This window comes from Panulirus ornatus, chromosome 37 (genome assembly GCF_036320965.1).
Source record: "Panulirus ornatus isolate Po-2019 chromosome 37, ASM3632096v1, whole genome shotgun sequence".
In the NCBI taxonomy this organism is placed as follows: Eukaryota; Metazoa; Arthropoda; class Malacostraca; order Decapoda; family Palinuridae; genus Panulirus; species Panulirus ornatus.
The window spans coordinates 11,141,274-11,204,690 of record NC_092260.1 but is presented as its reverse complement, the minus strand read 5'-3'; the positions used below and the strand labels follow the sequence as shown (position 1 = coordinate 11,204,690).

The 63,417-nt window shown below is 43.4% G+C and overlaps 1 protein-coding gene across 1 annotated transcript; it reads right to left on the bottom strand.

Annotated features, from left to right (window-relative positions):
• Window positions 1–10,309: 10,309 nt before the first annotated feature.
• LOC139760498 (uncharacterized) lies at window positions 10,310–44,575 on the bottom strand. Its single transcript, XM_071683784.1, has 14 exons — window positions 44,416–44,575; window positions 33,737–33,855; window positions 25,893–27,492; window positions 24,478–24,591; window positions 24,144–24,255; window positions 22,470–22,616; window positions 21,981–22,125; window positions 19,004–19,157; window positions 16,781–16,992; window positions 15,414–15,593; window positions 14,178–14,375; window positions 13,396–13,488; window positions 12,299–12,397; window positions 10,310–11,038 (listed from the first exon to the last, which is right to left on the bottom strand). The coding sequence occupies exons 3-14, from the start codon at window positions 27,373–27,375 to the stop codon at window positions 10,814–10,816; spliced, it is 3,162 nt and encodes a 1,053-aa protein (XP_071539885.1). The 5' UTR covers window positions 27,376–27,492; window positions 33,737–33,855; window positions 44,416–44,575; the 3' UTR covers window positions 10,310–10,813.
• Between the last annotated feature and the right edge of the window lie 18,842 nt (window positions 44,576–63,417).

Genomic DNA, 63,417 nt, shown 5'->3' with positions numbered 1-63,417 from the left:
CGGAAAAGACTCAGTTTGTGATTTTATTCATAAGTGAATTGGACACCATAAGGAAACGCTCAGTTTGTATTTTTATTCATAAGTGAATTGGACACCATGGTTGACAATATTGTCACTATAACTGACGAGGATGTAAACTGCCTTAGTGAGTGTTCTGCCGCCATTTAAAACGATTGTGCAAGTGATACAGGCAGAAACATGAACTCCAGGGATTAGTTATGTTTGTGAACTTGTTTGACCGAGTTGGAGGAGGTTAACTTTGAGTGTAACATTATACTATATTACCTTGTGATTGTGATATATTGTGACTAGTGATCAATGTATTGAAAACTGGCAAAATCAGCGAGTACAGTGATTATTGAAAGAAATGTGAAAGATTGCAATAGATAGTAACTGTAAACGACTTCAGGACAATGAAACTTTCAGAAAATATGGACTGGACTGACTCTAGTAAGTGTTTAGAAAATCTGTAAAGTGATTACTTTTCTGAGACTCCTGTGACTCTTGAATGATGGCTCCTAAGGATGTACACCTGCAGGCCGGCGGAAGGTAAGTAACAGTTGCTGTTTACATGGGCGCCCTTAGGAAGGAACTAAAGAGGGCATTTGCCATCCCCCTCTCCCTCTGTTTCATTTCATAAAGAAATTGTTACGGCATACCGGCATACTGAAAGTCATACTTGAATGAATTTAAACTAAGTATTTTTAACTAAGAATGAACGTAAAGTTATTTTTGCATCTGCTGACTTACACTATAAAGCTGATTCCTGACATATATATTTTACCCTTCCTTGGAGATATTTATGAGGGCGCCCATGACTTATCAAGTTTTTTTGGGTATGTTTTAGGGATTATAGGTGATATGTCGACTGTTGTTTGGTCATATTTCAGCTGATTACAGGTGAGTTAACTGTTGCTTGGCCATGATGTTTTATTTGATTGTAGATGATATGTCGACTTGTTTGGCCATTATGTTTCAGCTGATTATAGCTGAGATCTCGACTGTTGTTTGGCCATAATAGATTAATTATAGATATGTTGACTTGTTTCGTCAGGAACATTTCAACTGATTGCAGGTGAGTTTGATTTTATTAAGGTAATATGTCGACTGTTGTTTGGCCATTGTTTCACTTGATTATAGGTGATATGTGTACTATTGCTTGTCCCAATTGTTCTGATTGATTATAGGTGCTATCTTGACTATTGTTTGGCCATGATTTTAACAGATTGCAGGTGAGTCGATTTTTGTTTGGCCATGATATATAACTCATTATAGGTGATATGTAGAGTGGTGTTAGGCCTTGGGTTGAATTCATATGTCGGATGATTTTTAGCCATGATTCAACTAATTATAGGCTTTATGTCGAATGATATTTGGCGACTGTGTTTCGAAAGTTTAACGATGTTAAACTATCATTTTGTAATGTATAAGAACAAACGACTAAACTACGTAGGGCGTTAGATCGCTAGTCCGGCTGAGTAATGCTTATCTAGATATACAGTGAGATTCGAGCAGACCTCATCACTGAGGTAATGACAGTATTAGGTAATTTAAAGCGTTTCAAGTGCTATTAGATGTACAGTTATAATCGTGTGATGGTTGGGGAAGAATGAAGGGCGGGAACAACAGTTTGAAAACGCAAACATGACTTTTTTAAGGAAATAATCTTAAGGAACAATTTACTTTCATTGATTGCTGATGATATAGTTCAAACATCATTTTCAACAACATATTAACTTTTACAGATAGGTGATATGTCTATATCATTAAGTAGAGTTCCTGTGTAGATGCGCCGTAGAAGTAGCTTTGAAATATATGTTTTGTGTTGCACTGGTAGTGTAGTATGTAGAAAACAGAATAAGAGTGGCTGAACATAATTCATTTTCGAAATTTGATATGCATATGTTGATCGTTGGGAGGGCTATGAAGATCAGGGAGAACGTAGGGACAAAAATGTCACTGAAACCTGTTTAGGTTTAAGGGAAGCTCACCTAACTTCCTGTATAAGCAGACATCTACCTTATGTAGTGTTGGCCGTTGTGTGCTTTCGTGCGTATATTCTTCAGCATGTGGTGGGATGCACCAAACAACAATAACGCTGGTTATCTTTCTACTTTTAACATTGAAAATCAGGGTAGATCTTTGTCCCTTTGGTGAAACTGAGTAAGGTTTTCAGAGATGTATTTATTTTCTGTTGCACTTTTACATGCTTTAACCGCACATTTTCCTTAATCTTCATCGCCCTCCCCACTATGGACTTATTCATAATCAGAAGAAAACTATTATTCTGTTATCCACATAGTGCACTATCATTGAAAAAAATATAATTACGTGTATTGCAAAGCTATTTATATGGCACACTTAAACTAGAACGTTGCCATTAATTTCACACAAGAAGTTTTATGCTTTATCGATCGGTAAATGAATAAACTTTTTTACATTTCTAGAAAGCCTACAGTAACATAGTTCATCTGTAAATGGGAAATGATAAGCGTGTTATTTTAGCAAGCCATATCCATTTTATACAATATTATTATAAAACTATCAAATTGTGCAGTAGGCTCCCGGTTGTGGTTATCCCACATTATGCCTCACTTGCTTTATGTGGCACGTCTCACTGCCAGTGTAACTTGGGAGCTTATTATTATCTAAGTGGTTTCCTCATACTTGCATGTGTCCGTACTGATATTCGAAGGAATAATCCATAGTGTAAATAATACATATGTTGGAGTGACTGTAATGCTCAAATTTGTTTAGTAACAGAAATAAGCCTTTGAAGAGGGTGTGTGAGATGAAGGGGAAGGGGAGAGAGGGAGAGGCTCTACAACATTTTAATCGAGCTGTTGTCGGAATTACTTACTCCTGCCTCATTACCCAGCCTCATCAGACTGATATGCAACAGTTGGCGTTACGTGGAAGAATTGTTGCCTTGAAAGAGGCTGGCCATACGATTGCAGCCATAGCAAGAGGGCTAGGAATAGCGAAACCTACTTCAATGTGACGTTCGTGTAGAAGGTGGGAGGAAAGTAGAAATTTTACAGGTCGACCTAAATATGGCGGATTGAGAAAGACGACCGCTGCGGATGATGGACGAGGCGACACGGAGCTCTGGCGACTTGCAGGCGTTATTGGAGAACTGTGGGGTGCGGCTTCACGAGGCAGCGATACACCACAGGTCACGTCTATGAAAAAGTAAGGAGACGGCCATCGTAATCTTCTCGAAGAGGACATTGCATCCACCACCTATGGCCCTCTTCACCGCTGGCGGCCCAACACCACTAGATACACCAGCAAGGTGGCAGGAAGCCGAAAAGTATCTGGAGGTTTTAGAGGCGATGGTTACTTCTGTGCCTATGTTCCTCATTTACTTTACCCTATGACTTATGGTTTGAAGGTATGTAGCATAGTTTTAAAGCTGTAATTCCTGATTCTGGCCACACAATAAGAATAACTTGCGTGAGCATATCTACTTACTGATTGTGAATACTCTCCTATTACAGGACAATTTTCCAGTGCACACAGACAAGGGGCGTCGGATGGAGTTTTTAACGAACAGCCCAACAACTGACACATTACGATTATCGTTGAATTCGTTTTTAAATTTTGTAATGAAATTATTTTTTCTAATAAACATTAAATCATTCATAATTCTTCGTATTAATGTACATGATTCATAATCATGTGTAACGACATCCTGTGTGCATGTCTGTTTACCTAACACTCTCTTGCATCACGTCGCTCTGTTGTAGGTTTCTATATTTGTTTACATTATTGTCAAATAAACCTTGTGTACTAAGGTTTGTATTTTTCTCTTTTTTTTTAGTGACTATGGGTACTAATACGTCTAATTGTAGCTCTTTACATGTTCATTGGTTATATCTCTCTTGTCGTCGCTGCAGTCGTATGGCCAGAACCTCTCAAGGCAACAATTCTTCCTTGTAAAGTTTGTTGTTGTTGCTGATCTGCTGAGGTGTGGTGCGAGAGAGGTAGAGACGGGACACTTCAGTTCCAACAGTGCGGTTGAAGTGTTGAACAGCCTCTTCCTTTTTCCCCCCTCCTTCCTCTCACGCACTTCAGAAGCTTCTTTTATTCTTTTAATACAACAGATGACTAGTACAGACCCTTCAATATATATGTTTTATTTCCATTGAAAAATTGTACTACACAGATTGATAAATACCGAAACAAGTATTAGGAAACTACTTCAACAATCAATTCCATAGCTACACGAGTAGCGCAACGTGACGCAACATGAACAAGTGAGGCATGATTTGGGATAACCACAACCCGGAGCCAACTGAACAAATTAATGCGGTTTTGCAATTATATACAAATGTAAAAGTTGGATATGGCTTGCCAAAATAACGTTTCGTTTCAAATTCACTGATGAACTATGTTGCTCCCAGTTTTCTGAAAATAGAGTAAGAAGAAACCTGAAGAGACTATTCATCAGCTTTCATAAGAGTTAAATTTACTGAGGAAGAAGCGCTTATAGTTGAAACATTATTTACTGAGCAGTTTTACAGTTTACGCCTCACAGAAGTTACGAATTTTTTTCTTATGAATTAGATATCTCCCTTAATATTCATAGGCGAGCTAAGTGATATATGTCCTTCAAAAAATTAGATCTGTTGATTGCATGGAACAGGAATTTCGGAACTTCAGTGGGGGCTTAAACTGTAGAATTACTTTCTGCCATTATGCAGGGCACATTGTCAGTCAAAGATCTTTAGAGCAGCATTTGTTGCGAAGGTAATACCAGCCTCTGCACATTTCTCAAGTAAACTAGCCTACTACTGGCTTACAGTTTATCTTGTGGTTCGATTATACCTTCATGCACATACAGCAGACTGTATCACCCTTGCCTACTGTGTGGCATGAATTGCCGTGACATTTCTTTTGTTTTTACCTCGGCTGTCAACAGATCCTGCGTTTCCTGCTGCCAATTAAATTTTTGATGCGTCTTCGAGTCCATGGCTCTTCCGGAACACCAAGTCGCTTCATAATAGGAACATGAACGTTTAGCATATTCTTGCTCTGTAGAGAAAATCTGATGTAATCAGAATGTTCGTTTTTACTCTCATTTCTGACGACCGTATCGCCATAATCATGTATGATATTATGCTGATGTTATACAGGATGGACAAACGTCGTCACTTAGAATACACATCTTCAGCTGGCAACTCCGCCTCAACACTGATAGGATCACCCAACTTTCCAGCTGACGACGTATTTGGTGTAGCTTGGTCATTGTTGAATGATAATGATGAGTCACAGGAGCAGGTTAGAGTGACCTTACTTTCAACACCGGACCATTTGCTTTGAAGTAAAGTCTAGTAATACACGTTGTTTGTACAACAGTCGGATGCTGAATAGTATCTTGTCACTCTCTCTTCTACTGAGACGGTGTAATGGACAAGGAGGCCGTGGAGTCATTGAGAAGTCGTAGACAGTAAGGACCTTCCGCCAGCATGCTTTTGCTAAGTCGATGTTAACTTTATTTCGCAGCGCTGTCACACTTTGTCAACAAGGAAGGATGTGTTGAGTGTTGATGGAGCAGGATCGCCGAAAGTGAAAGCCAAATCTTTCGACTGAGCAGTTACTTGGTCCAGTCTTCACCATATACTCACCTGGTGTCTGTGTCATGACGCTGGGGGGGGGGGGGGAGGTTATATCTCGTAAATATATCATTCTTGATCTTTACATTCACAGCATATCATGCAAACAGGCTGTAAAGCTGACGTATTGCTGCATCATGTGAATCATACTCCAGCGTGGTGCAGTGTTGTAAGAGCTTTTAACTTGCTTTCTCTCATTGGTGTTCAGTTGTGAAGGACAAAATACTTTCCGCCGTAGGTTCTGACGAAGTTGGTGGTTGTTTTCGTACTTGAGTACATTGTTTCAGGGATTGTAGATTCGATGATGAATCAAATTGTGCTCAAACATATTGCAACAAGCCACTTTTGTGGCTAAACATAGGATGTTGCACTTAATTACATTTCTGGTACTAATTCTTCACTTCTTTGCTACACATTCTATCATACATGTCACTAGCAACTGACAAGACAATTGGCAATAATGTCGTATCACAGTCACCCATAAATCGTTAAAGTGTAACTGTCGTCATAGAGTGAAAATTAGATTTATGCAACACCTTTAATGGTAATTATTACAGTGAAGCAATTCATTTTGTGATATTGTTAGTATTCTTATAAAAATATGGTTTTTTGGCATTTACTCAGTAAATAGTTTTCTCTCTGTATAAAGACGTTAATGATGATTACAGGATATAAGAAGCATGGGAATTGTGTTTGAAATCACACCTAAAATCACACCTAGTTAGAATGTGCAGTGTGTTTAGGTGTATGTAGAACTAAATCACACCCCCTAAAAAAATAGCCATTATACTCCTACTTACATAAGTAAGATCCGTGCCGCCATGCTGGGCACACAAGACGGTCTTCCCCATCAGTACAGAAGAAATTGTGCTACAATTTTTGATATTTCCTTCGATATTAGATGGTATAAAGATATTCTGTGGGGGATGACTTTTTTTCTTTTTGATCGTGGTGCAGTCGACTTTCTAGAAATCCAGCGCAATGAAAAGTTTAAGTTTGGTATATCATTATGGATGTTCTAGGACGATTTGTTAGTCATGGAACGGAGTTTTAAAGGCGGCCATTGTGAGTTTTGTCGTAAGCATTGCGTAGATCACATTCCTATAAGAATTTCATATCTTTTTGAGTAAACTGAGATAATCGGAATCTGCTGTTTCGGGATAATTTGTCAATAATGCTTTTTAGAGACCGGAAATAAGTTTTGAGGGTGGGTTCTAAGGCTTTCCACGTTAGCAATAAATAGACCACATTCATATAAGTATAGTGCGTCATTGTGGATGAGGTGAGACCTTTAGAACCAGGTGTGCTGGGCTAATTTGTGAATAGTGCTATATAGAGACCGGAAAGGATTTTTGGTGGTAAGTTTGGCGGCGTAGATTGCATTTATTAAGATGTATCATTTTGAGTAAGGTTATGCTTTTGGAACTGGGTGTTCTAGACATTTCGTTACTGGAAAAGTGTTATTAGCTGGAATGGGGTTAAAGCATTGATAATTAAAAAATGACAATCTTTGCACATACAAGTTTCTCGATACGACAGTTTCCCTGACATTTCAGATATCCTCTGCTGTTCTTGCTTTTACCCCAACTCCGAATTTCTTTTGAACATTATCAGTGTGGACAAAAGTATGACATCATGTACTGTATGTTTGGTATGACACACAGGGAGGATCATAGGCCGTTTAACCACTTTCAAAGTGGCAAATTATTATGACATAAGGACGAAATAAGACTGAGAACATGCCAACCTTTTAATGTTAACAGGTGCTCATTGTGAGACCTGTCGTTCACTGGTGTAAAGATTATCTTTGTGCTGTGTGTACATTACGTCCCTCCTGCGTCTCTTATCCACCGTAGTGTTGTGTACTCGTCCTCTTGTCCACCGTATCATGTGTTACGAACCTACCATGAGAAACATTTAGAAATATGTAGTGGTTTAGGTATCAAGAGAATGGGAAGGCTAAGAAGACTGGGTAACAAAATTCACGTCATAAAGAAAAAATTGCGATAGGAATGAGAATGTATTAGTTAGAGCTGCCAAAGTTTAGGACAACAGAAGAGATCCAGAGAAAATGTGAGGCCTGATGGGTGAACGCAGGTGAAATAACGCTCGGAAGAAGCAAAACGAAAATAAGGATCTTTGAAAGACAATTGGGTAGAATGTAGAGGAAAAATACAATAATCTGGCATAGATGCAAATGATTGGGTGAAGATAAATATAGACTAGAAAAAAGCAAGGAGTGGTCACTGGTGACCTTCCATCTTAAGAAAATGATATTCCAGAGAATTTAGAGGATGTGTCACACTTGGTCGGTTGTAGAAGAGGAAAGAGCGATAAATGGCTCTGCGAAAAAAGTGGTATCTGGCAAAGGTTGTGGAATAGATATAGAAAGTGCCATGTGGCGAAACCGTGGGTCTGGAAGCATTGGAATGATTTGCAAGGCAACGGGCGATATAATGTAAAGTGTTTACATTTAACAAGTGGCAGGATAACCTGATAGACTACTATACAAGTGTGAATTCAGGAACTGTTTACTGATGTGGTAATGCGGAAAGGAAATGAGGGCCAGAATTCTTCGTGAACGGAGAGATTACATCATGGGTCGAGTACATGTGAATCACATGTGCTGTCTCATTTGTGTGTGCAAATGGCCATGGACGTTGACAACAACATGGTCGTTAGCAGGGTTTACCTTGATGATACATTTCAATTGCAGGGTTGCCATGATAACTTTCAGTAACAGTGGTCTCTAATCGTAGTTGTGATGATAGCAGGTAAGGACTGCAGGATTGTACTGATGCTGTTGACAGTGGTGGCCAGTGGTAGCTTCGATGGTGATATATGATAATGAATGCAAAAGGCTGTGGTGACCCTCCTGGTAGTGGTGGATGATGATGGGTGTGGAGAGGGTTTGTGGTAACTGGAGGGTTGTGATGACCCCGGGTGCAGGTAGTAGTGAGGTGGTGAGGGGGCGTGGTGATTGTTCAGTGGAGGTAGTCGTGGGTTAATGATACTTGTGGTGGTGTTTGGTTTTATTTGCAAGGCTGTGGTAATCATTAGTTGTAGTAATGTTGACAGATGGTAGCTGTGGTTGACGCTGGTTGTGATAGTGTTGGGTAATGGTAGTTTAGGTGAAGGAAATTACCGGTTGGAGGTTATTGGTGGTAGGTAGTGGTTTTACCAGAGGATAATTCTTTTTTAGTGATGACTGATGCTGTTGCCTGTTATGGCTACTGGTGTTGATTGTGGTTGGCGCCTGGTAGTGGTGGTCGCAGGTGGTTGCTCTTGGCTAATGGTGTTGAGTGATTGAAGTAAACATATGTTGTGGAAGTGGAGGGGGCTGTTGGAGGGAGTGTTAGATTTGGTGGTGATAGTGGTAGTTGGTAGTTATGAGAGTATTGGCTAGTAGTAGTAATAGGGATATTAGTGATAGTTGCTAGTTGTGGTAATGGTAGCCGCTGATGATATTAGTGAGTGGTTGTGATGGCAGCTGCTTTCGCTTGATGTGTTACTTGATGTTGGTGATGGTCATGGTTTGTTGTTAGCTCTAGCAATAGTGTTGGTAGTGGTGGCAGATGGTGTTAGAAGTTGTTTTAGTTGGTAGTTAGTATTGAGGAATACCAACGGCATATCCTTGACTTATCTTTTGTAATTATAAAACGATACAATAAACTTTCTGTTTGTGATGCAACGATGAAACCAGTGCAAAAGTTGTCTACTTGGGTCCATTTTAGCTAAATTCGTACAGTATGACTTGCCCATCAGCAGCATCAGGTGCAGCTCTAAACTCACGAAATGAACTGCGTTTGTGCCATCTGTCCACACGTAAAGTTAGAAAATTCATAATGCTATCATGTATATTTTCACCATAAGTGACACCACTAGGGTTAAGGATGCATGTTCCATAACTGTGTAATGGTGGGGGAATTCTCCGTTTCTATCTTGGTGCACTCTCGGAGAAACATGGTTACTCGTAGAATGAGTAAGATGTGTGTGCAGTGTTAGGGTAGAAACTGATGTTGCAAGTTATGTTGTTTATTCACCTAAGTATATACAAAATATCTAAAAGTATAAAACTATAATTACCCAAAGTAGTGACAATAATTTCCTGAAATGTACCCCGAGAGATTGAAACTGATCATAAAGATACTTGAATTTCCACAAAAAGTGGGATCATAGGAAAGAAGACTTTACTGACCGTTGTTGTCAACATATCAGATGTAGGTCATCTACAGTGAGCTCACCTGATGACGCAGTCCATCACGAGAGCTGTACCGAGCACTTCGTTTGTCAGTAAAGTTCATCCAAGAATGATCATCAGTAGAGCTCCAGTGAATCTCTCACACGTTACTAGATCTTACTGAAAACTGTTCATAAGGGGAAGTGCACTGAGGACCTCGCACGTTACCATCGCTCACTGTTCATCATTAGGGCTGTTGTGTGCAGCCAATGCAAGTCTCTTTCAGAGGCAACAGAGTCATTATTCGAGCAGATATTCCAATAAGGTACTAATCATTCACTGAAGATTCATTTACACATAATCCCAGTATATATTGTTCTTCAAATATATTGATCCCTTTAAGATTTATGATAAAAAATATATACCTAGTTTATCTGTGAAAATGAAATTTGGCCTCAGTTTTGAAATTTTTATACATGTTTTTGTACAGGTCAAAGGTTTTTGTTCCTCACTTTATGTTTTGGATGTTATATATATATATATATATATATATATATATATATATATATATATATATATATATATATATATATATATATTGTCGCTGTCTCCCGCGTTAGCGAGGCAGCACAAGGAAACAGTCGAAAGAATTGCCCAACCCACCCACATACACATGTATGTACATACACGCACATATACATACCTATACATTTCAGCGTATACATATATGTACATACACAGACATATACATATACATACATACACAGACATATACATATATACGCATGTACATATTCATATTTGCTGCCTTCATCCATTCTCATCGCCACCCCGCCACACATGAAATGGCACCCCTCTCCCCCCGCGCGCGCGCGAGGTAGCGCTAGGAAGAGACAACAAAGGCCACATTTGTTCACAGGGTGATTAACAGAGCTTTAAATGAAGGTATAATTACTTTGATAACATAGCTTCATTTTTACCAACCCTTCTCTCAGGAACACTCGGTTACCCACACTTATCTCTCTTGGTTGGCCTTCTTGTCTTGGTTGTCTGGATGAACCTTGAGTGTTCCCTCCCGCACGAACCATCCGTGCAGGCACTTGGGCACAGGTCCAGGAGCCGTGAACTCCACGCGGCCCAGCTCCGTGAAGGTGGAGGCGTCCAGGATCACCATGCACACCTGCTGGTCTAGTCCCTTAGCCCGTAGCAGAGCCGACAGGATCACGCCCTCGTCCTCACGCTGTCCGAGATAGGAAAGAGGAAGGAGTTCAGCTAGGAGTCTGGTCAGGTCATAGCCTCCTAGACTTGATATCATAGTTTCGTTCGAAGCTAGATATGGTGAAGACATGTATCTAACGAATAAGATGGAGGTTTTCCTGAAATTTTTAACTTTGAGAGACTTTTCTGGCTGTCACATAGTTAATTCTGGAACATCATATTATTTTACGAGACAGAGCATGCCATAAATTCTATATTCTCTACCAGAAATAAGATGTAAAATGGGATATTCATATTGTTAAACACTAAAGTTTGAACACTGGGGGGAGGAAAATCCTTGCCAAGAGTCATCCCACGTTTTTTGGAATGCATAGTGAAGATGGACAGCTTGACACCCAGCTGTTCCTATACGCATCGCTCACTGAGAGAGTCATTTTCTATGGTTAATGGTTATCGTGTCGTACGTTGGGTTCCGACGAGTACAAACACGTAATCTTCACTCAGATAGCGGGAAAACTGACAAGATAACGTACAAAGGTTTGGAACGGCTCTACGGATTATAACCTAGGCTCATATCACAAGCGTACATAAGCTCGCATAAAGGGAAAGCAGGTATTCAAATCTTCAGTTGTTCTGTCTATTTCTTCCTCTTCCTGTTGCAGATGTTGGTACATTCTAAGACTGTTTTTGGTTTGATAATCGACAGTAGATTATTTTATACTATGTACGATGATTTTATGAAAGACATATCCAGCACTGACATCTGAAATGAACGTCGCTTCCCTGCTCTGATAATTCTTCTAGTAATAAACTTAAGTATTACAAATTATATGACAGATAATGTTTGGATACGCACCTCAGATACCCTACAGGAAAAAATGAGTGATTACAAACTCTTCAAGAAATTCCATTCAGTCAGCTTCTGTTTCAACGTAAACAGTTTGCATTTAACACCATCTTCAAAAGGGAATGTCTTCTGATGTGCGACTCCTTAGTTCCCTCCTCCCTATCCTTTTTTTCCTGATCTGAGTGTTGTGCCTGAGCCTCCTGCCCAACTTCCTGACCCGAATGTTGTCCCTGAGACTCATGCCTATCCTCCTCTTGATCCGAGTGTGGTGACTGAGCCTTCTCCCTGTTCTTCTCTTGACCTGAGTATGGTACCTGAGCCTTTCCCCCATCCTGGTACCTGAGCTTACCCCCCTCCCACCTAAACCTCTCCTGACCCGAATTTAGCACCTGAGCCTCCCCCCCGTCTATCCTTCCCCTGACCCGAGTGTGGTACCTGAGCACACGGCGACGGGACGAAGACTGGCTCTGAAGGGTAGACGTTGTCCTCACTCCATTCCATGTGCGTCTTGTTCACCACGTCCACCTTCACCAGCTGCAGACGGAGAGGAATTTAGCGTATTTTGCATAGTGTGTGTGTGTGTGTGTGTGTGTGTGTGTGTGTGTGTGTGAGAGAGAGAGAGAGAGAGAGAGAGAGAGAGAGAGAGAGAGAGAGAGAGAGAGAGAGAGAGACCCTGCTCTAAACGGTTGACAGTTTTTACCCGAATGATGGTTTCCATAAGTTTTCCTACTACAGACGTTAACTATTTGGACGGTAACTTCTGGGCAGTGACTTGTTACGTTTTTCGAATGTCGGCGTTGCATTGGCAACCTTCCATTCGTTTGGAAATTTCCCCGTAGCAAGTGACTTGATGGAAACAACATTCAAGGACAAAGTGTCAGGAAAAGTGAGAGATGGAAGGATGGAGTGGAAAAGGCTTTGAGCCATCGGGGTTTGAATATGTCGGACGGTGTGAGGCGTGTATGGGAAAGACCACATTAGAGCGCTGTGGTAACAAGGGCGATGTGTTCTTTATAGATTGAACTAGGGCAATGTCATGAGCGATTAGGGAAAACCAAGGAAAGGCGTGTGGGACTGGGCTGAAGATAGTGTTGCTCTGGTTTCGATGCATTACATAGGACAAAGTGAACTTGAACAAATTAGGCCGTTCTCCGTCTTTTCCTTGTTGCTACCTCACTAAAGCGGGAAACGGCGAACAAATATGAAAGAAGTAAGTGTCCAAAAAAAAAGCAAAGGAATACTAGAAACTAGTGCACACGACGGCATGTTCATGTGCACATTATCATATGATTCTTCATTCACTCCAGATGTGTTCCAAATAGACATTCATATTTCAGTACTACTTTCTCATCAATTGTGTTTCAGACATCAAAACTATAGGGCACATACAATTTGCTAGATAAATGCATTATTGGATAATAATAATGGCTCATTCACTGTTCTCACTTCATTTATTCATTTATGTACTCATTGAACATTATCACCGTATTAAGTAATTTATCTGAATAATTTTCAAACACTGTTTTACCTACCGTGCCGGGATTTGGGTGATCCACGTCACTGCAGATGGCGTAGAAGTATCGGTAGAAGCGACCGTTGTACTCGTCATAGTGGATCCTGGGCACCTGTCAGGCAAAACGTGTTACACATCTTTTGGATTTGGACAGTTTTTTTTTCAAGTCAAATTTTGACCTCAAGGCAGAGATTAACCGGATTTTTTTTTTAATCTAGATATTTTCTTTGGGTGAAATCTTAAAGATGAACCACGGGTTAGTTTTTAGCTATGCAGATCCTTGCTTATCAAGGCCCAGTACTACAACGTGAGGAACAGATCAGTTAGGTGATGGATTTCTTTCTTACCAACAACTAGAGCGGTTACCAAGTATGAATAAAACAAATTCGATTCCCGTGTTTTGTGTGTCTGAAGAACTTGGATGGTCCGTCACCTAACATTTTCATTTAGATATGTGGGTTGATGTAATTGAGGTTATAGAGAACACTGACTAGACATCCTGTATGAAAGTGACTATTTTCCTAAATGTTATATTATGTTGATCCTTTACCCTCAGAACCTTAAGAACTGAAAATATGAACATAGTCAGTCTGTGAAGACATAGACATTCCTTGAGTTATGTAAACTCCATCATCCAAATTAATTTCTACATTTCTCATCTCATGAACCGTAGAAAGAACGACTGTGTGATATATTTCTCTCTTGTGAAATCATCAGAGAAACAATGTCAACCATCTTATAGTATGAGAAACCTGACGTAAAGAAGGATGCATTTGTACACAGTGGCTCAAGATGCCTCACCTCACAGCCGATATTGGCAAGCATTTCTGGGACGATATAGACAACGTTCTTCTTGACCCAGCGAGCGTGGCACTGGGTGCCAGGGAGGGTAATGAGGTTGGTGTGTCTGCCAGCGTCTTTGTTGGGCAGAAGGGGCAGCACCCACCGCTTGGGCCGTCCCCGGAACATCTGGGCGTACGTTGGGTCGTAGGCAGCGTTCTGCATGTAATAGACAATGAGGTATGGGGGGAAAAAATCAGATTTTTTGCTTTCTCATGTTCTAATGTAGATGATGTGAAGACCTGAAACAAAGATATGTGGGTATATTATGTTGGCGGTAGATTTGTACATGATGATATTCATAGTGACTTTCTCCCTATCTCATGTTAGCTGGAGGTAACACTTATCAGTCAAATGATCTTTATATTTTATAAAGGGAATCTAACTCCGAGTATAAGGTGGCTTTGTAGACAGCTTCTTGTTAATACGGAATCAATCATATATTGAAGTGTTATGATTATACTGAGTGACTGTAACTGGGATTTTGATTGTGTCCTGTATTGTATCTCTCTCTCTCTCTCTCTCTCTCTCTCTCTCTCTCTCTCTCTCTCTCTCTCTCTCTCTCCTCTCCCTCCCTCCCTCCCTCCCTCCCTCCCTCCCTCCCCCCCCCTCTCTCTCTCTCTCTCTCTCTCTGATGCAGTCGACAATACACGGACAGAGATATGTCTTATCTGTGGCCGTCTCGGTTGAGAGTTTGAAAAATGAAGACATTGAGGAAAAAGAATTCAGAAAAAAAATCATCCTGAGCTCTCATGTGTTTGTAGGCCTGGCTTTCAAAGGTAATAATAAAAGGAAATGAGAAAAAAAGGAAGAGAAATCCAAATTTTCGTTGTTGGAGAAAAGGAGGAGATATAACTACCAGTCCTCGTGTGGTTGATCTCCACTCAAAAACTGTGGGAAGCAGCAACGGCCGCGTGTCTTAGGCCGAGGCCTTAGTGAATGGGACAAATGAACAAAACTTTTGGGAGTTGTGGCCTAAATGATACCTGTAGAACAGAGAAAGGGTAAGAACGGTAGGAACGTCACAAATAGAATACATCATCTTGAATATGAATGGATCAGGTCTACCTAATGATCCCCATTATTACAAGTACATCAACAGTGAAAATAATACATCCTCCTTATTTGCTGATAAATACAATGGACACAGTGGATTAGTCCGTACTAGATCTGAAGTGACTGAACCTCTGGCCTCACCTTGAGTGCCTCGACATACATGCAGTGGAGCATCTCAGCGTTCTTGTAGGCGGCGATGTCGAGGACGATGTGTCCTCTGTCCTCGTAGGCGTTGATGGTGTGGAGGAAGAAGAAGGTCTCCGTGACATACTGGGTGCACGTGACTGAGCCAGTGTCCCGCCTCACCACGTGGATCTTGGTCTGTGGGTCGGGTCAGGTCAGGTCATTATTACGTGTAGTGGTTTGTTATCAGCTGTCGCCACAAGGTCGTGTGACTCAAAGTTGAAAGGTGCTACTGTTTCAGCAAAGTGTAAAAATCGGATGATTTATCGTTTCCAAGTTTTTATTGAAATGTTGTGCGTAGTCTGTTGTATTTAGTGATAGATTTAGTGGTGCTGAAGACCAATTTATTTACAAAATCTCAGGTTTAACTCGTTCTGTCTTAAAATTCATAATGTTTTGAAATGAAGCAACTTCCTGTGTGAAAAAAAAATGTTACACAGCTTCAGCGTGGTGTAAGGAAGATACGTCATCAATACATGTTATCACATTACCCTTAAGAAGGACCTCATAAGAGTAAAGCTATCCAAATTTAAGGCAGGTCATAGATCGAATGACTTTCTTAGTCCATATAGACATGGACATGAGTGAAATAAACAGCCAAGAGGCTCAAAGGAACACAAAGGCATTCAAACAGCAACCGATCTTTCGATCCTTCCGATCCAGTTTGTGGTATCAGAAACCACATCTGTGGTCAGCTTGACTAAAGTAGATACAGATAGAATGAGTAAGGTTTCAACAGCCGTCTGTTTGTCTGTCGCACTTGCGTCGCCTCCCTCAGCAGTCCAGCTGGTGCAGATGGTCTTTCTCAGACACATCGATCACACCAGGTCGCGTGGTCAAACATGGAACATCCGAAGCAGTACTCCAGACATATGTGAGAGAAACTGTATATGCTAATTTAGTTTCGAGGTTAATGAATTGGTCGTCGTATCCTTAACTTATGAAGAAGAATAGATAAGAACATAGTGGAGGTTGCCTAGCAAGAAAAGAAAAGGATGGAAATTGAAGACGTGTATGCCGAAAACTCCTGGAGAGTATGAGGAAGGCAAATGGTGTAGGATATGAATGTAGTTGGAAAAAAAGGAATAATATAATATTCAACACAGCTTCTTGGGCAGCCAAAGTCAAACGATCTATTTCTTGCTGAGGTAAGAACAACCCAGTTCTGCATACAGATGTATATATATATATACATATGTAGATGTCAATTGTGATAAAAAAAAAGAAAAGAAAACAGGTTTTGCATGAATAATGTTATCCCGTGTAAAAAGTCTTTCAGTATTTGAAACACTATGGAATTTTTCATTGTCATTCATTCGTCTCACCTCCTTTTCCCACCACTGAAGGGCATCGATAAGGGCCTCCTGCTTCAGTATGACCTTAATAATCTTGGTGACGGAGACGACGAGGGGCTGCTCAATGATGATCCAGTAGTTGTCTGTCATGGCGAAGGAGTGCATGTAGCAGGGGTTGAGGAACCAGCGGGCGTTCACCGACCCCACTACCTGGGCCTGGTCGAAGGGGCTCTTCACCTTGCCTAGCATGGGTAGTAACGTTACGGTGTTATCAAAGATTTAGAACTTGTGTAATGTCGAACTCAAACATAGAATTAACACGCCTGATGTTATGACCTTTCCATTGTGTAACTTTATATAATCTTGTGTGATTTTCTGTTCTTGCGACCACAGTGAGTGTCTGTGAAGTCGTTCATTATCCGCGTGCTGTAGAAAAAGGGTTTCTGGTTCTACTCTAAAAGATGAATTTGTAGAAACCATGTTCTTATATATGGGTGAGGAATGGGATGTATTTAGGGAAACAGTAATGACATGTCCAAACGATGCATGTGGCATAAGGAAGGTGGGAGGTGGCCACATTAGAAAAGGTAGTGAGTGGAGGGATGAAGAAAAAAAGGTTCTGGGAGCGATGAAGAATGTTTGGAAAGAGAGAACGTTATCTGGGAGAGCAAATATGGGTATGTTTGAAGGAATAGTAGTTCCAACAATATTATATGGTTGCGAGACGTTTGGCCTATAGATAGGGTTGTACGGAGGAGGATGGATATATTGGAAATGATATGATTGATGACAGTATGTTGTGTGAGGTGGTTTGATCGAGTAAGTAATGAAAGGGTAAGAGAGATGTGTGGAAATAAAAAGAATGTGGTTGAGAGAGCAGAAGAGGGTGTGTTAAAATGGTTTGGGCATATGGAGAGAATGAGTGAAGAAAGGTTGACAAAGAGGGTGTATGTATCAGAGGTGGAGGGAACAAGGAGAAGCGGTAGACCGAATTGGAGGTAGAACTGTGGAGTGAAAAAGATTTTAGGTGGTCGGGGCCTGAACATATAGGAGGATGAAAGGCGTGCAAGGAATAGAGTGAATTGGAACGATGTTGTATACCGGGGTCGACGTGCTGTCAATGGACTGAATCAGAGCATATGAAGCGTCTGGGGTAAACCATGGAAAGGTCTGTGGGTCCTGGATGTAGATAGGGAGCTGTGGTTTCGGTGCATTACACCTCACACCACATTTTGTCCTCAAACATCTCATTTCCAGTACATCCACCCTCCGCACAACTCCATCTATAGCCCACGCCTCGCAACCATATAACATTGTTGGAACCACTATTCCTTCAAACATACCCATTTTTGCTTTCCAAGATAACGTTCTCGACTTCCACACATTCTTCAATGCTCCCAGAACTTTCGCCCCCTCCCCCACCAATGATTCACTTCCGCTTCCATGGCTCCATCCGCTGCCAAATCCACTCCCAGATATCTACAACACTTCACTTCCTCCAGTTTTTCTCCATTCAAACTTACCTCCCAATTGACTTGACCCTCAACCCTACTGTACCTAATAACCTTCCTCTTATTCACAGTTACTCTCAGCTTATATATATATATATATATATATATATATATATATATATATATATATATATGTATATGTGTGTGTGTGTGTGTGTGTGTGTGTGTGTGTTTTCCACAAATAGATCGTTTTCTTGGAAAGGACGACATATGATTTTTGATATTGCTTTCAGATTTAGGATACATATTTTAGAGTATATACTTTGGTGTGATTGTAAAGGTGAAAAAATAAGATATTCCCATACGTAAGGATCTTGGATACAGTGCTTCACTTAACTGCGGAAGGATATGAGGGGCGTTGTATCATTTACGTATGTAAGGCTCTGGGGTTACAACAGTGTTTCTCTTCCGAACATAAGGTTCTAGGGTATTGTGTATCACTTGCATCAGCGAGGGTTTAGGGTATACTATTCCTCGTACATACGTATGGTTCTGGTGTAGTGTTACACGTACATACTCAAGGCTCTGGTGTACAGTTCTCCCATCAAAGTTTTAGGGTACAGCATTCTACTCTCTTATGGTTCCGGGGTATAACAGTTCACTATCGCAAGATACTGGGGTATAACAATGCACTTACGCAAGGTTCTGGAGTACAACATTCAACCTCAGGTTCTCAAATATATCATTCCACTTACGGTATAGTGTGGAGCTCAGTCACGTTAGTTTCTGCTTCAGAACTGACCTTTGGAATCTGTTTTGGTGTTGGGGAACTTGCAGATGTGATACTTTGGTCCTAGGGGTCCCACCCCCTGGCCGATGTTGTACACAGTGCCGTCCTTGTCGATGTGTGGGTGAGCCGTGTGCGTGAGCACTGCGATGTAGTTGGTCAGATCCACCTGCAGGAGAGGCGTGAGGTTGAAGCACACAGTGTACACATTGGGACATTAGGGACAGATAATGAATACCATGTTGAATACTTTATCCTTATGCACTGCCTATCTGTATAGCAAGTGATTATATATTATATATATATATATATATATATATATATATATATATATATATATATATATATATATATATATATATATATATATATTCCCTGGTTCAATCCATTGACAGCACGTCGACCCCGTTATACCACATCGTTCCAATTCACTGTTATTCCTTGCACGCCTTTCACCCTCCTGCATGTTCAGGCCCCGATCACTCAAAATCTTTTTCACTCCATCTTTCCACCTCCAATTTGGTCCCCACTTCTTCTCGTTCCCTCCACCTCTGACACATATATCCTCTTTGTCAGTCTTTTCTCACTCATTCTCTCCATGTGACCAAACCATTTCAAAACACCCTCTTCTGCTCTCTCAACCACGCTCTTTTTGTTACCACACATCTCTCTTACCCTTTTATTACTTACTCGATCAAACCACCTCACACCACATATTGTCCTCAAACATCTCATTTCCAGCACATCCACCCTCCTCCGCACAATTCTATCTATAGCCCACGCCTCGCAACCATATAACATTGTTGGAACCACTATTCCTTCAAACATACCCATTTTTGCTTTCCAAAATAACGTTCTCGACTTCCGCACATTTTTCAACGTTCCCAGAACTTTCGCCCCCACTCCCCCACCCTATGATTCAAAAGTGGTACAGGATGTGCGGATCAGGTGTTTGCTTTGAAGAATGTATGTGAGAAATACTTAGAAAAGCAAATGGATTTGTATGTAGCATTTATATATCTGGAGAAGGCATATGATAGAGTTGATAGAGATGCTCTGTGGAAGGTGTTAAGAATATATGGTGCAGGAGGTAAGTTGTATGAAGTAGTGAAAAGTTTTTATCGAGGATGTAAGGCATGTGTACGAGTAGAAAGAGAGGAAAGTGATTGGTTCTCAGTGAATGTTGATTTGCGGCAGGGGTGCGTGATGTCTTAATGGTTGTTTAATTTGTTTATGGATGGGGTTGTTAGGGAAGTGAATGCAAGAGTTTTGGAAAGAGGGGCAAGTATGCAGTCTGTTGTGGACAAGAGAGCTTGGGAAGTGAGTCACTTGTTGTTCGCTGATGATACAGCGCTGGTGGCTGATTCGGGTGAGAAACTGCAGAAGCTGGTGACTGAGTTTGGTAAAGTGTGTGAAAGAAGAAAGCTGAGAGTAAATGTGAATAAGATAAAGGTTATTAGGTACAGTAGGGTTGAGGGTCAAGTCAATTGGGAGGTAAGTTTGAATGGAGAAAAACTGGGGGAAGTGATGTGTTTTAGATATCTAGGAGTGGATTTGGCAGCGGATGGAACCTTGGAAGCGGAAGTGAATCATAGGGTGGGGGAGGGGGCGAAAATCCTAGGAGCATTGAAGAATGTGTGGAAGTCGAGAACATTATCTCGGAAAGCAAAAATGGGTATGTTTGTAGGAGTAGTGGTTCCAACAATGTTGTATGGTTGCGAGGCCTGGGCTATGGATAGAGTTGTGCGCAGGAGGGTGGATGTGCTGGAAATGAGATGTTTGAGGACAATGTGTGGTGTGAGGTGGTTTGATCGAGTAAGTAATGTAAGGGTAAGAGAGATGTGTGGAAATAAAAAGAGCGTGGTTGAGAGAGCAGAAGAGGGTGTCTTGAAATGGTTTGGGCACATGGAGAGAATGAGTGAGGAAAGATTGACCAAGAGGATATATGTGTCGGAGGTGGAGGGAACGAGGAGAAGAGGGAGACCAAATTGGAGGTGGAAAGATGGAGTGAAAAAGATTTTGAGTGATCGGGGCCTGAACATGCAGGAGGGTGAAAGGAGGGCAAGGAATAGAGTGAATTGGATCGATGTGGTATATTGGGGTTGACGTGCTGTCAGTGGATTGAATCAGGGCATGTGAAGCGTCTGGGGTAAACCATGGAAAGTTGTGTGGGGCCTGGATGTGGAAAGGGAGCCGTGGTTCGGGCATTATTGCATGACAGCTGGAGACTGAGTGTGAACGAATGGGGCTTTTGTTATCTTTTCCTAGCGCTACCTCGCACACATGAGGGGGGAGGGGGATGGTATTCCATGTGTGGCGAGGTGGCGATGGGAATGAATAAAGGCAGACAGTGTGAATTGTGTGCATGGGTATATATGTATGTGTCTGTGTGTGTATATATATGTGTACATTGAGATGTATAGGTATGTATATTTGCGTGTGTGGACGTGTGTGTATATACATGTGTATGGGGGTGGGTTGGGCCATTTCCTTTTTTCTGTTTCCTTGCGCTACCTCGCAAATGCGGGAGACAGCGACAAAGCAAAAAAAAAAAAATATATATATATATATATATATATATATATATATATATATATATATATATATATATATATATATATATATACTTTGACTTCTGTAGTGATAAGGAATACGTTGGGATACATTAACTTCGATTCAACATGAAGATTTAGTAGTTAGAAATGTAACTTTCTGAAAATCTGAACAATGTCACATTAATCTTGTTATCTAGGGAGATTGTTAAGGATCTCTGATACCCTCCTTTATGTAGCTGCTCTGTGCAGTCTAGGGTATGCAGGTAGGGCGAGGAGAAATAGTTTCGCATGATGACGATCGTAACCATGAACAGAACTGAGGATGTATACGCACTACTTCTTCATGATTGTGGAGGCGTCATTTGCACACAGAAATGTTCACAAGTGGTGAGGGTCAGTACATAATCGTGAGGTGTTGAGAGCATGAATACACTCACCCTCTCGTGGGTGTTGAGGGTGTCGGGATCGACGCGGAACATGAAGGGCGTCTCAGTAAGGGCGTAGAGGCCGTCGCTGTACGGGTAGAGGCTGATCTGAGCGTTGTCTGTGAAGTGCTCCTCGAAGCTGAACTTGCTGGCGATGCTGTGAGGAACATGAGTGCAGGTTAGGTGGCTCACCACTTTGTTGTAGATCAGAAATAAAGGTTGTTTTACGAACTCTTTAAGGTGAACTTGGGTGAGGTTGCTCAAAATGAATAGGACTGTGCAAATATAAGAACCCAGCATTTATGTTATTCAGAAATGTTCACTTCTTTCATGCCAGGAGGAAATACTGTCATCTACCAGAAGATATTATCGTGTTTTGATCCTTGAAGACATATCTGAAAATCTATCTGATGCTATGCTGACATCCAGAGAGACATAGTAGCTTCAGTGTGATAGCCTACAGGAACCACATGTTGCAGAAGCAACAGCATCCCCACTCACTTCTGCAGGATGGTCTTGCAGGGGTCCGGGTGAGCTCTGGTACCGAAGTAGTTGACGACGATACGCTGGGCCTTTGTGTCCTTGAGGTAGCTACGAGTCTTCAGGAACTTGTTCTGGTAGGTCACTTTACCGTCCTTGAAGTGAAACCTGCAGAAGGGAAGAGCACTGTGAACCAGGGAAATAACTTTGCTGTGTAAAGGGAAATGCTGTGATCCGTTGTCAGAGAGGCTTAAGACACTTGACACTCCTCTGGCGTGTGGATGAAAGATGAAAGTCTTTTACTGCTACTCTGATATCAAGTACAAATATGATATGACAGTGATGGGTTGGGTAAGATAATGATTTTTTTTTCTTATTTTAGCAAACTCAACCCTGAAATACTTGAATCAGTGCGTTCCTGAAAAGAAAGTCGGTTCAGCAATTCGGGCTCGACTGTAGACCTTCATAGCCAAGAAAATGATACCACATACAGACCAAACAGACAATATAACTCTGCGTTGTAAAGTCTTCGTGTAAATGTAAAGACAGGTATTATACCCATTATCATCGGATCGTACAACATGAACCTCTACAAGTGCACAAGATCCGATTATGATCAATAAGGATCGCCATTATGTCACGCAACTTTATTGAAGCATCACCGTTATATGGCTGTAGACCGTCGGTTTGAATCATCGCCAGAGAGGGTTTACCAGTCGCTCTGGGGTCAAGTAATCAGCTGGACCCACGTGACTGACCCGCACCATTTTGTTGTTGTTGTTGTTGTTGTTGTTGTTGTTGAAAACCGAAGAAGAATTGAAGAGGTGGGATAACGTGAAGGTAAAGTTGTGGGAAAGGAGAGTGGGAGAGAGACAGCTGGTGGGCAGTCCACCAACTGTTCTGTCTTTAGAGTGCAAGGGTATCTTTGTGGCAAATCTTAGTGCTTTGTTTTGGATTTTCTGAAGTGATTAAAGTTGTGTATTGCTGAGTGTGACAGTAGGTAATGTGCAACCTGTTCCTTTGCCTCTTAACACTCTCAAGAAAATATCGTTAAGTGTCCTGGGTAAATATACTACTGACATCATAGTGAGCGAGTTACTCTTAGAACATAAAACTCTCCCTTTGTACCACACTGGCAGCAGTCCTACTGTACTAGGAAAATCTCCCATATGGCATCCCAGCTGTACCATACCCCTCATGAGCGACAATCCATCTGTACAGTGCCCCTCGTGAGAGACAATTACCCATCTGTGCGAGACCCGTTGTGAGAGACGACCCACCTGTACAGTACAACTCGTGAGAGACGATCCGTCTGTGTGGTACCCCTTGTGAGGGACACCTTCCATAAGCATCAGCCATTGTGTGCAGCAGCTCATCTGTGCAGTACCTCTCGTGTCAGGCAGCCCACCTATGCCACACTTATCGTCTTAATCACCCCATCTGTGCAATATTCCCTGTGTGAAGCAGCCCAACTATGCCACACTCCTGTTGTGAACAGGCCACCTGTGCCACATTCCTGGTATGAAGGAGCCTACCTGTGCTATACTCGTGGTATGAAGGAGCCTACCTGTGCCATACTCGTGGTATGAAGGAGCCCACCTGTGTCATACTCTTGGTGTGAAGGGGCCCACCTGTGTCATACTCGTGGTATGAAGGCGCCTACCTTTGCCACATTCCTCGTGTCAAGCAGCTCACCTGTGCAGCAGAGCCGAGCCGTCAAAGAGGTGATTGTACTGTTCCTCGCCCACCTGGATACGACCGGGACCATTGCGTATCAAAGCACCACGTAGCCACCGGGGGATGACACCTGAACGACGGTATACATACACTCCTTAATCTGGTTGCCATCAGTAAAGGACATGTTAAGCTACAGTACCCATGACGGACTCTGACGTTACCATCATGTGACAGAATACCAGGATCAGGAAGATCAAAGCTTCCATCATCATAAGGACTAAGATATTTAGATTATTCAAACACAAGGGGACTGGGTAAGAAAAATAGATGAGGTCTAGTTTGCCTTACTGACCTATCTGGATTCCGGAGATAGGCTGGGTGACCTCGTGTGTGCAGGAGCGGATCCAGATGGTGGCGTCGCAGTTGGGGTAGTAGTTGATCAGTCCATACTCCGGCTTAGTTGGGTCTGGCGGGTGAGGTCGCCAAGTCGTACACGTTCATCCAAATGGGAAACACGTGAGTCATGTCAGTTTAAGGGTATTGGTTACAGAACTCAAACTGGGATGGTCTGAATGTGTGTGTGTGTGTGTGTGTGTGTGTGTGTGTGTGTGTCTGTGTGGATGTTGTCCTACATGACATGCAGTGGCAGGAGGAGAGGAACAGGACACGTTTTCATGGTTTCTTACACATTGTCCAGGTCCACTCCACAGTAGTTTCATATCTACTACTCAAATTCCCGCTCAGCTCCAAATTCAGACTTAGCTTTTCCATTCATTAAAGGCATTAGTACTCTTCTCACTTACACTTCTAGAATGTATTCCTCTTCCGTGCATATATTCCTCTCTCTCCTTCCATCGAATGCTACTGTATTATCGACCAAACCTCTCCAACTTTGACAAACATTATCCTTTTTCGCGAGCATTCTTCCAGACTCATGTGATATTCTCTCACGACAGCACATACCTCTCCTCTACACCTAATTGCCTTCTACTACGGTAATTTTATTTTCTTTATACCCTCATTCCTTTTCTTTTCATTCATAAGCACCACCTTTTTAACATTTGATATTTACGAAATTTGTATTCAGCCCTCCATTCGTCACGGTATTCTAGCAGATTTAGCTTTTCCTTCAAACGCTCATTTTTTTCTCGACTGACTGTTTAAAATCTTAATTCCACCATACTTGTGGCCTTTAATAATGTACACCTTGCAATGGTTATGATTCTCTCAAAAATTCTCACATAATTTCTTTACGATATCAAGTTTCCAATCTGTCTTTCTTTTTGTTTTTTACCCTCCAAATTTTATCATTCACGCTTCTAGTTTTGTACCAACTACAGTTAAAGACTGTGCTACATATTGGTGCTATATGGTCTGGCAAGCTGCTTCACAACCCTCTCTTAGACCGCACACTGTGTACCGTGCTTACCATATCATTTCTCACCAGAAAGAGATCAGTCATACTCCTGTCTACCTTGTATTCTTTTTGAAGCTATTTGAACACACCTTGAGCTTGGATACAATGTTTAGGTTGGGTTGGGTGCAAATTCGACCGGGTTATTTCCTATTTCACATTTCCTTTGATGAAAGTTATTCACGTCATAGGACTTTTTTGAATGCAAAAAGCCATGAATTACCCTGGTTGATGTTTTCCCCAAATGATATTGATGATATACTGAAAAAGTTATCCTCAGAATGAGAACAAAGTTATTGCGTTGAATATGTCACTATGCCATTCCCATAGATTTAACACCACCATCGCCTTACCTTCTGACGTCTCCTCGGCGTCCTCCATGTATCGTGTCTTCTTCATGGGCTGGTAAATCCTGGGTCCTGGCGAGCCCTGGGGTGTGAAATACTCTGAGTCTGCGTCCTCGCCTTCGTCACAGACGGTAGTTGAGGTTCTTCGTTGTGCATGTGGAGTGAAACTAATTGGGTGTGAGCATCTCTGGCAAAGGAATGGCCCGAAAATCTTCTGGTCACCGAACGGTGAGGATCTTCTGTGGTCGTCCATCAGGTACTTGAGTTTCCGGGGGTCAATCGAACTCGGGGGTGCTGAGTTTCTGCTGTGGTATCGTGAGCCAACTGGGCGTGACGTGTAGCCACAGATGTTGCTGTTCTGTAGTGGAGGTGATGGTGCTTTGTTTTCCTTCATGGGGTCGTTGTCTCTGTAGGGATATTCATACGCGCTCTTAGGACGTCTGTTTACCGAGTAAGGTTCAAAGTTGGTCGTGCCATTACTGCAGTTGTCTAGATCCGAGCTAAGGCGACTGTATTTAGAAGTTTGATTTCTTATCTTTCTTTCCAGCGCATGTCTTAGTTCGGAGATCTCGGCGCTACGTCTTTTCATGAGTTCTATCTGTGAGGACGGCCAGGATGTGTTCATGTCGACATTGACACGCCTTTTATTACGCATTTTGACTGTTGTTCTGTATGGTGCATGGTCCTGGTTGGTAGTGTTCGGTATCATCTCCATTCTGTCACCATTCATGCCAAGCATCTCTACACCAGAAGTACTTGACGTAGTACTTCGGGGAGAAAAATTTCGATAGTCAGATGGTGGACTCTGGTTAAAATTCGTATAGTCAGATGGTGGACTCTGGTTAAAATTCCTATAGTCAGATGGTGGACTCTGGTTAAAATTTCGATAGTCAGATGGTGGACTCTGGTTAAAGTTTCGATAGTCAGATGGTGGACTCTGGTTCTCTCGTAAATAGTTCGAATATTCGAACGAATTTCGTGGACTAAACCTGTTCTCATTCTTCGTGGATTCGTACATGTCTCTGATGTTGTCAGTTACTGTCTCAGACAGTGACTTGGCCAGTCTAACATTACTGTGTTGCTGGCCTCTTGTGCTGAAGGATCCTGATGCACCAGGTCTGTCATTGCAGTTCCCGTTACATGGACCCTCAGACAGCTGGACCTCTGGGTTCGGCATTCCCGACGCTGTCTCGTGTTTCAGTGGGTTGGAGAAGTTTTTCCAAGAGCCTCTCTCCGATCCGCTGAACCTGCACTTATGACGGCCTGGCATGTATGTGTCGGCTTGAACCTCACCATTTTCGTATTCCAAGAGTCTGACATTATCCCTGTTATCGTTTACGTAACTCGCTTGTCTGTTACTGAATGTCGAACGTCGGAAGTGGAAAAAGTCATGTGTGGACGGCGGGGGGCCACCAAGATGGGTGTTACCCTCAGCATCCATGGAAAACGGGGAGGAACTCGGGTGTCCGTCGTCACTGTAACTCTTCATAAGTGGGATCCCAAGTGGTGCAGTGTCGGCGCGACGTCATCAAGGATCACCAGCGGGTGGGCCGGGTACACCGAGACTGGCTCCACTCTAGAGAGAGACACACTTGCCCGCCCTCGTCTGCAAGGAAGAAGAAATGTTATTATATCTATGACCCGCCAGGTTTGAGGTTTAAGAATCTCAGTTACGTTTCTTAGCCTGTTAGGGTCCTGGCTGAAGACTTGCCAGTAAGTGTACTCATGCAATCATTTAAGTGATAATGTGCAGAGCCAAGTGCTCAACTTCTAACACTATTGTGTCATAGTGTCATTAACATGATTGCATTCGTGCGGGGAAAGCACTTTCCCAGATATATGTACAGGGTATTCCGACATTTGATTATAAATGATTTGATGCGATATATTTTGATATAATGAGTTTCAGCTTATGTTCGACATGTGGGCGGAAGTTTCAGTCAAATAATTTCCTGCGAGGGTCAGCGTTGTTGCATTTGTGAGTATGGCAGGAATACAGCCTATTGCATTGTGACCTTGGGAAACTGCAGTAGGTTCGTAGAATACAGGAGTTACTACTGTAACGTCCAGTGACAATGTATGAATTATTTGTGACAAGGAAACAGAACACAGGCCTTAAGAGTATCGTAGGCAAACAATTTTGGAAACTAGTCTCAAGGAGGAAAATCATTTAGCATCCACCGACCTTGTAATCTAGCCTCAAAACATCATTTAAGAGTCCTGAATAGCCATAGAAGCTCCAGTGCTTGGCTTATAAGCTTAAATTCTATTATCCAATCAAAACATCATCTGATGATGTCTACTGATCTAGGTCACCATCTTCCACAAATCTCTCACCACTGACCGTGGACACCATCTTTCAACAGTTAGCTAGCAGTGTTACTGACCACGGACAGCAGCCTCCGAACATCAGTGATAAGATTGAGGAACAGTAGGTCCAACACTATGCAAGTAGGTGTGCTACCGTCTTATGTAAGTGAGGAAAAAAAGAAAGTAATGGCAATCGTACCTGTACGAGTTAACACTGTAGTGGTGATCTGGCGTCCAGATGTTCCACTTTCTCATATGATTCCTTCCGGATGAGGCTACAAGTACGTGCACAGAGGCGTCATCGATATACCGACTACGTAAGAGAAGAGGAAGTGTCCTCTACATGAAGAGGATGTCCCTAATAAGTGAACCAGCTGGCTTTTCCTAGTCATGTCAGTGGCAGCAGCGGCAGCCAGGAACAGTTGTTGGTATTTACAATGTGGTATTCAGTAGGTCAGGTCAGCAGCACATTGCTGTGAACCGCTGCAACTCGATCACTTAGTACGAAGCTCATAAGCCTGTCACGAGCAGGTTCTGGACTAATAACCTCTCACATGCTCATAAATTCAACAACTTACTGATATCCCACACCTGCCATTTTAGCACGTGCCTAAAACCTGCAGAATTATGACAGATTTATGTTTTGAACATATGTAATGCAAAAATACCAGAAGATTGTCCTCCACTCTGAAAATCCAGAATACCTTAGTTGAGCAGAACTGGCGCGCCATCGTTTTACGTGTTGAGGACCATAGCACACGGGAGTCACCTGCAGGTTACGCATCACCAACATTTACTGTTTCGCAAGTGTTCGATCGCACGTCGAGGGTTCATGAGGTGTGTGCACATGAATATGTGTACCCTAGACTAGACAAGCGTTCGGAATACAAGCAGCACATTATACGTCTTCAGATCACGTGTATGTTGTGGCGGCGATGGTGGTGGTTGGTGGTGGGGGCAGGCAGACCAGACGAGGGAAAGCCTATTATGTGGACAGTCTGTCCTTCGCGGGCAGCTCCGCCACTGCCGGTTCACCAACTTCATGCATAGCTGGCAGACAAACCCTGCGGGGATTACCGATACGCCTGCCCACAGCGGGACTAACACTACTGGCTCAAGCTTTGCTAATGAGCTTATATAAGCTTAGGCCAGATGACTCTGTTCGTCGAGTTAAATCCGTAGCACCCTTTCTCAAAACGTCAACTGCAGGAACTATATTCTAGCAACACAAAGGTTGGAAATTGTGTATCTTGAAGTAGATGTACACCTTGATGCTGTAGGTGTACAATCCGCGCGGGGGGAGTGTCGGTCAAGCGCACAGCCTGTCATTCTGCAGCCTGGGAGCGGGTGGAGTGCCCCGAGCGAGGGCATGCGGGCCACAGCGGGTCACGTGTCGGAGTCCTTTCCTGAGCTAGACATCTCGTGCACGTGTCCTCCCTGACACCGCCACCACAGCTGGCACCTCCATCTCCGTCACCTTCATTACTGACACTTATATACTGTCGATGCCTTCATAGCCACCACATTATCTACGGTCGCTTTCACAGTCGCCACCTTCAGTGCTGCCACTCACCCTGTGGCCACCGTTTGTGGTGTTACCTCTGCCGCTAACCTACTTGCCTCACTGCTTCCACCATCACTGCCACCACCTTATTCCCTGACACAGGGAGGTCAGCGAGGATGTGTACATTATGGTCTAGTTCGTCTTCCAGGTACGGGAGTAGGATTACAAGGGGCGAGCGGCAAGCTCAAGTGTAGAAAGCGGGTTGAACGAATAGAATTATCGACTCACGGTAGAGGCACTGATACTGGAAAGTTTTGTAGCTTATGTCTGTCAGAATAGTGACGTTCATAAAACTGACTCTGAACAGCAGGCAGGGAGTGCCTGGCTGTACAATACGAAAGCTATAGTGTCGAGACGCCAGCGAAGCTATCATTGGGATGACTAACATACCAGGTCATGGTGTAGGTCAAGAGTCAGGTCTGGTAGCAGTGGATGAGGGTTTGCTCTGGGGTCATGAACTTCTTTACTGACCTCAGGGTCAGTAAGAGAAGTTACAACCTCAGGGTCAGTAGGAGAAGTTACAGGGTCAGTGTGAGGTCAGAATGAGAGGCCAGTGTGGGGTCGGGGTGAGAGGTCACCAGGAGCTCAGAGTATGAGGTCAGGGTGAAATCTCACGGAGAGGTTAGTTGGGAGGTCAGGTGGACAGAGGTCAGCATGAGATTACACAGGAAGATCAGAGTGAAGTAGGGTGAAAGGTCCTGTTGGGGTTCTTATGAGAGGTCAGTAAACTCTCAGAATGCAGAGTCACTACAGAGTCGGACTGGGAAGGCAGTGTTTTGATCATCATTGTGGGATGTTAATTGAAGGTGTTGTACCGAGGGTTCGCAACGGGGGTAAGAAGAGAGGCCTTGGCGAGTGAGCTGAGTGTGGAGTCCGAGCTGAATGTCTTCGGCCACAACTAACTGCATGATTATAGCTTCTTGAGGAGCCTCCAGGACTGTGTGCCTTTGTGTTGCACAGCTCAGTCGTGCAGGACATGATTCCTTGAGGCGTTTATGATCTGAAAGGAGTATGCTGACCAATGTGGGTCACTGGGATTCTTCTTTGATTGTCTGTCATTTCCGTATGCTGGTCTAACACTGGCTGGAATAACTTAGGTTGGGTAGATAACCATGTGGATGTCCACTACACTGTGTTTTTATAAGATTCCATCAACCGACGGACTTAATTAAAACCCTTGTAGATAGCCAGTAGATTTATACCAAGAGTACGAATCTTGTTAAACGCTCAAGCGTGCCATGACTTGACACCTGTATGATTTTTGACGGAAGATTGTGAAGTGTTCACCTGCAACGCTAAAGAGGAGTCTTCATTTCCAGCGTGACTTATCTTTCGTTACGGATGCGAATTCCCACCAGACCCTGATCTGTAGGTTAACACCACATCCGTAATCTCATATTTATGTGGACATTGATGGAAAAACTGAAGGGACCATCAGAGATTTTATGAGTATAAAGTTTTCAATATGCGTTACAAAAGTAACATTTTTTTGGGGGGAGGAGGGGGGAAGGGGGGTTAAATGTCGTCCCGGTCACGTCCTCAGAAGCGACGGATCGATCCTCTTTGCTGCGGGCGGTAGATTTACGCTTCTCGCTAGCTGGCCTACGTGCAGGTGGTGTATGGGATGACAGTATCCCGTGAGAGGGGCAGATTAGCTGACCGGAGGCCCACTTCCGGCTTAGCACACTCTGTATTGGCCGTTGTTTAGCTCGTATAGTTCTGTAGTACTACGACAGCGTAGTTCTTGAGAGACGCTTTGCTATACTCCATTATGCTTCGTGGTACTGGTGCAAATATTGTTTCTAAAGTGCTCCAATCCGTGCCACACAGCCTCCTCCCTCCTCCCCAGCTACCTTAGTAACGCCCACCCTTAGGAAACCTGTCAAGGCCGCAGTAAGACCACTACAGTAATGTGATTAGTGGGACGGCGACGGAGAAGAAGCTGACGCAATGTTCCGATTCCCGCCGTCACACCGGTCGAGCCTATGCTCGGTTAACGTAGAAATGATATATGAATCGGACACCCAATATACGGATGTGTGTCATTTTATTAGGCCGATTGTTCCTTCCATACAGTAAATGCTCTTCACTACAGAGGGTTGTCGAGAGGTTTAGTGCACGTCGAGCAATGTAACTTGGTCTGAGATTGTCACTGTCGATGTTCACCAGGCGGAGCTGCGAGTAATACTCGTCAGACGTTGTGAGGCATGATTAACTGCTGCATTACAGAGTTATGAACCGTAGTTTTGTTACTGGTAGTTGGGTAATTGCATTGTCTTTTCAGGGGAATGTATAGAGTACTCTTTATGTACTGTGTCCGTGAGAGAGTGATTCGAAGTGAATCGAAGAGTGGTCAGTGGCAAGCGCTGTGTTCTTGCGCTGAAGAGGGAGGTGCGTGCAAGCAGGGTACCGAGAGGCTATGGCTCAAGAACCAGGAGGTTGCTACACTTACATACTGATGATACATCTGCTGCTGTTATGTCACCTGAATGATAGGCAGGAGTGAGAGAGGATGGAAATATGTTCAGGGTTAGGGTATTGGATATTGAGTTTCAAGAAGGATCGTTCCAGGGTAATATTGATATGAACGAGGAAGAATTGTATGTGTGGTAGGTTAGATATATGGGAGCGACGATCGAGTAAGGTTGGCAGTGTGAGGTAAGATGAGAACGGGAATAATGTAAGGGAGAGGAAGTGGCGGTATTTTGAAGGTACTGATGAAGACAGAAGTTACGTGTAGTGTGTCCATTAGGCATGCGTGAGCGGCTTTTTTAACAGTGATATAAATCTCGAATGATATAAGACAGGTGCGTGGTTACGAAGTTTTCAGAAAAGCTTGTGGATGAAATCTCGTTTAGATGGTACGTCGTTGTGAAATGATTAACGGAGAGAGGCTGAGGCAGAGATGTGGTAGAGACCAAGATCGAGATGAACAGCGACATGAGGACCAAAGTGGCAGGATTGTTGACCATGTGCTTTACAGGCTAAATGTATCTTAGGAGTGAGGGCCCTGGGACGTGCGGGTCTCACCTGACTACTTGGCGTACTGTTGGCTGGATGATTAAAGAGCGAGGTGTTGAGGAGAAACATTTTGTCTATCAAAGTGTACAGCTGCCATAAAACATACTCCAGGCCAGTGACGGTAGTGGCCGATTTCTCAAAGGTCCAACTGCTGTGAGAGATTTATTAGGAGCATCAAGCTACTTTGTTTTCTCGACCGCAGTAGAGAAGTAAGGGTGACAGTACGAGGAGGGTAGTTTAGGTAGACCAAAGATGAGACAGATAGGTGCGCTGAGTCAACTCATTAAGCCTGGGAGTACTTCAGATGAGGACCTTGATGGAACTGTTTCTGAGGTCGGTTTCTGTGTGAAGGTGGAGTGTGAATGGGGACGCTAGTCTCACCTGACGAGTGAAGTTGATATGTAAAGTGAAAAGTAAGAAGTTCCGTTATGAGCCTGAAAGTCTATGTTTCACCTAAGCATACTGGACATGAGCTGAGGATGGGTTCAAGTAAACTGAGAGGCTGTCTACACTTGATCCACTCTATGTAAATCGGATAAAGTATTATAGATAAAGAATGATGCTCATCTCTGTGCAATGAATTTTGTAAGCAGTAGTTGTATTATGTATTTCCAGTCAGTTGTAAAGCTGTGGGAATTTATGTAATGTGAAACGAGGCCCATGCAACACCACCTCTTGACTGGCTTAGTGACCTACAACTAGGTTTTCTCGGCGAGCTGCCTTTGTCTGCTGAGCTACTTCTGCTGGATCGTTCTACACAGAACACACGGCTGGAATCTTCTCTAGGGAGGCAGGTTATAGTAGCTAGCATACCAACAGGTGCTTCGAATTACACATGAGATGCTTGGCGTCACTACCTCTTCAGATGCATAATAATCGTTATCTGGAATGACTGTGCTGAAGAAGCTGATATCTTTACCTTAACTTGCTGAACGACATCGTAATCTTATCTTACTCGTTCGTGTCATGGAGCGGTGGATTGATGGGGCAGTCTGTACAGCGGCGCAGGGTTGTGGAGATCGAGGTGTTGGGCTGCAGTTGGCCTTCACAAGCCTCCCAGCCGCGCCCTCGGGACTGAAACATAAAGACGAAATGCCTGTAAGAATGATGGCGAGGAGAGTTGCTAATTGTGGTACTCAGAATTCATGACGATTTATTACAGATGAAGAACAAATCCCTCGGGATATGGATATTACAGAAGCTTTTCTGTAACCTTACAGAATACAGTGCTCTGTTACTTTGTGTCAGACCATTACAGACACGAACTCCCACCAGCATAATCTCTGTGTTTCTGATCTCTTCCACTTCCGCAAACAGTCCCAAAAGGACCTAGTGGTCGGTGCTCTATATATTCCTAAACATTCTCTCCTTAACGAGTTGCCATGTGTGTGAGTGTGTTCTGAAGTGTAGGTCTCATTGGAAATGTATAGGGCATCATGCATTCTTTAAGTATATACCAAGAACATGGGTTGGCTCTCTTAGGAGACTGGGTAATACCGCTGCCGCCAGTTCCCTGCGGAGGGACACGTACTATTACTGTAAAGCAAACTGTTAAGACGTTACGTAGAAAATGCTTTGTAGGATGTCTCTTATTGAACCTCAGTCTTCAGACGAGATATACGAAGCGAGGATATTGACACGCTACAGAAGCTGAGACAAATTCACGAACGTCACTAGTGTACGACGCCATTAAGTGAGAATCATGGGAAATACATTAATTTTTTTTACTATATATGAAAGCGTAGAATACAGTTTGTTTTCTTTAAAGACTTAATACTGAATGTAATTTGGATTTTGATTACCTGAAAAGGGTAAGAATCTTAAGTATATGATTCTTAACATGAGAATATGACCATAACTAACTGTGTTGGTATGGGAAAGGGCTGGTAAACTCGCAGTCACTGTTGGAATGAGGACACAGGAGAGCAGATAGCTCTATAAGAGCAGATGTACAGATTGATGGAATGAGGACACACAGAAGTAGATGGCTGTGTGAGAGCAGATGTACCGACTGATGTGTATAATTTTTTGAGATATTGCTTTTGCTGTATTATCAATGTGTCATTTTGTGAGAAATTACTTTTGCTGTATTATCACTGTGTATCATTTTGTGAGAAATTACTTTTGCTGTATTGTCACTGTAAACCTTGTTCTCTGTTCACCTCCCGCACAAAATATATTATAACGTGATCATGATCATTTGTGTTTATACAAAGGCATGATGGTTTGACCCACCTTAGAGTGAGAAAGACTTCATTTTGTCCGCAGCGACAGTCGGGAATAGTTAAAAAAAAATTGATTTAAACAAAGACATACTCTTTAAGTATATCAGACGTTCATATATATATATATATATATATATATATATATATATATATATATATATATATATATATATATATATATTTGATTTATTATACTTTGTCGCTGTCTCCCGCGTTAGCGAGGTAGAGCAAGGAAATAGACGAAAGAATGGTCCAACTCACCCACGTACCCCTGCATATACATACACGTCCCTCCACGCACATATACATACCTATACATTTCAACGTATACATACATATACATAAACGGACATAAACATATATACACATGTTCATAATTCATACTTGCTGCCTTCATTCATTCTCGTCGCCACCCCGCCACTCATGAAACGACAACCCCCTCCCCCCGCATGTGCGTGAGGTAGCGCTAGGAAAAAGACAACAAAGGCCATATTCGTTCACACTCAGTCTCTAGCTGTCATGTATAATGCACCGAAACCACAGCTCCCTTTCAACATCCAGGCCCCACAAAACTTTCCATGGTTTACCCCAGACGCTTCACATGCCCTGGTTCAATCCACTGACAGCACGTCGACCCCGGTATACCACATCGTTCCAATTCACTCTATTCCTTTCACGCCTTTTGCCCTCCTGCATGTTCAGGCCCCGATCGCTTACAATCTTTTTCACTCCATCTTTCCACCTCCAATTTGGTCTCCCACTTCTCCTCGTTCCCTCCACCTCTGACACATATATCCTCTTGGTCAATCTTTCCTCACTCATTCTCTCCATGTGACCAAGCCATTTTAAAACACCCTCTTCTGCTCTCTCAACCACACTCTTTTTATTTCCACACATCTCTCTTACCCTTTCATTATTTACTCGATCAAACCACCTAACACCACATATTGTCCTCAAGCATCTCATTTCCAACACATCCATCCTCCTCCGCACAACTCTATCTATAGCCCACGCCTCGCAACCAAATAACATTGTTGGAACCACTATTTCTTCAAACATACCCATTTTTGCTTTCTGAGATAATGTTCACGACTTCCACACATTTTTCAACGCTACCAGAACTTTCGCCCCCCTCCCCTACCCTGTGACTCACCTCCGCTTCCATGGTTCCATCCTCTGCCAGATCCACTCCCAGATATCTAAACCACTTCACTTACTCCAGTTTTTCTCCATTCAAACTTACCTCGCGATTGACTTGTCCCTCAACCCTACTGAACCTGATAACCTTGCTGTTATTCACATTTACTCTCAGCTTTCTTCTTTCACACACTTTACCAAACTCAGTCACCAGCTTCTGCAGTTTCTCACCCGAATCAGCTACCAGCGCTGTATCATCAGCGAACAACAAGTGACTCACTTCCCAAGCCCTCTCATCCACAACAGACTGCATGTTTGCCCGTCTCCTTCATTATCACCATCATTTTGTGCTCGTGATGTTGGAGATTCGTTTCTATATCAGGGTTTCTTGGATCCTCTGGGCACAATGTGTGTCACAATCAGACAAGAAAGAAAAGCGAATCATCTGCCAATACTGTGAGTAGTCACGCCTTCATGCCATCATATGGACACGTCTCGCTCTTTCTCTGTCGAGACGCCGTCATTTGTATACTACATTTGTATACTACATTACACAGATCCTTACCTGTTCATCCATCATACAACTTGTCTAAGCTCAACATACAACTCACACTTTCAGACCCTCTCTCCATGCCAGTCCTAACCTCCACCTCACCTCAGGTAACTCCGTCAAGCGTCCCCTAATTCCCATCCCTCCCACCACCTCCTGCCTGTGTTACGAGTGATGTAAGAGTGGGTCGTTCTTGCTATTGACGTCACTTAGTGTCATGTGACATCTTACATCAACGGAATGGAGGCTACAGCTCCAGTGCTTAGTGTTTGCTTGTTGGAGATGTGGTAGGGGGTTGACATACAGAGACTCGGGTGGTAGTTTCATACATCAGGGCGCATTTGTCACAGAGCAGACCGGGGCCGTTATTGCTGAGTCAGATAAGGATCACATAGAGCTGGGTACGAGTGACACAGAACCAGAGGGGGATGCCATAGAGATAGGTGGGGCTGCTACAAAGCTGGTTAAACGTGCCACACAGCCGGTTGAAGCCTCCACAAAGCCTGACATTGGACACATAAGACAAGGTGGGCGTGTTACAGATCCTGGATATCGGTGTCACAGACGGGTTGGTGGCAACGCAGCCATTTGAGGGTGCCACAGAGATGGTCGGATGGAAATGATGCGGAGGTTGATGGGCTGACACGGACTCTTGTGGGTGTGCTACAGAGCTGTGTGCAGGTACTACAGCTGTAATCAAATGAGGGTTTCAGAGAATCGGGTAGGAGTGGAGCAGAGCTGGGTAGAGATGGAGGAGTTGACGGAGAGTAACAGAACTGATTAGAGGTGACATATATCCGGGTGAGGAATACATGCAGGATGAGGTGTAGCTTGGAGCTAGGTGAGGGCTGATGTGGATTGAACAGAGCCGAGTGAAGGTGACTTACAGCAATGGTAAAGGTGTCTCAGTGTTAGAACCAAGTGAGAGATAGCATAGAGTCGGTTAAGGCTGGGCTAGAGCAATGGAGCCTTGGAGATGGTAGCTCATCCCCAGGGTACTGTGGTTCAGATGCTCGCGGGCGTAAGGAGCAAGTGAGGGTCATGGTGGTGATAGGGTGCTGGGTGAGGATGACGAGGAGCCAGGCTAAGATGAACAATAATCGGATGACTGTGACAAAGATCCAGGTGAGGATGGCTGACTGACATGTAAGAGTAATACAGAATCGGATTACGGTGGCCCAGAGCTCAGTGAGGGTGGCAGAGAGACATATAAGGGTTGTTGAGAAGTGTGAGTGGCATAGAGGTGCCAAAGGATGGGATAGAGCTATATGAAAGTGGCACAAATTCAAGGAAAGCACAGAACTGTGGAAAGATGGTATTGCAGCAAATGGTGAAGGCAGCTTCGAGTCCGATGAGGTTCCGCAGGGTCAGATGAGGTTGGCACAGCGCTGTGTGAAAGCAGCATAGATTTGGATGGGGCTAAGAGAGTTAGATGAGGATGGCAAAGAACTAGATGAAGATGGCACAGACCTACGTTTGATTGGTTTAGAATCGAGTAGCTTAGCACAGAGCTAGATGAGGGTGGAACAGAGATAGAGGAGGGTGGAAGCAGGGCTGGATGAGGGTGTGTAAGTGTGGGAGGGAAAGAGAGAGCCTCATGAAATTGGCACAGAATCAGATGAGGGAGACAAGACGTCACTGGAGAAAGCATAAAGCCGGACGAGGTTGTACGGCGTAGGCTGGGACAGTTCATGTTACATATAGCTGAAAGGAGGTAATAACTGTACCGAGACTGGAGTGATCGTGTTGTTAACTCGTTGAGTTCAGGTTCGAATATGTCCAGAAGGCCCTCGGGTCGCAGAGGAAACAAATGACAGAAGTCGTCCCGTAAATGTTATGTTACCGGACATATATGGTTCTGGCGCTACCTGAAGAGGATCATTAATTATACCTAATTTCTGGGTGATTTAATGATTTGCTCTCATTGAAAGTGAATGGGCGGGAAAAATGACAGACCAAAAGCTATTCAAATGAGGATCTTATCTTTTCATGCTAAAAACTCTTAGGTCGCTAAAGTAGGGCTGATATAATAATAAAATAATAAAATAATAAAATACGTAGCATTTTCTGGTTTAGCTTTGCTTTTACGAATCTCAGCGACCTCACAAGGACCAGCATGGGGGTAAATATACGAGTCTGTGGTCCCCCAGTCCCCCACTTGTATAGGTGTCAGATGATCCCTCACTCTCCTCTTTGACTCATATCAACGTTGTTTCGCTCGAGCTGGCACGACGCTTAGTGACTGATGGTGTGGGGATAATGGAGGCGTACCGTGATGGTCGTGACAGCGACACACGATCCACCAGCGACCAGTCGTGTTGTGGTCTGGGACGCGGTTATCTCCTGCTACAATGTCGCTGGTCAAATGAATGTTGCCTCGTATTCCACTGAACTGTGGGTCGACACTGGTCTGTGTAAGGGATCGTGTGTTCATTCTCGTTATAAGAGTAATGATGGTTGGGAACACACTGTACTGAGGTACAAGGTTAACTGGTGATTCAGCATTTGATATGACATTCAAAAGAAGCCAGGCGTTACCGGACTTTTCCTGCGTGTTGTTACGCCGCGAGTGAAAAGTCACCTTCGGTGAGGCTGTCTTCTTCAGTTGGCGAAAGGGAGTAGTATTGTCGAGGAGCTGCAGGTGCTCTTGGTAAAGGAATCCTGGAGTAACACCAGGATCTAATCATGATAAGTGTACTAAGGCAATCATATATGTATATATTTATTCTTTCTTTCAAACTATTCGCCATTTCCCGTGTTAGCGAGGTAGCGTTAAGAACAGAGGACTGGGCCTTTGAGGGAATATCCTCACCTGGCCCCCTTCTCTGTTCCTTCTTTTGGAAAATTAAAAAAAAAATGATGAGAGGGGAGGATTTCCAGCCCCCCCGCTCCCTCCCCTTTTAGTCGCCTTCTACGACACGCAGGGAACACGTGGGAAGTATTCTTTCTCCCTTATCCCCAGGGATAATATATATATATATATATATATATATATATATATATATATATATATATATATATATATATATATATATATATGTATATATATATACACCTGGGATAGTGGAGAAAGAATACATCCCACGCATTCCCCGCGTGTCGTGAAAGGCGACTAAAGGGGACGGGAGCATGGGACTAGAAACCCTCCCCTCCTTGTATTTTAACTTTCTAGAAGGGGAAACAGAAGAAGGAGTCTCATGGGGAGTGTTCATCCTCGTCGAAGGCTCAGATTGGGGTGTCTAAATGTGTGTGGATGTAACCAAGATGAGAAAAAAAAGGAGAGATAGGTAGTATGTTTGAGGAAAGGAACCTGAATGTTTTGGCTTTGAGTGAAACGAAACTCAAGGGTAAAGGGGAAGAGTGGTTTGGGAATGTCTTGGGAGTAAGGTCAGGGGTTGGTGAGAGGACAAGAGCAAAGGAAAGAGTAGCACTACTCCTGAAACAGGAGTGGTGGGAGTATGTGATAGAGGGTAAAACTGAAAGTGGATGAAGAGAGATGGGTGATTTTTGGGGCCTGTGCACCTGGGCATGAGAAGAAAGATCATGAGAGGCAAGTGTTTTGGGAGCAGCTGAGTGAGTGTCGTAGTAGCTTTGATATTCGATACCGGCTTATAGTGATGGGTGGTTTGAATGCAAAGGTGAGTAATGCGGCAGTTGGTGTACATGGGGTGTTCAGTGAAATGGAGATGGTGAAGAGCTTGTAGATTTGTGTGCTGAAAAAGGACTGGTGATTGGGAATACCGGGTTTAAAAAGAGGTATACATAAGTATACGTATGTAACTAGGAGAGATGGCCAGAGAGCGCTAGTGAATTACGTGTTAATTGATAGGCGCGTGAAAGAGAGACTTTAGGATGTTAATGTGCTGAGAGGTGCAACGGGAGGGATGTCTGATCATTATCTTCTGGAGGCGAAGGTGAAGATTTGTAGAGGTTTTCAGAAAAGAAGAGAGAATGTTGGGGTGAAGAGAGTGGTGAGAGCAAGTGAGCTTGGGAAGGAGACTTGTGTGAGGAAGTACCAGGAGGGACTGAATGCAGAATGGAAAAAGATGAGAGCAAAGGACGTAAAGGGAGTGGGGGAGGAATGGGATGTATTTAGGGAATTAGTGATGGCTTGCGCAAAAGATGCTTGTGGCATGAGAAGCGTGGGAGGTGGGCACATTAGAAAGTGTAGAGTGCAGGGATGAAAAAGTAAGATTATTAGTGAAAGAGAAGAGAGAGGCATTTGGACGAGTTTTGCAGGGAAATAGTGCAAATGACTGGGAGATGTATAAAAGAAAGAGGCAGGAGGTCTAGAGAAAGGTGCAAGAGGTGAAAAAGAGGACAAATGAGAGTTGGGGTGAGAGAGTATCATTAAATTTTAGGGAGAATAGAAAGATGTTTTGGAAGGAGGTAAATAAAGTGCGTAAGCCAAGAGAACAAATGGGAACATCGGTGAAGGGGGCTAATGGGGAGGAATAACAAGTGGTAGTGATGTGAGAAGGAGATGGAGTGAGTATTTTGAATGTTTGTTGAATGAGTTAGGTGATAAGAGTGGCAGATATAAGGTGTTTTGGTCGAGGTGGTGTGTGAAGTGAGAGGGTCAGGGGGAATGATTTGGTAAACAGAGAAGAGGGACATGTCAGTTGGGAGGTAAGTTTGAATGGAGAAAAACTGGAGGAAGTGAAGTGTTTTAGATATCTGGGAGTGGATTTGGCAGCGGATGGAACCATGGAAGCGGAAGTGAGTCATAGGGTGGGGGAGGGGGCGAAAGTTCTGGGAGCGTCTGAAAAATGTGTGGAAGGCGAGAACATTATCTCGGAAAGCAAAAATGTGTATGTTTGAAGGAATAGTGGTTCCAACAATGTTGTATGGTTGCGAGGCTTGGGCTATAGATAGAGTTGTGCGGAGGAGGTTGGATGTGTTGGAAATGAGATGTTTGAGGACAATATGTGGTGTGAGGTGGCTTGATCGAGTAAGTAATGAAAGGATAAGAGAGATGTGTGGTAGTAAAAAGAATGTGGTTGAGAGAGCAGAAGAGTATGTATTGAAATGGTTTGGTCACATGGAGAGAATGAGTGAGGAAAGATTGACAAAGAGGATATATGTGTCAGAGATGGAGGGAACGAGGAGAAGTGGAAGACCAAATTGTAGGTGTAAGGATGGAGTGAAAACGATTTTGAGCGATCGGTGCCTGAACATGCAGGAGGGTGAAAGGCGGGCAAGGAATAGAGTGAATTGGAACGATGTGGTATACCGGGGTCGACGTGGTCAGTGGATTGAACCAGGGCATGTAAAGCGTCTAGTGTAAACCATGGAGAGTTTTGTGGGGCATGGATTAGGAAAGGGAGCTGTGGTTTCGGTGCATTATACATGCTAGCTAGCTATACTGAGTGTGAACGAAGGTGGCCTTTGTTGTCTTTTCGTAGCGCTACCTCGCACGCGCGCGGGGGGAGGAGGGTGCCATTTCATGTGTGGCCGGGGTGGCGACGGGAATGGATGAAGGCAAGTGTGGACATGTACATGTGTATATATGTATATGTCTGTGTATTTATATGTATGTATATGTTGAAATGTATAGGTATGTATATGTGCGTGTGTGGTCGTTTATGTATATACATGTGTATGCGGGTGGGTTGGGCCATTCTTTCGTCTGTTTCCTTGCGCTACCTCGCTAACGCGGGAAACAGGCACTAAGTGTAATGAAAAGAATGATATATATATATAATATGTAATCACGGATAGCCTATTTGGGCCAGGCCACTACCCCTCTGATTTCTGTGCATCCTGATGCATCCTCACATCCTCATCTGGATAGTGTGATTAGTTACTGGATTTTTATGTACCTTACACCATTTTCTGTGTGGCCACTTTTTTCCAAGGCATCACCACAGGTACTGATAGTAACGGCTGTGTCTAGTTCAATGCCGCACCGGTGTAGGTCAAGAGCAGATTAAGTTGCAAGAGGCGGTGACGAGAATGATAGTAGAGGCCGACGGAGGTGATCGAGTGGGGGAGCCAAGTGGGCTGGTCGCTCCCAGCCTAGCGCTAGCCCAGTGGTCGCCTCACACACACACACACACACACACACACACACACACACACCTGAAGCCTGTAGAGTGGCCGTGTTGTGTATGGGATCTAACACGGTGGCCACGTCTTGAAGCCTCGTCTCGCTGACACCTGTTGAATCTTTCGGTGTTACAAAATGACCAAAATATGTGACAACCCAACCAGGAAGCTAGAACAACTGTTCAGTATACTGTCAGGAGACGTGAGAAACGGTAATGGAACAGACAGAAACATATACGAGAATACTTGACTTGAGGTTGCACTCTGACCCAGAGGAACCAAGAACCGATTATTCGGTAGTGCGGTGGCAGCTGAGAACAGCCTTGTTCATCAAGCAAGAGGTGCGTGCGGTGAGCTCAGTCTGGTCATAGATACTTGTAGGGAGGTACTCACTCTCACCGCTGGGCTTAACCTGCTTCTCACCGACACTTTACTGGCCAGAGCCTGCTGCATCCGTGACAGTAGTGTCACTTGTCCACGACAGTGCTTTCCCTCATCCATGACCACACTGTTCCTAACTCGTGACAACATTCCATCCTTAATAACAGTCCCTCTTCCGTGACAACAGAATGTCTCTCCCTTGAAGGGACTCCCCCTTCATATCTGACAACACTCTTCCCCGACCCTGACGATATTGTCCCTCGTCCGTAAAAGTACCATCACGTCAACAGATCCCTAAAACTTGATAACACTGTTCTTCATCTGTGACACCAGTACCCGTCACCCCTGACAACACTATCTGTCATCTGTGACAAACACAATCGTCGCCCATGACAGCGCTCTCCATTGTTCATGACAAACACTAACGCTCGCCCCTGACAACACATTTTCTTGCCCCAGACAACATCATCCTCGTCTCATACAGCATTATCCCTCGCTAGTGACAACATCGTCCCGCTACCGTACACACATGGACCTGCAGTATTAGACACACTGCTTTTCAAACGTGATGTAACACTAGCACTAGTGTTGCCACAGCTTTTCCCGTGCACCAACACTGGCCCTAACGTGCACCAACACTGGCCTTCACGTGCACCAACACTGGCCCTCATATGCACCAACGCTGGCCTTCACTCTCACCACCACTGGCCCCCACATGCACCAACCCTGGTCTTCACATGCACCAACACTAGTCCTTACGTGCACCAACACTGGCTCTCTCAAGTGCCACTGCAACCCATTTCTTACAGAAACACGAGTCACTGAAATCCACCTTTGACAACATTATTGCTGGTACTACCACTATACAGGGACTGTGACAGCACCACACCAGTTGGTGTCACCTCAACACACCACTAGTGACAATTTCTCTTACACTGTTGCCAACACGACACGCCACTTGTTACCAGGACACGGGAGAGTAACCGTGTGTCCTGGTGCTTCTCCTGTTTCCGGGTCCCTTATTACTCCCTCCCCCCATCTAAGGGCTCCGGTGTTTTGCGCCTTGTGCGCCGCCTTCAACGGGGCCATGTTTGTGGCACTGCAAACCATCCCTTGTGACCACATTATTGTCACTAGTGGCACCATGACCCATCATCTGTTACATCACCGGCTTCTCTGGTAGCACTGTGACCCATCATCTGTGACCACACTGCTGTCACTGATAGCACCCGTTATCCAACACCTGCGGCGCCACCGCCGTCACTGGTGGTGGCACAGTGACGTACCGCCTACCTTGCTCCCTGCAGCGTGGTGGTGGGTGGTGGTGCTGGCGTGGAGGCCGTTGGTGGAGTGTGGGTCTAGCCGGAGCAGCGGCTCAATATATGCCTGCGGGACACGTGACGCGGCTCACGGATGACCACGCCAGGGGCGCTGCCCTCCCTAGGCGCAGGAGGGAGAGTCCTTAGAACGAGGTGAACGGCATCAGCTCCACACACTGGATACAGCCATAACCATTCAAACAATGATCGTAGTAGATATAAGGTAATCGACTTCGATTGACCGTATCCTTTATCATGGGCGTTCGCCACCATCGGGCGGCTCTGGCAACGCCAGCAAGTCAACACAGTGACACACTCCAGGGAATAACTGCTGTCGATTTATTGTTCTGTTTCTAAACTGGCAGTCAGAAATTGGCAGTCAGGGGACTATTAGTTTGGTTAATTATGCATGTAGAAAGAAAGATTCTTTCCCCAAGAAAACATTGGTAATTTGGTTTATCAGAGACACCTGAAGTGCTTCTGGCTCAAGAAATTAGTAGAAAGGAGGACTGACAAATGGTGAGGTATAAGGCGACTAAAAGGGGAGGGAGCAGGTGGCTGGAAATCCTCCCCTCCCATTTTTGATTTTCCAAAAGAAGGAACAGAGAAGGAGGCCTAGTGAGGATATTCCCTCTAAAGCTCAGTCCTCTGTTCTTAAAGCTACCTCGTTAACGCGGGAAATGGCGAATATGTATGATAAAAAGGGATATATATATATATATATATATATATATTTTTTTTTTTTTTTTTTTTTTTTTTTTTTATACTTTGTCGCTGTCTCCCGCGTTTGCGAGGTAGCGCAAGGAAACAGACGAAAGAAATGGCCCAACCCCCCCCATACACATGTACATACACACGTCCACACACGCAGATATACATACCTACACAGCTTTCCATGGTTTACCCCAGACGCTTCACATGCCCTGATTCAATCCACTGACAGCACGTCAACCCCTGTATACCACATCGCTCCAATTCACTCTATTCCTTGCCCTCCTTTCACCCTCCTGCATGTTCAGGCCCCGATCACACAAAATCCTTTTCACTCCATCTTTCCACCTCCAATTTGGTCTCCCTCTTCTCCTCGTTCCCTCCACCTCCGACACATATATCCTCTTGGTCAATCTTTCCTCACTCATTCTCTCCATGTGCCCAAACCATTTCAAAACACCCTCTTCTGCTCTCTCAACCACGCTCTTTTTATTTCCACACATCTCTCTTACCCTTACGTTACTTACTCGATCAAACCACCTCACACCACACATTGTCCTCAAACATATCATTTCCAGCACATCCATCCTCCTACGCACAACTCTATCCATAGCCCACGCCTCGCAACCATACAACATTGTTGGAACTACTATTCCTTCAAACATACCCATTTTTGCTTTCCGGGATAATGTTCTCGACTTCCACACATTTTTCAAGGCTCCCAAAATTTTCGCCCCCTCCCCCACCCTATGATCCACTTCCGCTTCCATGGTTCCATCCGCTGACAGATCCACTCCCAGATATCTAAAACACTTCACTTCCTCCAGCCTCTCACCATTCAAACTCACCTCCCAATTGACTTGACCCTCAACCCTACTGTACCTAATAACCTTGCTCTTATTGACATTTACTCTTAACTTTCTTCTTCCACACACTTTACCAAACTCCGTCACCAGCTTCTGCAGTTTCTCACATGAATCCGCCACCAGCGCTGTATCATCAGCGAACAATAACTGACTCACTTCCCAAGCTCTCTCATCCCCAACAGACTTCATACTTGCCCCTCTTTCCAAAACTCTTGCATTCACCTCCCTAACAACCCCATCCATAAACAAATTAAACAACCATGGAGACATCACACACCCCTGCCGCAAACCTACATTCACTGAGAACCAATCACTTTCCTCTCTTCCTACACGTACACATGCCTTACATCCTCGATAAAAACTTTTCACTGCTTCTAACAACTTGCCTCCCACACCATATATTCTTAATACCTTCCACAGAGCATCTCTATCAACTCTATCATATGCCTTCTCCAGATCCATAAATGCTACATACAAATCCATTTGCTTTTCTAAGTATTTCTCACATACATTCTTCAAAGCAAACACCTGATCCACACATCCTCTACCACTTCTGAAACCACACTGCTCTTCCCCAATCTGATGCTCTGTACATGCCTTCACCCTCTCAATCAATACCCTCCCATATAATTTACCAGGAATACTCAACAAACTTATACCTCTGTAATTTGAGCACTCACTCTTATCCCCTTTGCCTTTGTACAATGGCACTATGCAAGCATTCCGCCAATCCTCAGGCACCTCACCATGAGTCATACATACATTAAATAACCTTACCAACCAGTCAACAATACAGTCACCCCCTTTTTTAATAAATTCCACTGCAATACCATCCAAACCTGCTGCCTTGCCGGCTTTCATCTTCCGCAAAGCTTTTACTACCTCTTCTCTGTTTACCAAATCATTTTCCCTAACCCTCTCACTTTGCACACCACCTCGACCCAAACACCCTATATCTGCCACTCTGTCATCAGACACATTCAACAAACCTTCAAAATACTCATTCCATCTCCTTCTCACATCACCACTACTTGTTATCACCTCCCCATTTACGCCCTTCACTGAAGTTCCCATTTGCTCCCTTGTCTTACGCACCCTATTTACCTCCTTCCAGAACATCTTTTTATTTTCCCTAAAATTTACTGATAGTCTCTCACCCCAACTCTCATTTGCCCTTTTTTTCACCTCTTGCACCTTTCTCTTGACCTCCTGTCTCTTTCTTTTATACTTCTCCCACTCAATTGCATTTTTTCCCTGCAAAAATCGTCCAAATGCCTCTCTCTTCTCTTTCACTAATACTCTTACTTCTTCATCCCACCACTCACTACCCTTTCTAAACAGCCCACCTCCCACTTTTCTCATGCCACAAGCATCTTCTGCGCAATCCATCACTGATTCCCTAAATACATCCCATTCCTCCCCCACTCCCCTTACTTCCATTGTTCTCACCTTTTTCCATTCTGTACACAGTCTCTCCTGATACTTCTTCACACAGGTCTCCTTCCCAAGCTCACTTACTCTCACCACCTTCTTCACCCCAACATTCACTCTTCTTTTCTGAAAACCCATACTAATCTTCACCTTAGCCTCCACAAGATAATGATCAGACATCCCTCCAGTTGCACCTCTCAGCACATTGACATCCAAAAGTCTCTCTTTCGCACGCCTGTCCATTAACACGTAATCCAATAACGCTCTCTGGCCATCTCTCCTACTTACATAAGTATACTTATGTATATCTCGCTTTTTAAACCAGGTATTCCCGATCATCAGTCCTTTTTCAGCACATAAATCTACAAGCTCTTCACCATTTCCATTTACAACACTGAACACCCCATGCATACCAATTATTCCCTCAACTGCCACATTACTCACCTTTGCATTCAAATCACCCATCACTATAACCCGGTCTCGTGCATCAAAACCGCTAACACACTCATTTAGCTGTTCCCAAAACACTTGCCTCTCATGATCTTTCTTCTCATGCCCAGGTGCATATGCACCAATAATCACCCACCTCTCTCCATCAACTTTCAATTTTACCCATATTAATCGAGAATTTACTTTCTTACATTCTATGACATACTCCCACAACTCCTGTTTCAGGAGTATTGCTACTCCTTCCCTTGCTCTTGTCCTCTCACTAACCCCTGACTTCACTCCCCAGACATTTCCAAACCACTCTTCCCCTTTACCCTTGAGCTTCGTTTCACTCAGAGCCAAAACATCCAGGTTCCTTTCCTCAAACATACTACCTATCTCTCCTTTTTTCACATCTTGGTTACATCCACACACATTTAGGCACCCCACTCTGAGCCTTCGAGGAGGATGAGCACTCCCCGCGTGACTCCTTCTTCTGTTTCCCATTTTAGAAAGTTAATACAAGGAGGGGAGGATTTCCGGCCCCCCGCTCCCGTCCCCTCTAGTCGCTTTCTACGACACGCGAGGAATACGTGGGAAGTATTCTTTCACCCCTATCCCCAGGGATAATATACATATATAAACACACACACACACACACACACACACACACGCACACACACACACACACACACACACACATACATATATATACATATGAAAAATGTAAGAAACAATTTAGAAAACAAACTTTTAGCTTGAAATGAAATATATATATATATATATATATATATATATATATATATATATATATATATATATATATATATATATATATATATGTATATATATATATTTCTTTGCGTCACTCACCCTGTGATCCTGTGTAACTATGTGCCTCTCTCTCGTCAGATTCGTGTTTATATTATTTCTGACAGTGTCTGTGATACTCTTTAATTCATGACGTCTCTTATCATTATTATCATAATCCCTCTCTCGATGAATTGAGCAAAGTACTGATCAGTCTTACGGATGACAGTTCTCGACGTGACTCGTAGATGATCAAGTTCGTGTTGTGAAGCTGTCTCGTGTACACCACGAACCGCCAGTATTTCGAGAAAGGTCTTAGCATTGATGTATACAGTTAAATCTTTATAGTTGTCGAATATATGAGAAAAGTGGTTGTCATATTGCATTTTTCGTTAGGTAAATTGTATTTGATTCTACATATATGACTTTTCACTCTGTTAGAATATGGTAACATGTGTTTTACGGGTATAGTCAGTGCTTTCTAACACACGTTCCTAAGAATTTAAAGGATACAGCAGAATAGTGCGTTTCCGAACAATGTAACAGTTAGCCAGTGGATGTCATTAACCCCCATGGTATAGCGGTTCAACGTTCCCGATCATGACGCAGTTTTCTGACACCCGGGGTCGAGTCTGCATAGGTTCGAATACTGGGGCTGTCGGTCCACAGTCCACTCAGCTGTTCATCCTCCACTGGGGGTTGGTCGGTCAATATATGTGTGTGTGTGTGTGTGTGTATGTGTGAGTGTATTTGTGAGCGTGTGTGTGTATGTATGTGTGTGTGTGTGTGTGTGTGTGTGTGTGTGTGTGTGTGTGTGTGTACAAACATAGTAAAGACGTAGATAGTATAGTCTGATATTGAGGGTCGAAGCAGCACGAGTGTAACTCGCCCCTTAACACAAACACACACAAACACACACAAACACACACACACACACAGAGCAGGATCCCTACCTGAGAGCAGGTTTGTAGCGGCCTTTAGAATTATTGTCACCCACACACATTCAGAAGAAAACAGATGAGGATCGGGTGATCGAATAACTGGGTATTATTGTTTCTGTGTCGGCGACAGTGATCCAGCTACTGAATGATGGGGCAAGAAGAAAACAACGGAAGTAAAGGAAGTAAATGAAAACTGGTGAAAGAAACGTCACGTACAATGAAGGCAGCATTGAGGAGGAGGAGGAGGAGGAGGAGAAGGAGGAGGAGGGACGGGAGGTGATCCAAGATAGTGTGGCGGATGCTCGAGTGTCACCTGATGCTGGCCAGCCTCAGGTGCGTCCGCCAGCCACGTGTTGCAGACGGTTGTCTACGTGACGGGGGACCGGGACTTTGGGGGGTTGTGAAGGGTGTCTGGCCGTTAGGGAGAAAGGATGAGTGATGGAGCCCAGATGAAGGGGCGGGTGGTGCAGGGCAACATGGTCCATTGTTCTCAGAACAGAGCAAAGCTGATCAACGTTGTTATGATAAGAATCGTTCGTGGGACAAAAGCCTCGGATGGCTTGTTGCCGCGGCCGAGATGGTATGATTCACAGGAACATCCAGTTTCATATCGGCTGCGGATTACGTCGTCTGGACTCACGTTCCCTGGATCTTGTCACTGTAAGGGGGCGAGTTTCAGAGAACTGTTTAATAAGAACAAGCGAATCCTTGTGTTACTGGATGAAAATGGAAACACTCGATGTGTACAGTGCTGTAGAATTGGTACGAATTTTGAATAGAATAACTCACTGATATCCTATATTCTGTTTTTATAAACGTCTGTAAAGGCATTTCTGTTGCGACCTGGAAGACAGCAGGTCCTCTGGTAAAACAAGACATAAGGAATCAGGCCCCGGGGTAATCCAGTTTCGGTTTCGAATTCGTGTTGAAGCGTTTTCATTGCATCGCCTCCGAGTTCGTTGTTTCCGCTGTGGATCTTCAGGATGCTAGGCGTTTTGATGGGAACCTTGTTTGCTGTGCTCGGAGGTGAGGCAAGAGGAGTATGGTAGGATCAGCATGGTTGCTGAGGAGGGAAGCCTACAGCCCCTGAGAAAATAAAGTAGAGGAAAAACAGATTCGTCAGAGCCACTAGAAAGTTCAGATCACGTACGAATGTGCTGCCATGAGTGGTAGCTGGCAGTAGGTTTTATTGATATGTTTCTTGACCATGAGTGGGATACAGATAGAATATCATAATATCAATGGGAATAGGTTGCTAAGTAAAGCGTCTATCTTTCTAACATCTCACAGGCTCATTACGACCCACTTAGTGTTTCAGCAGGATCAGAAGACAACAAGAGCGTGTTTGTTGATGTTTCTTATCTCGCCACATGAGCTCTGAATGATGAAATACATCATGATTGATCTTCATATACATGATAGTCCGGCAGTTACTCTGTCAGTTTGTTAGCTCTGTGTCTCTCCCCTGCCTCACATGCTCTTGTTTGGTTGGTTAGTTGGCTGGGCTGTAGGCCCATCAGCTACCATGCTCAATGAGGCCGTCAACGCCAAGCAACATCTACCAGTCGACAAATCTATTACCACGTTCTTCAGGTGTTCAGGGTAACTCTTAAGACCACATACACTCTTGACTGTGCGTTTGATCCATGCATTACTCTCACTTGGGATGACCATTCACAGACAGAAGGGGAAGTATGTCATTATTCAGTTATAACCTGTGGTTAGATCTTGGCCGGAAGAAATAATACTTCATTCGCAGAACTATCTTGACCACTGGTTTTGTATCATGACTTTTTATGTTAATAAAACGGATAACAGGATATATGCAATCAAAATATAAAATGGGAGCTGGATATGAGTACTTAAGGGCTCTTGTAAAGACTATATAGCTAACAGGTTATCGAGATTTTTTTTTGATATGATATTTGAGGTTAGAATTGAAGAAAGAAGGTTCTCTCTCTCCAACTTCCACTCACTCGTACAAGAACAGGCTGCGGGAAAAGGAGTGATAGAATGACCATGCACTGCTGAAGGGAAGCAAGTGTGGAATTTCACAAGAGAAAGAATGAAATGCAATACGTATGTATCATCTAACTAAACTGCAGTACATGGTGCTCCTCTCTAGTCAAGGTTCTGACCATTGAGGCCGTTCTTCAAGTCTACATTTTTCTAATTGTGTTCATTTAGTAAATACTCAGTTTGATGTATTCCTCAGTCAAGAGAATTGGTAGATACGAGCATAATACTAGAGGGCCACTGGGGGTAAAATTTGGACATAGAATTGTACAGTCAAGAGGTGTTTTTTTTTTTGGAGGGGAAAAAGGGCCCCTTTACAAAAATAGCCTTGGAGAGAGAGAGAGAGAGAGAGAGAGAGAGAGAGAGAGAGAGAGAGAGAGAGAGAGAGAGAGAGAGAGAGAATCCTGTCTTACCTTCTTTTTTTGTGTGTCTTGCTTTGGAAAACAGTGTGGGAGGAGAGGATTTCAGGCTGCCACCCCGACACTCGCTCTTGCACCTCTTAGTCGCCTTCTTCAACGCGCTGGGAGGGACGTGGGCAGTACTCTTTCTCCTCCATTCCCAAGGATGATATATATATATATATATATATATATATATATATATATATATATATATATATATATATATATATATATATATATTATGCGAATGTAATTAAGAATTATAAGGAACGGAATGGCAGTATTCTTTATTGGTCTGTCAAGCTTTATACTGTATGCATGGCTCGAGCTGAGGTACCTGAGGACTGGTATAATGTATAATGCTTTTGTATAAAGACAAGGAAGAAAAAAATTGAAAATCCGAATTGCTGAGGCGTAAGTCTGTTGAGCACACCAAGTAAGGCGTGCAGGAGGGCGGTGATTCAGAGGTTAGTGACATGCACAGAGCTCCAGATTGGAGAGGCGCAGTATGGCTTCAGGAGACGAAGGGGATTAGTGACCGGGCGTTTGCTTTGAAAAAGCTATGCGAGAAATGCTTGGTGGAGGAAGAGAAGGATTTACATGTGGCATGTATGGACCTCGAGAAAGCGTGTTACGAATATATTGTGCGGGAGGAAAGCTACTAGATTTAGTGAAGAGTCTTTATTGGCAGAATAAGGTACGTGTACATGCAGGAGGGGAGGAGGGTGAATGGATCCAGGTAAGGGTGGATCTGTGTCAAGGATGAGTGATGTCATCATGGCTGTTTATGGACGGTGGAGGAGGTGCATTCGAGGGTCTTGTACAGAGGGGTTGGTCTGCAGTATTCCCTGGGTGGGAGGTGGGTAGGCTGAGAGGTGTGTCAGTTGCAGTTTGCAGGTGATGAGGCTCTGATGGTGGACTAGAGAGGGGAAACTGCAAAGTTGTCGTCCGGGTTAAGAAAATTGTGTGGCAGTAGGAGGTAGGGAGCTGCTGTGATACCAGGACTGTTTCACTGAAACTGGTCTTGAGGTAAATTCAAATGAATAAATAGGTAAATAAACTGTTTGCTTAGGTCAACACTTTACGATTACCGTCGCGAGAATAAGCTGTGTTTTGAACTACGGGCTAGTGACGTATTCTCTCCGAGGCCTTGCGACAGCAGCTGTGGCTGGGAACTGTTCATCTCGCCATAACTGAAGCGTTAGTAACTGAGGCCAAGTCAGCCATCAGCTCCTTGTTGGGCCACAAGTGGCACAACCTGGGTACCTTCGCATGAATGGCAGGAGCTAGCGGGTTCTCTGAGGAACTTTGTACTCCGGGAGGCGACGCTGCAGGTAACATTCATTCATGGAATCGATGCTACGTGCCTCACGCTCATATTCAGCTGCAGGAAGGTAGATCTTCAGTAATCTTAAGCATCTCATATACTCCCCACTTAAACTTAAGAATCACGTAATCTACATATTCGCACATATATATTTATCAGTCACTTTTACTCTTACCAAATAAGCTTACCGATATCGTATTCCGTACACGCTTACGTAAACTGACGAGTCCCGTATTTCGAGCACAAAATGGTGAGAGTCACTTGACCCAAGCCATCAGAAGCACAAGTAACGTAAGTGGTGGACTACGTAAGGGGGGCGGCAGGTGTCACAGAGGAATGCTAAGCCGCTGTGAGGGAGTCGAACAACAATATTTTTGACCCTTCCAGTAATATGAAGGGAGGGTGAGGGAGCCAGCGCTGCTGTAAGGATTCTCTCGTTTAAACTAGAACACTTGCGTACGTTGGGTCATCCTGCAGTTGCATTCGTTAGGTCATCCTACAGTTGCGTACGTTGGGTCATCCTACAGTTGCGTACGTTAGGTCATCCTACAGTTGCGTATGTTGGGTCATCCTACAGTTGCATACGTTGGGTCATCCTACAGTTGCGTACGTTGGGTCATCCTGCAGTTGCATACGTTGGGTCATCCTACAGTTGCGTACGTTGGGTCATCCTACAGTTGCTTACGTTGGGTCATCCTACAGTTGCGTACGTTAGGTTATCCTATAGTTGCATACGTTGGGTCGTCCTACAGTTGCGTACGTTAGGTCATCCTACAGTTGCATACGTTGGGTCGTCCTACAGTTGCTTACGTTGGGTCATCCTACAGTTGCGTACGTTAGGTTATCCTATAGTTGCATACGTTGGGTCGTCCTACAGTTGCGTACGTTAGGTCATCCTACAGTTGCGTACGTTGGGTCTTCCTACAGTTGCATACGTTGGGTCATCCTACAGTTGCGTACGTTGGGTCATGCTAATAAGAGCGTCAGGTTCAGGATGTGACTAAGTTCAGGAAGATTCAGTACTGCAGTGAATTTTAATCATTGTTGGCCATGTAATTTATGAATCACGATTCGGTCAGTTTCAAATCTCTCCTTCGATCTCTCCACTTTTTATCTGTCAATCTGTCTCATCTGTCTTTGAATATCTGTGTATCTGTATATCTCTCTGTCTGTGTACATATACGTCAGTCTGTGTATCTAAAAATTTATCTTTTGAGCAACTTCCTTATCTGTAGAAGGTATATGCAAGTATAGAGAAGGACTGACAGTCAGGTATATAGAAGAAACAGATGAAGAACGGCCTCACTTTGCTCACATGAACCCTCTCACTGTCATGTATACTGCATCAGAACCAGATTCCCACAATCCATGGCCAAACCTCTGGTTCAGCCCATTGACAGTGCATCGCCACCCGTATACCAAATCGCCCCCAATTATTTCCATCCCATGTACACCTTACATCATCTTGCATGCTCGGTCCCCGATATCTCGCTGCTTTCGTCTCGTTCTCGGTTATGATCATAGGTAGCTCTTATAAGAACCGCCCATTCCTTTTCCGCCGTTTGGCTAATTTCTTGCTGTGTTCAGTCCTGCGTCGATCAGCTCCTTGCATCAGTAAGGGAACAGAAATGTGTGTGTGTGTGTGTGTGTGTGTGTGTGTGTGTGTGTGTGTGTGGAGTGTATTTCTGTAAAGGCTGGTAAAGCATGAGTTCATGAAGCGCACTACAGACCAAGGCAAACGATATCTTCTCTCTTATGTCGTCTGAATCTATGAATATAAGTATTCTGATAGCCAGCTTCCTCAATAAGCTCTTATGTAACGAGACAGGACGTAGATATGTGGGAGCCCTCCCGCTACCCCTCCTGCCCCCAGTAATTCCTGCCTCGGGCAGTACCTAACCCAGCAGTACCTGACCCAGCAGTACCTACCCTAGCAGTGCCTCTCCCTTAGCTGCACCTGCTCAGCAGTGCTTGCTCCTACCGGTGCTTTCCCCAGAAGCGTTTTTCTCAGCGGTTCCAGTCTTTGGCAGGGAGCGTGGCACGTCATGGGCTTGTTGAAAGTAACGTACCAGGAACACGTATAGGAATGAATTGTCCTCGGAACCAAGCGATGCATTGCTCTCTCTGCCGTACTGTTATGCTCTTACATGTATTCTCTCCCACTTACTGCGAGGGTTATGTATAATAACAACAGCCTTGTGCGTTGTCATGATCTTGAGCATAAACTTGGTACTTCTTGTAAGTGATTTTATGGAAATCATTTTCTAACGAGGATTAAGACCAGAGAATTATAATTATGATCAATATAAACTCTTTCCCTACTACTTGCAACTCTGAATGGAATCATACTCGTTGGTTCTGTCTGATTCGTGATGGTTGTACTTGTAAATTTGTGAAGGAACGTTTTGTAGCCACTTTAAAAGATCTTTTCCCGAAGGAAAATCTCGTATGATGAAATGCAGATAAACAACATATGATGAAAAATGCAGATAAACAATATCTAATGAAAAGAAATATTGTTTCCAAGTATAGAAATAGAAAGGCAGACACCAAGCTCTCCCCTATTTCTCAAGGCATCACCGGTTGCCCTCATGATGTCTTGAGAAGTAGACGAAAACTTAGTGTTACTGCCTTCCCATTTTCTGTGGGTTTGTTGGGTTTATCTTCCAGTGTGCCACTGTGGTTATCTTGATTGTCTGTAGAGTGGGAGATGGGTTGCAGGGGCTGCAGATCACAAAACCAAGTCTATTTCGCAAGTACAACAATAGCAGCAACAACAATATGTCCCTTACACACACAAATACGATATATAAAACACACATCGCCTGCAAGCACACAGCTCTCACATACAGACACACAAGTCAGCATCATACGACTATACTTACTCAGATATGCCAGAGGGGCAACAGTTTTGGTTGATATGCAATAACGGCCCGTATGCTTGTGTGTTCCAGTGGTGGAATTTCGTAGTGTAGTCATGGTGCGCAGCTACCCACTCTGCCTGGGCAACAGCGCTCCATCAAGGCACTGCTCCCGCGCACCGCAGCCCAACACGCAGTTGGTGCCCATTGCATAATACTCGACGACTCAACTCCTGGAGAGCGTCGTGACCTTACTCCAAGGTGCTGAGAAGGACTAGGAAATGTAGGTGAAGTAATGCTGCTTGGAACAGCCGCTCATTTGTTCACACGGGAGACAAAGGAAGAAAATGAAATGAGGGAATATGAAGACGAAGACGAATAAGCGTAAAGAGAAAATAGGTCCAGATGACTAGGAGGACGAGGAAAGATAAATACTTGCTTCGAGACATTGTTTAGTATACTTCACGTATTACAAATAACAGCGCCAAAATCTTTCTCTTCATATACCTTAGTTAACGGATTTTCGAACTTTAGACAGTATGTGTTTATCATTTCTATCTGATAAGTACATGACTTTCAGTTTACCTCCGTCAAAATTCATTTGCCATTTACGTCCGACCTTTCTGCCAGTTTAAGATTTCTGTGAATTTTTTTCACGGCCTTGCCCAACTTCCTAGTTTGGCATCTACACTAGATATAAGACCCAATTCTAGAACATTACTGTATGTTATAAAAAAAAAAAAGGTGGGGCCAAGGACCGGCCCTTGTGGCACACCAGCCAGGGCTTCATCATTTAAAATAACGCTCTGTTTTTTGTTAGTGAGTCAGTCACTAATCCAAGCACAGAGTTCTTCCTCCATTCCATGTGATTTGTACTTAGCAGTCTCTTGTATGGTACGTTATCGAATGCCTTTTGAAATTCTAGGTATATGGCATCAGAGTCCCGGTTATATATACCATTGAGAAATATTGATAAAGGTGCTAGACAAGAAATTTCGTTGCTGGAGCCATGCTGGTAGTCTGATGATATTTCGTGATCTAGAACTGTCCGTTTTCTTTTTTTTTGCCTTTCTGTGTTTTCCATCGTTTTGCCTAGAATTGACGTAAGGCGGCAATCTAAGGTACATTTTTTATATTTCATTTCTTGAATATATAGGGATGACATTTGCCGATTTGTAGGCTTTAAGTGCATTACCATCAGTTATTGATTTGTTAAATATTTTCCTCATGGGAAATATCAATTGCCATGTGACCTAAATCGTGTGTCTGGGTTATCGGGGCCAGTCGATTTGTTTGAGTGTAATTGCTCTAATTACTTTAATATTTCACATCTTTTATTTTAGTTACCTTTAGATTCTCATCATCGAACCCTCGACACATTTTCTTGTGGTTGATGCATGGAATATTCTTCTTTAATTGTGTATTGAGGGAGTGGTGCTTTGAACGCAGATGATGGACTGGCTGAACCAGATGTTGAGGGGGTCATATACTACGCAGAGCAATCATCAGGGAGCAGGTCAGATATGTAGGTCATCAATAAGCATCTGCTCGGGGTAGACATCGTAACAGTTATCCACTTGCGGTCTATTGTGTGCGCTGGGCGGGCATGGAGATATTCGATAGAAAACACCCACTGTCTTCCCTCGCCTCCAGGTTCAAGACGGTTTACATAACCTGTCTACATCTCCAGCGTGGAGTTAGCCCTTCACAAACTTCCTTCATCAAGTTTTTCTTATCGAGTCGCCATATCCAGGGCTACTTTTAGTGAACCCTATAGTTCAACACCCAACTTAAAACCCTGGTGCTCCCACAAGAAGGATCCGTGGTCACGTTTTCTCGTGTTGAGCATCACCGAATGTCATTCATATGCAGCTCGACCCCGGGGTAGGATTTAGGTCTTGTGGTGGTAGACTGTTTTTCGTCCTTTCTCTTACTAGTCCTTCTGGAGTCATACATAGCTAGGTCTCTCTCTCTCTCTCTCTCTCTCTCTCTCTCTCTCTCTCTCTCTCTCTCTCTCTCTCTCTCTCTCTCTCTCTCTCTCTCTACTATTAGCTGTACGAGTCAAATGTCATCTCGCCTTACAATCGCAAGATAACATTTGTGGAGGTCTGGCAGAGGTCGGTCAGTCGGTCACATGGCGAAGGCTGATGTGGGTCGACACAGAAGAGTTCTTTGCATTTTCAGCTACCAACGGAAGAGAATGGCACCGAATTAATGTGGATTGTACGAAATATTTCTTGACCAGTGACATTATCGACGCATGGAATAAGCTCTCAGAACGTGTTGTTCACAGCAACAACACTTTTTTTTTTTTCCCCAAAGTTAGGTTTGATCATCACACGTCACTCCCCGGTAGTGAATAATTCTTTAAACCGGTCGTTATCTCGTTGTGGCATATTGTGCTACCAACTCGCCTTGTCCACGATGCGATAACGTATCAATATTGATGAATTCTTGTAACCTGCTATCAGGGAACAAGAAGGAATTATTGTAGAACTCGTCCCCATCAGGAGTAATATACATGTGGTAAGTCGCCTTGTCGGCGATCAAAGTTGAATGTTATTATTGCTTTTTTTTTTTAAAGAAAAAAGAACGTCTACGTTGCTGGAATGCATGATATTCACATTCCATCTAATTCTCACTTAGTTATAGAACATTTCTCTCAGATATTTAAGTTCTGCAAGATATTTTTTTTGTCACGTGTTACCTATATGGCGTGTTGCCAGAAGGGGTGGAGGGTGGGTGGGGAGAAAGCCATTGCTTTGCTCTCCTTTTCTTCTGTTATTAAGGGACTGCATAGTTTTCAGCAGTTTTAAGGCCAGTCCACCTCGCATGGACCCTGAGGCCTGTGTGGTCTGTCTGTCCGGCCTGTATGGTCTGTCTGTCCGTCTGTCTGTCAGTCTGTCTGTCAATCAGTGAATCAGAGAAGTTTTTTTTATTTCTAATTTTCTGACCAGTCATTCTGCAAAAATGCACTGGAGATGAATCTCGCAACATCATATATGATAATGTTGATAAGTCCAGCAGCACCCACAACTGTGATAGCACTGATGGCATCTATTTGAATAAGGTTGATAATGATTAATGGAGTAACAGTAGCAGGAAGAATGTTGATGATAACAGATTTAAGAGACAGGCTAACATTCGCCCGCAAGGACAATTTGCCTCTTTCCATTTTCTGATCACTGTATGTGATGTTTCCCTCCGTTTTCTAATCACTGTATGGGATGGTTCTTTCCATTTTCTAACCACTGTACGGGGCTTGTTGGAAGGTATCCTTGTGCTGAGTCTCATATAATACGGGTTCATAGAAAACGGATTAATGACATCATTAATTTTTGGTAACCTTAGACTAATTATGTTCTTCACGAATATATCATCGGCATTGTTTGTAGAGAGGTAATGTGGTAAGACATCTTTGTACCATAGCACTTAATGAACATTGCCTGGAAAAGGGCCAAGCATTGGCAAAGACAAAACAAATCAGAACAGAGTCAGATTGCATTATTCATTATCATGTTCACCATCACTCACCATCATGTTCATCATCACTTACCATCATGTTCACCGTCTTACCACCATGTTCACCATCACTTACCATCATGTTCACCATCACTTACCATCATGTTCGCTATCAGTTACAGTTATGTTCATCGTCATTCACCATCATCTTCATCATCACATACTCTCATGTTCACCATCACTTACCTTCATGTTCACCATCACATACCATCATATTCACCATCATTCACCTACATGTTCACCATCATTTACCATCTTGTTCAATATCACTTCCATCATGTTCACCATCACTTACTATCATGTTTACCATCACTTACCATCATGTTCCCCATCAGTTATAATTATGTTCATCGTCATTTACCACCATTTTCACCATCGCTTACCATCAGGTTCACCAATAATTACTTTTATGTTTACCGTCATGTTCACTCACACACCATCGTGCTCTGGCATCGGTACCTCGAAAACATTTTACGACAGAAAGTGTATTATTACTCTTGCTAACGTCTTTATACACTGGTGCAACCATCATTTTTTTTCTTATAATTAGGTATTTTTTTCTCTTTCTCAAACGTATTAGATTTGTTAGAGGCATGAGAATAGGTTTCCCTTCCTCCCCGATACACTGAGGTGGTTGGTAGGTGTGCGGCCTCGTTGCCTCCCTATTTTCAGAGACTGTTGTAGTTGTTGTTCAACATCATTTCTGTTGTTATAGCTGAAGTTCTTCCTGCCACCTCTTCAGATAACTTAGGCCCTGCGGTTGATGATGATGATGATATTGGGATTAGATAAGAATTTAGATTTTTTACCGATTTTATCCAGTTTTTACTAAATTTCCATTTTCGTTAAATTATCTCTAGAGAATGGGATATAACAAGAAAACTGAAAATCTTTAAAGACTGGTATGAAATAGATGAGAGAATTATTTCATCTTCAGCTCTCCACAGCATCAAGAAGAGATGACTTGTGTTAACCTTGTTAAACAAGCGAATTCAAACTCTCTTCAAGTCAGTCACGAATGGAGATGATAACATCTTGATATTTGATCTAAATGCTCACGTTGCGCCAGTTTCTGGACTGTTGGAGGACTTTCGGCCCTCAGGGAAGATTTTGTCATCGTAAATTTACAAGGTAAGAATAGTTTTCATTAATAAACATATATCGTAATGATTTTTTTTCGTACTTTACCGAACTTTATAAGTATTGTAGTAATATTGATGTGCATAGATATTTTAGATTAGTATGTGACCTATTCGTAGTGACATTTTCTGTGATATAGATACACCAAAGAGAAAACGAAAATGTATATCAAAGCGGAAACTATATCATACAACCAATGTTCACGATGCCCTTGGGCAAGAGTGTCAGTGATTGAGAATGAGTTTATGTGATATTCCTATTTTTGATTTACATTTGGCTGTTGTGGGGAGAGAGTTTTATATTCATGTTGCCCCGTGTCTTAACCTTGTATATACATACACCATGTCTTTACTTAAATGTGCGTGTGCGCACATGCACACGCCGCTCAGCCTAAGCCAGGTACCCACGAATGGAGGATGACCACATGGGTTGGGTTTGGGTCAACTGCTTTCCCCTATCTCACTCTGATCAATAACTGTAACCACTCACCAAGAAGACCTCATGTGTTTTACGTATATTTATGTTTTACGTGTATTTATGATCTATACATGTTTCTGATTTTTTTTCAGTCCTCTCAACTTCCTTCTCTTCATCATTATCCTTGTTCCATCTACCCACTACACTACCATGTTGTTATAGAAGTGCTATTTCACACGTGTCGTGTCTTCTTTTGTTAAATATATGCTTTTGTATTTTCTAGTTTGGTAGTTCTTCCCTGCCGCACTTCATTAATTCATGCTTAAATCGCTGTATTTTTCAAGGAGCTTAAAAGTCATTATCACGTTTTCCATATTCATTTGTTTCTACAGTGGGTAATTTTAGGGTTAGTCTCCCCCTCATCGTAGCTCATCCTCTATGATGTAGTTAAGGTTCTTGTCGTATGCCACAGGACTCCTTCCACCAATTCTTTATGTTTCAAAGCTCGAGTGAGGAGACCAAACTGGTGATGCAGATTCTAGTATTGATCGGACATAATAAGGTCTGTTACGCCTCCATTACAGCCTTTCCAAAGTTTTGAAAAGGCACCTCTGACGTAAGACCTCAGTTACCTTCTAATTATTCGACTTTTGGACCATTGTAGGAGCGAGCCTCTTAAGCCTTATAAGCATTTCTTTTAATCAAAATTTTGGCGGGGTAAAGAATCGAATGCCTTCTCGCAGTCCTTAGACGTGCAATTCACATACTTATTTAATTTTAGTTTGTTTCCACACACTATTGGTCACTCTCATAAGAAAATCCACAGTGTTTCCAAGGCATAACCCTATACGTCTGCACCACACTGCCTCACATGAAGCTCATTCTTGTTTCTCAAAAAGCTTTAAACTTAATCATGAGTATCATTGTGTATGAAGGCAACATTTCTCAGTGATGCACTGTAACAGACAAGGGCAATTCCTCTATCAACTGCTTCAAAACAGACTACCATTACTCTTTTCCATTTTTGTTCTGTGTTTTCCCTTCTGTGTGATTACTACACACACACACACACACACACACACACACACACACACACACCCAACACACACACACACACACACACACACACACACACACACACATATGCATACAACACGCCTGCCTAAGCCAGGTACCCATTTATCGACCAGCCTCGAGGGAAGGATGAACACCTGGGTTGATTGAAGGCCGACTGCCCCGCTGAGGATTTGAACCCATACGGGTCTGACCCCGGGCTGGTCCATGCTGACCCGTGTGTGTGTGTGTGTGTGTGTGTGTGTGTGTGTGTGTACCACTCAGTCACCTGGACGTAAACATGGAGGGAGCTCTATTCCGTTAGGTTCCATATCCGAAGACTTTTATATTTACCCTATTATCACACATAACATTTACTTTGCCACAGAGAGGTTTGATATTTCCATGACTTTGATGCCATTCATCCAACAGCCTCTTACTGATGTTGTCCTGTCCAACTTGTGTTCTGCTTAGTATCTCGCTGGTAATGATCGTCCGTCTTTTCCTTAATTTCAGAGAAGTAATCACTTCCGACAGTTGTCACTTTGATCGAGAAATTTGAAATCTGTATTCATCTCTTCCTTCCGTGTTTGTGTATGATCTGTTTTTAAATCACCGGCATATACGATAGCCAAGTTTTTGGTTCATTACGGAGTGAAAGTCTTCAATCTTAAGTGCTTGTAGTGATTACTCCTATACGTAATTTGTGTAAAGTGTTCTCTACTGCTAAGTAAGTACTCTCGAATGTCCTTACTGAACATTCTCATGCTATTTCCTGAACTTCCTCCCAAGTTAGTCGTTTCTCCTTGAGATGAGGAACTGATTTATGTTGGTGATATTTTTATTTCATCACCAAACACACGGAGGAGTTTAAAGGTATAGAGATCATGTTCGCTTTTTATCTTCCAATCCAGTCGAGCGAGTAGATCAAGGCGCTTCTCTTCTTTCCTGATAACTCGTCCCATCTCGTCCCAGCACAGTTTTTCTAGTATTCCTCTACTTTCTTTGTGGCGTCGTAGAACATTGTTCACATGACTGGACCATTCAACCA

Bases quoted from the DNA above. Each gene is read 5' to 3' on its own strand.
- LOC139760498 (XM_071683784.1), bottom strand. From the start codon at position 27,375: ATGAAGAGTTACAGTGACGACGGACACCCGAGTTCCTCCCCGTTTTCC. The intron at 19,158-21,980 runs GTGAGTGTATTC...CCTCTCCTGCAG, and splicing joins CCCTCAACACCCACGAGAGG to GTGGATCTGACCAACTACAT. The intron at 11,039-12,298 runs GTACCACACTCG...TATCTCGGACAG, and splicing joins TCCCGTCGCCGTGTGCTCAG to CGTGAGGACGAGGGCGTGAT.